Source organism: Saccopteryx bilineata, chromosome 6 (assembly GCF_036850765.1).
Source record: "Saccopteryx bilineata isolate mSacBil1 chromosome 6, mSacBil1_pri_phased_curated, whole genome shotgun sequence".
NCBI classification, from domain to species: domain Eukaryota; kingdom Metazoa; phylum Chordata; class Mammalia; order Chiroptera; family Emballonuridae; genus Saccopteryx; species Saccopteryx bilineata.
Genome location: NC_089495.1, coordinates 159,006,369 through 159,078,457, shown reverse-complemented (window position 1 = coordinate 159,078,457; position 72,089 = coordinate 159,006,369).

Sequence of the window (72,089 nt, the reverse complement as noted above, 5' to 3'; positions counted from 1 at the left end):
CAGCCAGTACCATACTTATTACAGGTATCCCTAGACGCTATATCAGGAAATGTGTTTCCTGGGGTGTTCCTTTTGCCTTTCTAGAAGATAGAAGATTTATGTATTCATATATGCTCTTCCTACTCCTTTAAATCATTATTTTGAAGACTGAATTTAAATGGGAATATTGTGCCTTTGAGCGATGCTGTTAGGACAGGGTCCTTGTTGTGTGTAATTGTTCTGCAACCATTTGTTAACTTGTACAACCTGTTGCATGATGGTCTATAATTTCCTTACATTCCCCTCAAGCGACGTGTCCTTTTCAGTCTTCATAGTGTAGCAGGCATTGTGCAGACACAGATCTTTCCCCCTTTGTTTCTGCAGAAACCAAAGCACCTACCATGTCGCATTGGCCGTGGACATACACAACAGATCCTTTAGTTGGGAACTTGGTTTGACAAAGAAACTGGCGAGAAAAGAAAGGGAAACACACTCAAGAGGCTCATCTGTGAACGACTCCTTCAGGACGCCTCGCTAGGGATGCTCTAAAAATGTCAAGTTCCACACGTTGGGGGAAAGATAGCTATGCTGACATGTCACTTTTACCCTGAGTACTAACCCGTGCATCTTCTATTGTATTTCCCGCTTGTTGTGAAACTTCACATTTTGAGGCTTAAAAAAGAGAAAAGGCTCTGTAGAGAAATGCGTTTTTTGTCACATCTTGCACAGATCCGTGCATACATAAATATAAACTGCAGTGCTCTCCTTCTAGGAACCAGAGAAAGCAGCTCCTTCCATTTAGAAAAAGTCTTGTGAAGACTCCCTGCTTGATAGGAACTGACGTACTCATTTGAATGGTAAGTGTCGATAACAAGTTTCAGTCCAGGAGGGATTCTCTCAAAAATAGCCTACATTTTATCTTATTGTCTAATGCATGCTAAAAACAAAAAAATTGTAAAGCCATCCAGGGGAAAAAAGCAAAAACAAAAACAAAAACAGCACCCCAAACCCACCTCTCCCTCATCACTCCCAACCGCAGCCAAAACACGTCTGCAGAGGAAAATGTCGGCAGCCTCCAGGAGCCTTGATATAATCAAGGCCAGTGAGATGTGCCAGACCCTTTCCCTTCCTCCCAGATGGTGGAGTTTGCTACTTTCACATTTGGCTTTTAATGGACAAGCAAGCAAGCCTGCCAGTAAAGCAGCGGAGCAAGCTAAGAAAACAAACAAACAAGAGCAATCGCGCCCTAGACATGGAGGCCAATGACAGGTATGATTGATCAGGTGTCCAGCTGGAAGCTGTCACCACCACGTTGAGAGAAACAGGCAGAGCTTGGCATGTTTCACGGGCCAGAGATTATCACGGGGTATTAGGTAGGTAGCTAGCGGGCTGCAGCAAACAAAGAAATGGAAGGGATGGCGTTTGGTGTGCCTGAGCCACAGGCCTCACCGAGATGCTAACCATGTGACCCTTTGCATAAAAGGGGCACTTGAAACTAAGCATATTGTATTTCCTTTTGGAAACTCTGGCTAGAGGAAAACTCGGCTGCACTCCACTGTGTTCTTCTTTCCTCTGTATGTTTGTGTTCAGAGATAGACTGAATACTTTGCCATAATAACCGGTGCATATAATAATGTTAGTAGCAGTCCGAGCCATTGGACGGTGCACTTTAGAGACCTAAGTTCTAATTGTGTCATAAGTTCTTTGTTGCTTCAGTGAGAAAAACAGAAACCCTGTAAATTCTGTACTGTTGTCTTTAGAATCAACTGAAATAAGTTCCTAGTTCCTTGATTTTAATGTGCTATGCATTGCAACGAAGTTTGTTGAAAGCTTTTGGGGGAAGAACATCTTTTGCGCATTAAGTATATTGGTCTTAAGACTAGTCCCATTAATTGAGAAATATTAAAAGGTGAATAAACGTTGGATCCTTGCAATCAGGGTAATAAGTTGAAAACCTTTTATAAACCACAAAATACTAGAAACATGCAAGGTATTGTTAACAATTAGGTCAGACTGCTAATATGAATAATATAAAATTATTAATACACTGCTAGTTTTAAAGCTTCGAATAACACAAAGTCTTCATCTACACAAGTGGAACTTGTATTTCCATACACTAAAAATGAAAATAAAAGAAAATAAATTTCTCACAAATTTATTTCAACTGAATATAAGAAAATAGTAATTTAGTAAAAATACCCTCAAAACTTCAACCTGATTCCATTTTGCTCCAATGCACATACATTTTGTAAATAAATTATGGAAACATATTATCATTTAGGCCTTGTTTTTGGTAGGCACACAATTTATAGTTATAGCATTGATTTTCAAATATTCAGTATCAAAATAAGATAATCAAATGGCACTGTACGATTGACTGAGATGCTGATTTTTATCTTGTAAAATTGTATAGTTTTCTTTTTTTTTTTGCATTTTAACTCTAGATTACCCAAGTTGTTTTCCAAAATTTTTATGAACCAAGATTCACTCAAATGATTTAAATTATTTAACAAACTTCATATAGTGTTTCAAAGTGTTATATTATTAGCTATTTTACCATGCATCACAAAATGACACTTATATTGAACACCTGTTTATTTTAACTGCTATTTCATACTTAAAATATAAGATGAGTTTCTTAGTAGCAGCTTGAGAAGGAGTACAGGTCTTCTGTAATATTTAACACACCCTACCAAGGAGACATAGAATGGCTTTGGAGGAAGAAATGCTAGATAATTATTTCCTTCATTATCTCTGCCATGGTATGCTGAAAAATGCTTTAAAAATATATATGTACATATATATATATACACACACATACATATACATACATATATATATACTATACATACACATGTGTATATATGTGTATATATACATACATACATATACACACATATATTGTCTGTGTCATTTTATGGTATACTGTATAAGGAAATTATTGAAACTGAAAGATGAAGAAACATATTTAAGATATTTTCTGTGTGGCCTAATTCTGGTCTCTGGCCAAAATATTTTGGTAGATATCGGTAAATGGAAGGCCTCGGGTATATAATAAAGCTATTTCCAGAGCTTAGTGGTTTCTAAACTTGGCCCCTCCCCAGCATCACCTGAGACAGAGGCAAGGCATCCAGGGTTTCTGGTCTACCCTGGGAGACTTGGAAGTGGTCGCTCTGGGAGGGGTTCCTGGAAAATGTGTTGTTGAAGTTGCTCAGGTGATTCTAATTAGAGCTGGAGACAGCTGCCGTACAATTCAAATGAACCTTCTAGACTCATTAATAATGTAACAATATGGAAAAATGTTATTTTCTTAGCAGGAGGATTTTTCCCCCTCTTTTATGTTATAGGAATATTTGATAAACCACTTGGCAGGGGTGGGGAAAACGCTCAAGGGAAATATTTGAGGAACAAAAGATGGTTCTTGGCTACACTCCAGGCTTCAGTCTTGCTGAATGGGGTATATAAACTAAAGGTATGAGATGAATTATGGTGGACCAAAGAGGAGAATTTTTTAAAGGCTGTATATGGAAGGAAAGGGGTAAAGGCAAAAGGTTTTTAGTTCAGCTAGTTCAGTGCCTGGTACCCAGATACTTATGAAACTCAGCAATCATTGATTGCTATTATCATTGTTACGACTATCATGACCTCAAACATCATATGTTGATAACCAATTCAGTTACATAACAGGGTCTAGTGATCTAGCTTGGAAGTCCTCATCTGTGTGTACATTCATGTCACCTCTTCTTTCAAAACCATAATCATCAAAGGGATCGAATCTAATAACTAGCAAAACCCAGTGATTCTCAGACCCAGTGACTATTTACCAAGCACAAGAGAGAGTAAAACAGAAGCATTCCCTCTAGATAATTTGTTGGCCCAGTCCAATGTCCTTGTCAATTTAGAGTTGAATCACAACTATGCAATGCACCCCAGACCAGTGATGCATCTTTGAAAATGCCAGAATACAATCTACGAGGAACAATTTCACACTTGATTGTCTTCGAGAAGTTAATGGTAGTTTAATAATGATTGTTCAAATGTAAAGATTATAACAATCAGCCCCCTTCTTATATCGCTAGTTCCTTCCTCCACCCCAGTGAATAGTACTTCATTTTTAACTATTTAATTATATTTGGAAAATCAGTTCCATACATAATTTTTAAACTTTCAATTCATAAACTGCTAACTAGATTTCAGGTTGTTGAAACTATAAACCAGTATATTGAAAATATAATCCTTGCAGAGTAAAGAATAATAAAGATTTTCACACTTTTACTGACCATTAACCAGAGCTAAGAGGTTTTTTAGGGGGAAAGGGTGTTACTGAAATTGATCATGCCTGCGACTCTTTGTCATTCACACGCTTTTATTCCTGGAACTCTGATGATGGCCTTCTGCAGTGCATGAGTGAACAAAATCCTTGTTTTCAAGATGAGGCATGGAGCAAAATATTGTCAAAATAGTGTTTTCCAGGGTATATTTATTTTTATTTTTAATGGAACAAAATTATTCCCAGCTGTGTAATGTTCTCACTATGCCCATTACTTTTTAATGAATCTTACAATAAGATGATTAATTCTACACAGTGGGAGACTTTTGGCTGAATGTTGTTGATTAAGCAATTACCTTAATCCACTCCTGCTTGTTTTGTTGGTAGCCCAGTGATGAAGGCAATTTTTCCCCTCTTGGATTAATCTTTCTAGAATTATTAGGCACGTGTGAAAGGAGTTTTACACACGTTTCCAAGGACTGCACTTGCCATTACTAACCAACTTTAAGCCGCAAACTACAATCAACCTGTTTTATTCCAACTGATAAAGTTCATGACATCACTGGGTATCGCTTCTCAGCTAAGACATTGACATCATGTGTTGGCATTAAAACATTATCATAATATTTTGTTATGAAATAAATTAAATGAAAACACAATAAGAAATGATCAACTATTTGGCTTTGCAGAGCACATACAGTTTTAGTTTTCAAAAATAATTAAAAGTTTGTAGGACATGATAGACATAAAGCTTCCAGAGTGCAGAGTAAAAAATGTTAGGAGGAACATGGTTTAGGGCAGGGAGGTCAGTTTGGGTGTCAGTTGGGAGCCTGTGTGGATTTACAGAACAATTAAGATGCTCTAATGAGATATCGAGATAGGATAGGCAATGAGGTAGGTTTCTACCTTAAGTGGAGAGTGGCAAAATCACTTAGGGGATAAGAAATCATTAAATAATGGAGATAAATAGCCTCAACACTTTTGAGAGGCCCAGATGATGGCCCATACAAAGACAGAGAATTATAGAATGAGATGTAAGACAAGGGGTGGGATTATTTGATGTTTCTTCTATCCACTGTTTTTCTCTTTTTACTGTAGAAAACCAAAGATGAAAGTAGTTTTTGATTCTTTCACGGACCTTATTGTATTAAGCTGCATCATATGACAGAGCCAACAGTCAATCATTTTTAATGAACTACAATGGCGATTTACGTGATTTACAATAAAAAGCATACAGAGTGAGTCTGCCACACACACTGTGGCCTTCTGACTTGACTCTTCTGTTATTGCTGCTATCGTTACAGGATTTAAATTATGAACCTTTGAGCATTCCTACATTTTACTTGCCCTCTTCTGACAGCAACGAACTCTGTCATGCTTTTGAGAAGCCCCCAAGTGTGAAGGCCAGAAGTTTTGTATCAATGGACTGAAAAAGCAAAGCGGAGTCACAGCTGATTTGGGGAAGGGACGTGGGTTATTGAAACAAAATGAATTGGATGTTAGGTAGATTTGCTGAGGATATACACCCATTTCATTACTTTAAAAAAAAAAAAAAAACCATGGTGAAGGACTTGACTTACACAAGCTTCAAAGAATGCAGTTACTAATGTGAAAGGAATTAAACTCTATACATGCCTGGCTTTATAGCCTCTGTTATAGAATTTAAAATGATGCAAAATTAAATTTGGCATCGTTTTGTTTGTATTTTATATACATCACTATGAATTATATATTCAAAAATGCATATGATAACAGCTTAAAACTCAAAATGAGGTAGTCCTCATGGGTGATTAAAAAAATTGTCATGCAAAATTTATATATTTTGAAATTACTTTTGGTTGCTTGGACAGTCCTTTTAACTGTGACACTGCTTTGGGACCAAACTCAATGCGGCAAGCATGGCTATACAAACTTTATTATTTTCCTTGTAGGAAAATATTGATCTTAGTTAGCCATTGTTTTCCTCACATAATATTTTCTTAATTATTCTACAATGATAAGGTCTTTAAAATCTGCCTCATTTAATCCTGATCCTAAGAGAGAGAATTTCTTATGTAACCATCCTGGTGTCTTTAGATGTGATTCATATGTAATTTTGTTCTTTATATTTAAAAAAATGTTAATTGAATTTATTGGGCTGACATTGGTTAATATAATAATACTGCTTTCTGGGGTACAGTTCTACAACACATCATCTGTATGCTGCACTGTGTGTTCACCACTCCCTGTCCAGTCTCCCTCCATCACCATCTCTCCTCCTCTACCCCCCGCCCCACCTGCCTTTCCCTCCTGCCGCCCCCATACTCTTGTCTGTGTCCTATAAGTTTTTTTTTCTTATTCTTCAGTATGGGTTTTTTAAATTGTATTCACTTATTTACCTATTTATTTATTTGTACTTATGGAGCTATAATGCCTGTTTTTAAGCATAATGGTATGGAAATGAAAAGGCAGCTAATTTTAACTTGAAACTGAGTAGACTAAACAATGACTATAAAATGGGGCTCAAGCCATGAGCCTCCCATGCCTTCAAATGATTGCATAAATAATAGGCAACAAATATATTTGAAGTTTTTTTCAGCACACACTTATGTAAGTCAAATCCAAGGCAAAACAACCGAAAATTCAAATCTGCACAATGTTGCCTCCTTCTCCACATTGCACTTGGATGTGTGTGTGTGATATACATAATATAGTATATGTTATACTTTCTAAAGGCTTTTATATTTTACATCTAATTCTTGAGTTTGTTTTGCCCATGCAACTTTAATACTGTCTTCTTGAAGTGAGCACTTCTGTCATCTAATTCTAGAACAAAAATAATACTCATATAATAAACTAATGAGGTAGCCAGTTACAGAGCAGTTATACAAGTAAATTGTCAGATGGCTGACATCAGCTCACCACACGTGTGGCTGTTTAAGGCGCCTTGTGGAGCGGACGCTCTCTTGTAGGTGATAACATGAAATACAAAACATTTAAACGTTTGATCTTTTCCATTGGTCTTTCCATATGCCTCTTCAGATTTCCTTGTCCCCAACCATCTTAGTGTCCAAGGACTACTTTCACAAAGTACCATAAGCCGAGGGGCCTAAAACACAGAAATGTATGCTCTCACAGTTCCAGAGACCCCAAGTCTGGAATCAGGGTGTTGTCAGAGTTGGTTCCTTGGCAAGGCTGTTTTGTGCCTCTCTGCTGGCTTCTGGTGGTGGCCGTCAACCCTTGGTGCGCTGTGGCCTATAGGAGCATCGGCCCAATCTCTGCTTCGGTGTCAGGTTGTGTCTCTCCTCTGAGCCCCTATGTCACTTTATAGGCTTATTCCTTCTGTGTTTCTGTGTGCCTGTCCTCTTCTTAAAAGGACATTTAGCCATTGGAGAAGAACTGACCCTAATCCAGTATGACCTCATTTTAGCTAATTACATCTGCAGAGACTATATTCCCCACCCCCCACCCCCCAAAAAAATCACATTCTGAAGGTCTGAATGGACATGAATTTTGAGGGGAATCCAATAGACTAATTATTCACTATTTCCACTTCCAGACCCATGATGAAGAGATAGGTGACAATTCTTCTCCCACAAGTGACTGGCCAGGGGTTCTCCTTTCCTCACTGCCTTTCAGGCCACTATTCACAGAGCTGTGGGGCCATAACTGTCTAGCTTTTGTCTCACACCTTATGCTGAGCAGATGTCCTGGTGACCTACGTGCAGCCTTTGTTTGTCCGGTCCAATGAACTTCCTAGTTCCTGCACTTCTGCTCCAGTCAATATGATGTCATTGAGTAAATCAATATACTATTCTTCAGGGAGTCCAGAGCATCCAGTTCTCTCAAACCATGATAGAAAACAGGGCAAGAAAGATAACATACCTGTGAGACAAGACTGAAAATATTTGCTGTTACTCATCCCATGGGAATTTGAGCTGTTTCTCAGCCTTCTGCCTGATAGGAATGAAAGAGAACACATTTCCTGGGTCAGAGGCTGCATACCTTCTACCTGAGTCCATTTTCATCTGCTTAAGCACAGATACTGTACTATAAATGGAACAGCAGTCAGTATAAGCATTGTTATTTGGTTGAGTCATGATGGTTTAGTGTCATCCTAAAAATCCATCTGTATTTTTTAGAGCTCTTTAGGTCATGAAGGGTGGTGTCAGTCTCCTTCTCCTTTCTTCCTGAGAGGCCCAATTGTTTTGGACTTACTATCTTGGCTAATTATTAATAATTCTTATTACACATATCAAAAAATGCATTGTAGATAATTTTTCAAATATCAACTATGTCTATTTAATTACACTTTTGCAAGCATTGCGTAGGTACTGAGTGGGCCCATAGATATTCTGAATTCATTGTGAGATGGATATCTGCAAGAAATCTATTAATTATATGTCTTCCAAATACTCCATCTACATGGGTGGCCATGAGGATGCTTGAAGTTACTGTGTATCCATGTCATTTTAGATTCTTTATCCAAAAATCCTTGAAATGTTTGATATTAATATATTTGACATAGAAACCCAAGTTCTTCATCAGTCAAGATTTAAAAAGTGACTCAAGTCCAAACACTGGGCAAGGGATCTTAACATTTCATTATGGTAGCTAACTCCATTTCCTGATCATCAACCCTTCATTTACGTTCTATTTCAAAGTTTGAGCAATACCTTTTTTGGCTTCCCAGTCATCATATTCTTTTGGTGATGGAGATACACGACTATAAAACATTGTGTAGGGCAAGGCCCCTAGATGTTGCACTCACTGCTGCACTCACATTATATTCCATCAACTTTGTCCCTGGTGGTTAAACAACCCCCCAGTTCTATTATACCGACATTCAGTCAGGCAAATATGGTAACAATATCTCTTCTTAGCAGATGACAACCACCTCTTACAGAAGACAGCCACCATTAAGCTTCTCGAATAATCTTTTGTGCTTCTGTATCTATGAAAAACTCAGTGAGTTTCCTTCACTCTCACACTACCATTCATTTCTGACACCAGATGTATGAATTCTCCAAACATCAAGCAATCCTACAACACCAGTTGACTGTACTACAATTACATTCCATTCTGTCACTACCTTGAATTAGTGTCAGATTCAACAAGGTAAGGGTTCAGTCCTACAAGACAGATTACTGTCAGAGTTGGTCTGTTTTGTATACCTGCTATTAATTTTTGATATCTCTATGTTTATATAGTTGTGCACCAAAGACACGTCAGCAGTGTTTTGTCTCAGTAAATCCATATTGCTTGATGACTTGCTTGCCCACTTCAGTTTTATTGTTACCAACCCAGACCTTACTATATAGCATTTAACTCCATAATGATTATTTTATTTAATTCACCAGGAGTAATATTTTGGCTTTTTGTCTGTATTCTTAGGAAGGAAAGGTGAAGTCCTAGGAGAATTAGGAAGAGAATACTATTCCCTTCCTGAACACAATTCAAAGAGCTGGTTAAATCATGGCAGTAATATTAGAACCTGTGAAAACCCCACTGGACTCCAGAAGGTGTTGAAGGGGTAGGAAAGGAGTAGTAGACTTGAAAGGGTTCCTCCCATCTGGTGATTCCCCCAATGGGCAACCTGAAAGAGGACCAAGGAGAGAGAAGGCTCAAGTAATATGATGAGAGCCGTATTTTCCACCCATGTTCAGGAAACCATTGAGACAAAAGGCCCAGGGCAGCAGCCACACGGCCGGGAGACTTTGGAAAACACGCTGCTTCCTCTGTTGTTTCCTTGCAGTATTAGTGTCCATCTCTCAATTTGTTTTCCTAAGGAAATAATTAAAGATACGGATTTTTTTTTAAAAAAAAGAAAGACTGACATGTCACTTTCTAAATATGTTTTAAAAACTTTCTTCTGATGAAATGATTTCAATTTGCTGTGCTTTTCATCAGACAAAAATATCAGTCTGGACAATAAAGAGATTGATTTACATCTTCACAGAGGAAAATATTGCAGGAAGCCTTTGCCAGTTCAATGCATTATTAGGAGATTTTTATATCATGTGGTTATGAGGATCAATGTCACTTTAAACCAGACTATTAATTCCAGTGCCAGTATTGAGCTTTTAAAAAACCAAACAAACAAACATGAGTTCTGTGATTTAAATTCTTAATCTCTGATCCTTTTCCCCCCTTTGAATTAACTGTTACTTTTAACACAGTAAATGCTGAGAATATTGGAAAGCAATATAATTGTATCATAAGTTCATTTATGAGGATCACTCATTCTTTCTTGGATTTAGCAAATCACTGCAACATGGTTATTTTTTATTTTTTTTCTTTTTCTTTTTTCTTTTTTCTGAAGCTGGAAACAGGGAGAGACAGTCAGACAGACTCCCGCATGCGCCCGACCGGAATCCACCCGGCACGCCCACCAGGGGCGACGCTCTGCCCACCAGGGGGCGATGCTCTGCCCATCCTGGGCGTCGCCATATTGCGACCAGAGCCACTCTAGCGCCTGAGGCAGAGGCCACAGAGCCATGCCCAGCGCCTGGGCCATCTTTGCTCCAATGGAGCCTTGGCTGCAGGAGGGGAAGAGAGAGACAGAGAGGAAAGCGCGGCGGAGGGGTGGAGAAGCAAATGGGCGCTTCTCCTATGTGCCCTGGCCGGGAATCGAACCCGGGTCCTCCGCACGCTAGGAACATGGTTATTTTTTAATTAGGAACCATTATAGAATATAATTATATAGAAAAGTGTCCCTCTTCAATAAAGTTACAAGATTTAAGATAAACCTCTTAAAGGTTTGGTAGACATTGAGAATATCAGGCTGTTATATATAATTCCAATTCATGCAGTTTAAGACAGGTAGAATTAAAGTCTACAGATTTCATTGAGAGAGAAGATTTCAGAGTAAGTAAAAAAAAAAAAAGGAAGTTTCATAGTATCTGTATTAATTTCTATCTAAGTGCAGATCTTAAAAAAAACAATAAAAGCTTTAATTTTCTTTCAACAGAGGATTTTTATTTGTTCACTTCATTTCTTAGAAAAATAAGCTTTCATCACCATCCTATATACTGATCTATCATTTAGGAAATATGAATAAAATGCATTTTCTTTTTTTTTTCTTTTAATAATTTTATTTTTTTAATGGGGTGACATCAATAAATCAGGATACATATATTCAAAGATAACATGTCCAGGTTATCTTGTCATTAAATTATGTTGCATACCCATCACCCAAAGTCACATTGTCCTCTGCCACCTTCTATCTAGTTTTCTTTGTGCCCCTCCCCCTCCCCCTTTCCCTCACCCTCTCCCCCCTCCCCCCGTAACCACCACACTCTTATCAATGTCTCTTAGTCTCACTTTTATGTCCCACCTACGTATGGAATAATGCAGTTCCTGGTTTTTTCTGATTTACTTATTTCACTTCGTATACTGTTATCAATAATATAAAATGCATTTTCACTAGATCTGTTCTCCAATATTGTCTTCTGATAAGAAATCTGCAGTCTTTCAGATGGTGGCCTCCCTACATGTAATTATTGATCTCATTTTCCCCCTCTGGCTATTGTCAGTAATGCTTCCCTTGTTTGTAGCTTTCAGCAGTTTGGTTACAATGTACCTGAGTGTAGCTGTTTTCTTCTTTTGGTTTTCCTATTAGGCATTCACTGAGCTCCTTGATTCTAAAAACTTATACCAAATTTTTAAAGCTTGCAGCCATTATTTCTGCAACTAATTTCCTATACCATCCTCTTTCTCCTCTCTTTCTGGAACAATGATGGCATTAATATTAGACTTTTGGAATTGTCCTACAAGTCCTTCAGGCTCTGTTCATTTTTCCCATTCTTTTTCCTGTTATTCAAAATGTATCATTTCTATTGTTTTGTCTTCATTAACTCCACTTTCCATCTCTGTTTTCATCTTAATTTGTAAAAAAAAAATTACTTATTTAGAAATAATTTTATTTTTTAGGTTTTAAATATTTTATTTGGTTCTTTTTCATGGCTGCTATTTTTCGGCTGAGATTTCCTATCTTTCCATGTATTTCAAGGGCATTTTATCTTACTTATCCTGGAGCCTGGTTACAGTAATTGCTTTCACTTATTTGTTTGATAATTTCCACATTGGTGTTACCTGTCTATTTCCCTGAGAGTAGTTGAGTTTTCTTTGTTCTTCATGATCACATTCAAGTAACTGTAGAGTGTGTCCTTTAATATTGTACTATAAGATTCTGAGTTTTTAAAACGTCGTGTGGCTCAGTTAGGTTTACAGAACAAGTAATAACCCATCTTTCAATACCCATTCAGTTTTTAAAACCTATATAGTACTATTTAGATGTTTTTAATGTGTGTACTAACCATAAAAAACTTGGAGTCTTTATGGTATGAGCCTATAGGTTCCTACATCTTTGTTAATGCTTTCCAATTATTTTTTTTTCTTCATGTTGGATAAGATCTATTGGTCTGTCTTCAGGTTCATTGACCCTTTACCCTGTCATTTCCATCCTGCCATAGCACCCATAGCGTGTATATTTTATTTTGATTACATTGATTTGACCTTCAGCACCACATAGTCCAGATGCCGTAGCTATGGTTATGAGAGAGAGGTAAATGAACAGTGCACAATTTTAGGGCCTCACATTCTCAGTGAAGTTGAGATATTCAGGTCCAAATATCTGAAGATATCAGGATACCCACTGATGATAAAAGAAAAGTGGGTGAAATGTTATCACCTATCACTGGGGGGAAAAAAGGTAGATCATTTAGGACTGAGGATGGAAGCAGCACATACATCTCTTGAATATGTTGCTCCAGTCACCTTACCTAATCAATCCCTAATTCCATTTTTGATCTGTTTCCTGGAATCACTTCTCACATCAATTTCTATATCAATCAGCACCTAGACAGGAGACGAAAAATCATATTAGTGATTTAAACAGAAAAAATAAAGAATTGGAAGTTAGGTATTGAAGTATAGAAAGGACAAAAAGAGAACCCTAAGGAATAATGGATGTGTCAGCATCAGTTAAAAGCTACTACCCTTGTGTTAAGGGAAGCATTGGCAGTGTTGACACTTAAGAGCTTGGAGAGTGAACACTGCAGACCTCAGAGGAGGGGATGCCATTCAGCCAGTGCTGATGTCTGTTTGAGCTCAGATGAGGGACCGGGTAGGACAGGGACCTAGACCTGTGAGAGAAGACATCTGTAAGTGCTGAAAAACTGAACACTAGATTTGACAGCCACTCCTGGAATAAATGAATGATGGCTGCCTGGGTTTGAGAAGTAAAGGCCAAAAGGAAGCTGTCAGGAAAGTAAAAGAATAACAGGAAGCTCATAGGAAAAAGTAGGTCTCTTCCTTCTTTTTCCAGTATTCTAGTTTATTTTCATGATCACTGCCTAGTGGGGCACTGGCACACTGGGAATGTGGCTAGTAGAGTCCTGACCCCACATTGCACAGTAAATCATCCTTAACTTTGAGAAGAATAGATTTCACTCTGAAAGAAAAGAGCTTAATAAATGGCACACTGTACAATGACTGTTCAGTAGTTTTTAGCCTACGTGTGAACACTTAGCACCTAGTATTGTTGAATAATATTTTGTGTTCGCAGCTAAAAAGATATAATTTAAAAATTACCAGTAATACATTTTAAGAAGAAAATACAGACAATAAATAAAAAACAGATAATATTGGCTGTTGTTAATGTTATTTAAGTCTCCCCATGTTAGGTTGCTGAGTTCAGTGAAACTGCACTCTTGAAAACTAAATTTTGGATTGAATGCAATTTATTATTATTATTATTATTATTATTATTAAAGGTCATACTCCAGAAAGATGGGCTGTGTTTGTGATGTGGTCTCATTTACACTGTGCCATGGACATGCCACAGTGATGCACAAGCAAGACTCGATGTGCTGCAAATGAACTTGAAAGTGAAGACACCATGAACTGAATACTTATGTCCTCCCAGAATTCATTTGTGAAACCTGCTCGCCAATGTGATGGATTTTGGAGGGAGGGCCCTTGGGAGGAGATTAGGTCAAGGATCTCACAAATAGGATTAGGGTCCTTATAAAAGAGATTCCAGAGAAATCCCTTACCTGTTCTGCCATATGAAGACACTGAAAAAAGAGGTCTCTCTGTGAACCAGAAAGCGGGCTCTCACCAGACAGAAAATCTTCTGGCATCTTGAACTCCCAGCATCCAGGACTGTGAGAAATAAATTTCTGTTGTTTATAAGCTGCCATTTATGGTAGTTTGTTATAGGAACTCAGAAAAACTAAGGCTTACCTAATCATGAGACAAAGGGTGTTTTGTTTTACTCCATTATGAACAAATAAACATTAGGAAATAATGGAGGAAGATATGACCTAGTTTGCTTTACCTAAAGTAAAGACCTTACTTTAAGAGTACCTGCAAGCATAGGTTTCATCTCATTGTTAAGACAGGTAAGAAAATGAAGGCTATGAGTTGTAATACTTTTATTATATCCATTCATTTTTCACATTGTCAATCAATTCAATTATAACCCATGTGTCTTCCAACTTGATAGAAGGAATATTATTGGCTTTACCATACAATGATATCACTTTTATACTATTTATAAATTATGGTTTCTTCTTTCTCTGTGTTGTATCTATCCGTAGGTATAATATCTTGTTTTCAAGAGTCCCAAACCCCATGCATTTCCTTAAATCTCTCCGTAGTTCAGCAGAAACCTAAATTAATCGCAATGGTTACTTACTGAAAGTGTAATTAGTGCAGGTAGAACAAGGATGCTGTGACAACAGGTCAGACCTTGTCCTTGAATGTGAGAGGAACATCCATCTGTGAACTGCTCCACTATTCCTGGCTTCTTCTCATATTTCAGGTCTCTGCTCAGAAGCCCATTTCTTTGAAGGGGCTTCCTTATGAACTTCACACATTGACCAACTCCACCTACTTTGGATTTTAGTATCATCTTATTTTCTTCCTTTCATTTACAACAGTTGAAATCACCCCTGGTCATGTGTCACTGATTTAGTTTGATCTTCTCTAAGGAGAATGTAAACTCTACATGTGCACTAATAACCTTGCCTATGTGGTTGATCAATGTGGCCCCATAGGTAAAGTTGGACTCATGGGAGGCATTTAACACCTATTTCCTGAGTGGTGTGTAACATAACATACTCTCCAATGAAAAGCATGTATCTCTACCCAGAAAAAGAATTTGTTAGGCAGAAGTCCTCTCTGATTCTCATTCTACCTGGACTTTCCTATAACCACATTTTTTCTCGAAGGTTTGTTACTGACAACTCTTGGTTCCTGCCTCTACTTCTTCTTGGTCTGTTTTGGGGGTGAAGGTGAGAAGTGCACCAGTAGAGAGGAGAGTCGAGTTCTGCAGGGCCCTTTCCAGGTTGTTCCTTTGCAGGTGAAGAGTTACAGATTGTAGAAATCCTTTCAAGCATCCTGTAGGTAATGAAGAAAATAAAACGGAACCAGCATTCCTAGGATGGTTATTTAAAATAGAGTCAGGAGGCCATTGAGGAAGTGGGCACCTGTGTACATTTGGAGCTCCAGTTCTCAGAGCTGCTATTAAGTTGCTAACCTGTTGCTCAACTCTGCTCCAAGCTGAGTCATAAAGATCCTGGAACAACCGCTGTTCCATGGATGTATGGGCTTGACCTCCTCTGTGTAATGTTCTCCTTATTTGCATATTCCAACTAACCAATCCCTGTCAACCTAGCCAGCAACCCTCATTTGCATGAAAGAATTAACACTTTGTGGTTTTTTGCCTTTATAAACCTTACCTCAGTTTGTTCTCTCAAGAGTGAAGTTTGGATTGCTACCTGAATCTGGGTCTCCCAGATTGTAACCCTTTGTACTCAAATAAGTGCTTTTTGTTCTTTATTTATAGAGTTAGCCTGAAACTCTTTGGTTAACACAGTATGGTTGGAGTAATCATTCCTAACTTAGAATTCCAAAACATAGCTTTATTTTTCTATTCTACTGGTTTCATTTATGGGTATCAGGAAAGCGGTGTAGGCCTCTGTATTGACACTGTGACCCTACAGCTCATCGGGAAGACGAACACAGGTGCTTGGCAGTCATTCGCAAAGTTTGGGCTGGCAGAAATCCAAATCTCTTACTTAAAACTTGTCCCAGACATTTTCAGTGGCACGTACTTGTTGAAAGTTTCTTTTTATTTTCTTGTTGTGGAGGGGTTGCAGTTTTTTTATTATATCTTATATCACTATAAAAACATCCAAGTAGTTCTTAGAACTAAATCTTGATCTATGAGTTCTTTTTGGATTAAGCACCAGAAAGAATCAGGGTAGAAATTCAACTTCTAATTCTACTTTTTGAAAATCTGTAGATTTTTATAAAATTAGGTGATTAATTAGAAGTGAACAGTGGTGTGGGTATATGTTTGGGGATAGCAGATGGTGAGATACGACACCTGCTTGCAAATGAGAGCTGGCCCCCCAAGGGTGTACTTTTTATTTTCTGCTGCTAATCTGAAATATGAAACAAATCAATATTTTCATTGTTCGAAAGGGTTTACTTGACAGTATTTTGGTTATGTACAATAATATTATAGTCATGAAATGGTACATAGTATATTTATTCCTGTGATGCATGTGCATGAATTGATATTATAATCCTTCTCTATGAAAATGAGAGCATAGTCCCAAGTATATGGACATAACTACACATACACACTCTCTCTCTCTCTCTCACACACACACACACACACACTTATTATTACTAAGATCAAGTTGGTTTAACTTTTCCAGCAGGCCTCAGCTATAATAAAATTGTCAAGCCATTTTTCCTTAATAGTTACTGACTCCAGCTATAAATCCCTAAACTGGTCAATAACCTATAACCCAGCACCTCTCGAAATGGAATGTGGGAAATTTATGTCCCCCCTGAGAACAGCTTGTATATAAAGTCAAAATAGCACACACTCTGACCAGGAACCCCTCCCCCCTTTCTTAAGCAGCAAACAAGCACAATGGTATGGGCTTCTTCCTTTCTGTCCTCCCTTCCCCCCTCTGTAACGTAAGAGACTACTTTTCTTGGAAGGCTTGAATCACGCCCAACTTAACATATTAGGTGCTAGCTTAGCACACGCGGCACTAAACCGCACCACAGCTCATTAACCTTTAGACTATAAAAAAGAAAAAAAACTTGCAAAAATGTCAGCTTAACTTTCTATTTCAATAACAGGGTCTAGGGTTAACAAAGAGAAAAGGTATAAAACCTCAGATTGTGTGGCCATGATTAAGCATCGTTCATTTCATAATTATTCAGGCAAAGTCATAAAGCAAAATATATGATGACAATTAGCTTCTCGTTGTCTATTTTATTTTAAATTAATTGTTGTGTTTTTCAGAAATACATTAGTCTTAGATAGTGTATGAAGCTAAGTAATTTTTTTACAATGTACTGAAACATCTTCCCAAAGAAGTGAAGTATTTGTATGACATTTCCACATTCCAATTTCATAGAATCCAGCAATTGTTTATTAAGTACTCTCATGGAGCTGACGTGTGTTTACTGTTTGACATCATCCTCTGTCACATGCTCATCTATTCCTGCATCTGCATCTTCAAAAAGACAGCAATTCACCTTGCCCAAAATCCTACAATGCGTGAGTCCCATCCTACCTTATCTGACATATATCTCCTCTAAAATAAAAACCAAGTTTGTACATTAAAAATTAAAGTATGGTCATTGTCTTAGAAACACAAAGATAAGCAGTTAAGATTCATATATCCAAATGCTTTTTCTTACTTGTCTCTTTGCACATTCCATGCTGGCTGGATGTGCAGATGACAAAAGAGAGGATAGTTGCAGAATGAATGTGTCACAGACCAGCGACTCTAGCCAACAAGGTCTTGATAGACCTTAACCTCTCTTGGACAAGAGGTTTCCTGGTCATTCCAATTGGTCACACTTTTTGACATATCTGAAGTAAAAAAAAACAAAAAGATGCAAAACTATGGCTTATTACATTGACTTAGACTATATGTATGAGAGTGTAATGAATTTATATGTATAATATATGTATTATATAGGTATATACTATATATATATAGTAACACATATGTGTAGAGAGACTGAGCACTTTATATTAGGCACTTTGTTAGTTGTCAAGGTTACAAAGAAAAGAAAACAAGTAGTTCTCAGTCAAGTTGGGAAAGTGATATTAGATGGTTGGGTTCTGCATGTATCGTTTTGATGGGCTTAGACTTGTTGTCAGGTAAGGGAAGTCTTTCCAAAAAATATGGTGCTCAGTTTGAATCTTTCTAAAGGAATCAGTTGATCTTTATTTTCTCCTTAATATCTAGTATGTGTCAGACTCCAAGCTAAATGTTGGAGATTCATGGATGACCAAGATAGACCCTGTCCCTGTCCAAAGGGGGTCTAGAACCTAGTGAGGAAGGGAGACACTATCAATATCATAAGATTATATTCATAGTTCAACTGTCTTGGGGATGAGATTTCACCAAGTTAAGCATGGGGTAGAGGATGTCCTAGCAGAGGGGCAGTTTGAGAAAGCAGAGGGATAGACAGGCAGGATTGGACCAGCTGCGTATAAATAAATTGAACTGATGTGTGAAAGAAAGGCATGTGATGGAAGGATGTCTTATATCCTGGAGAATCATTGTGACCCAGGCAGACCAGGCCTTAGAGCACCTGAGTTCTGGCTGCACAAGGAAGACCTTGGAAAAGTGACTTCAGCCTTAGGAGTTGGGGCATCATGAAAGGAGGAAGTTGGGAGAAATTCATGGTTTTAAATCAGGGTGACACATGGTCCAAATGCAGCCCCAGCCTGGCAGCCCTGCCTCAACTAGAACTTCTTAATGCTTTCTTGATGCTACCACAATGATGAAAATCATAGTTTTTGCTAACTGTAGAATGGTTTAAAAAATAACATGAAATAGTGAATAGAAAAATGTATTCAAATATGTATCAATAACACTGTTACTGAGAAGTGGATGGTAGAAATTATACAGCAAAAATCAGAATTTCTGGGGAGAAATATAAATATATTTTACAGAGAAAGATGAAAATAAGACTAACTAAAACATTTTAAAAATCAAAATATACAAAAGAAACTGTCCTTGACCACTCAACATCTATTAACATAAAGTTGCACTAAAGTTTTCTTTCTAGGTAGAGAAAAGAAAATATTGTATCCTCCTGAATATGTTTTTGGTAATTGAGATACCAAAAATTATGACTAATATAGGTAAAATGTCTTTTGGACGGGAAGATGAGATGATCATACTTTTGTCAATTCTCCTAATAATAATTTATATATTAGATTCAATCTTACTTAAAATTCAATGAAATTTGTCTTATGACTTCATACTTTATTTTTAATAATTTGCATGTGGAAGAATACGCAATTTAAAATACCACTATTTATTCTAAAGGGACAAATGATCAACATGTGTACATAGACACAAGAAACAAACAAACAAACAAATAAATAAAAATGGCCAACTGCCAAATACTTTTCAATAGTTTCCTATCTTTCAGATTGTCTTTAAACACGTATATAAAAGATAAGAAAAAAAGGGAACTATGTTTGTTTTGAAGGTAACTTAAAACTTTGGTAAGAAAAATGTTAAAATCCTGGGGTAGAAAATGAAACAAGAGACTGGGGAGAAAATTCTATAATTAGCAAATTCTGTTCCATTATTTTAAATAAAGGTAAACAGAACTATTAATGATGTGACATTTTACACTTATTAACATAGCAGATGAAAAAGTCAATTGCAACAAAGCAAGGTTACACTTGCATAGTGTGTTCCTACATTATTTGGAGTGAGAATTGGCATGGCCTCTGGAAAGCAATTTGGCAGTAGGCAGTAAGGACAACTGTAATGAACCGGTGATTTGGTGAACATTCCAGGAATGTATCCTGATGAAATAATCTAAAAGAAAAAAAAAGAAAGAGAGACACGTGAACGCATTGATTAAAACATTACCTGGAAACAAGTGAGAATTAAGCTAGGGGGTATAAAGATAAGGTGATGTAATTAAATGAGAGTACAATGCTTTTATTCAGAGAATTGTTATGCCCATACTAACAGAATAATAATTAAAAGCCGTAATGCCATGAAAATGCACCCACAGTTTAAATAAAAAAGCAGAATAGAAAGTACATGGACGCTCTTCAGGAAGTGCTATTGCCATGAGCATGGGGTCTGGATGTGTGTCTATCTGGGTGTTCTCTCTCACACACGTGCACAAACACGAAACTCTATAAACAAGCTATAATGGAAGCACCCGTGTATGTAATTGTGCGTGCATGTACTATTGCACTCACGTGGATACAAGACAGGTAATTTTCAATTACAGCAATTACATTAAGGTAATTTTAAATTACAGCAATTGCATTAGGGTTGTTTGTTCAATTTCTACTTTCTTCCTTCAAAAAGTTAATATGTTTGGTATTCCACACACTTACATGCTCCTTGCAGAGACATTCTCACCCAAAACTTATATAATTTTATAAAGTAATGTTACTGCAATGAGAATAAATTGGGGGAAAAAAAGGAAGATGTACCCAGCTCAAGTTCACAGGTTCTGATAACTAAGAAGTGATGATAATTATCAAAATACTCTCATTCTTGCTGCATTTATTGGTTCAGCAGTGAGTGTGTAAACTAGTCCAAGGAAAAGAGATGTCAGGTCTAAGGGTTTTTTTTAGAGAACTTATGAGATAAGATTTCTTAAGCTAAAAGGGACATCTGTAGAGAGGATCCCCCTATTAGTGAAGGTACCCAACCAGGCTTGGTGGCTATGAAAGAACTCTCAAATGATCATGACTTTAAAAAAATGGCAATGTATTTCTTCCCCCCGACACAGTATATGCTCACCTCTCCTTGGACAGAACCTTGTCACCTACTTACCCACAGTTGCAGACAAGGCTGGAAAATAAGGTTGTTAGGTGGGAGTGTACAACCTTCTGTTGCTATGGAAGAAGAGGAAATGGATTTTAGGGGAAACTCAGTCAGCTCTCCCACAATCTCCATTAACCCCTGAAGGTTGTCATATCTAATTGTGATGCTTAGAGTGGTTGGGATTACCTAGCAACTCTTCTAAGACTAAAAGAACTGGGTTTAGGCTGAAGCTAGAGATGAGAAGACTTAGAGTTTACAAAAACATGGGTCCTTGGTGACTTTCCTGGGCTTCCGATGTCTGGCGTAACTGGAGACTGGCTTCTGCATTTACATGTTAGTTATAAATATTTCCTGTTTTTTTTTTTAAAGATCAGGTTGAGCTGGGACATTTTAACTGATTGAAACATAGACTTCTTTTCCTACAGTAAAGTGATATAACTTTACAAACATCGTTTTCAATTTTGTCTAAAAATTTTTTTGTACTTATTTTATTTTCGATGGGGTGACATCAATAAATCAGGATACATATATTCAAAAATAACAAGTCCAGGTTATCTTGTCATTCAATTATGTTGCATACCCATCACCCAAAGTCAGATTGTCCTCTGTCACCTTCTATCTAGTTTTCTTTGTGCCCCTCTCCCTCCCCCTTTCCCTCTCCCTTTCCCCCCTCCCCCCCGTAACCACCACACTCTTATCAATGTCTCTTAGTTTCACTTTTATGTCCCACCTACGTATGGAATAATGCAGTTCCTGTTTTTTTCTGATTTACTTATTTCGCTTCGTATCATGTTATCAAGATCCCACCATTTTGCTGTAAATGATCCAATGTCATCATTTCTTATGGCTGAGTAGTATTCCATAGTGTATATGTACCACATCTTCTTTATCCAGTATAAAATTTTTATACCACATAATAGATCATTTGGCTAAGTATTCCCTTTGTTCCGCATTTATCACGCCAAGATACTTTGATAGCTCCATTACTTGAATTAATTGATTTTTTCTCTTGCCATTTTTTTCTTCTTCTTGAACTCTCCTCAACCAAAAATAAATGGTCATCTAATCCACTAACTCTTACCACACAACCAGCAGCTGGTGGGAGAACATTTACTATTACGTTGTTTTTAATATTTAGAATTAAATAAAAAGATTTTCCTTTTTCAAGGGAAGATAAAAAAACAGAAGATGTGATACATTTGGATAAAATTCCCCCAAAAGGCTTACCCTTTGTCGCAAGCAAAATCTGCCTCCTTGGAGAAATTTTTGATTTTAGGTCTGAGCAAGAAATGCATAAGATAAGCCTAAAGACATTCTTGTCAAAGCAGAAATGTAGGAAGCTCTCCTAAACTCATGGATTTTGGTAAGAAGAACTCAGAAGTCAAATTGAAGAGGCCTCCCCAAACCTATGCGGAACACTCTTGAGACTCCTTAGCACCTTAACTGCAATTTAATAGAAACATTCAAATTATCTGAGTTCAGTGATACTAATTATATATAAATAAATATATATATTACATAAGTCATCTTTGAAGACAGTGAGAGAAAAAATGCATTCTCTTTAAAACTGGTAAATAAGGAGAAAGTCTCAGGAATTAATCTGACATTTCTATATGTATAGGACTTGAGGCAACTGAGTAGTTGACAGATTTGTAAACAAAAGGTATCCAGCTAATTAAAACAATGAAAACAGCCTGACCAGGTGGCACTGCAGTGGATAGAGTATTGGACTGGGATGCAGAAGACTTAGGTTCAAAACCCCGAGGTTGCTGGCTTGAGCACAGGCTCACCGGCCTGAGTGCAGGTTGGCTGGCTTGAGTGTGGAATCACAGACATGACTCCATGGTCTCTGGCTTGAGCCCAAAGGTCACTGGCTTGAAGCCCAAGGTTGCTGGCATGAGCTCAATGTCACTGGCTTAAGCAAGGTGTCACTCGCTCTGTTGTAACCCTTTGGTCAAGGCACATATGAGAAAGCAGTCACTGAACAACTAAGGAGCTGCAACATAGAATTGATGCTTCTCATCTCTCTCTTCCTGTCTGTCTATCCCTATCTGTCCCTTTCTCTCTCTCTCTCTCTCTCTCTCTCTCTCTCTCTCTCTGTCATACACACACAAAAAAAATGAAAACAAGAAATCAAATCAGTCACTAATGCTGCCTCAGGAACTTTGAGATCTGTATTAGAGTGCTTTGAGTTTCAAGAAACAAAGCCAACGCTGACTTTCTCAAGTAAAGGGGAATCAAGTAACAAATAAGGGGTTGAAACAATTCACAGAATATTAGGGGAACAGGCTTGGAAAATAGATTTGGTAGAGGCTACTTCAAGCAGCCAAGAAGCAGGAAGCCATCCAGTTATCTTTTAGGAGAGACGTTTTGGCCAGAATGATGTTGCCACAAGACACAGCCACTGCTACAAGTGCATATAAATATCATCCTTTTCTTCATCTTTGTTTTGCCTGCTCAAGATGTAAAGCCTGGAGAAGAGCACTTGGTTGCTTAAGGCCTGAAGTCATGTGCCTATATGTTGAAGCAGAAGGAGGCTTTGGTCCCTCCTGATTCTGTAGAACAGGAAAAGCACTGCCTTCCCAGGACCAAAAGGCTAATGTGTGTTTATTGTGCGATTCAGTAATAAAATATCATTGTATGTTTTTTTGTTGTTGTTTTTTGTGACAGAGAGGGAGACAGAGAGGGATACAGATAGGGACAGATGGACAGGAAGAAAGAGGAGAAGCATCAATTCTTCATTGCGGCTCCTTAGTTGTTCATTGAGTACTTTCTCATATGTGCCTTGACCCGGGGAGATATAGCAGAGTGAGTGACTCCTTGCTCAAGCCAGCGATCTTGGGCTTCAATCCAGCAACCTTTGGGCTCAAGCCAGCCACCATGGGGTCATGTCTATCATCCCATGCTCAAACCAGCAACCCCACACTCAAGCTGCTGAATCCACACTCGAGTTGGATGAGCCTGTGCTCAAGCTGGTGACCTCAGGGTTTCAAACCTGAGTCCTCTGCATCCCAGTCTGACACTCTATCCACTGCGCCACTGCCTGATCAGGCTATCACTGTATGTTTATTGTGATAATATATAATATTAACATATGTGATATATGTATACATCAAAGAAGCAATAAATAATAGAAGACAACAGGAGAAATAGAAGAAATTGTACAATATTACGTGCAAGTTTTATCACATGCCTCATCATGTAACCCTTATATCTCTAAACCCTTCGTGGAAGGTACCAATTACATTTCAGATAGCCTCATAGTTCCAAGGAATAAGTGAGGTCACTAACCTGATATTAGTAGGGCCATACAAGTCTAACTCTGTAAGACCACTAATTCAGCTACTATGAGAATCCAGGAAAAAGAAATTGTGTGCAATGAATAGATTAGCTCAACAGATGGCATTGGCTATATACCTTGAGAGTTGGGTATGATGTCTATTAAGGAAAGAGAATCCCAAAGAGAGAGAACAGTGTGGAAAGGGAGTGCAGTTTGGCAATAATGGGAAAAAAATATTGAGAAGGCAAGTGAAGGTTAAGATGAAATCTTGGAATGCTTTGAAGAGCAGGCTAGGAAAGGAATTTAGTCCTGAGTCTGTGATGGTGTGTCTTGACAGCCATTAGAAATTTTTGACCAGGGTGAGTAATATTGTCAGAATTATGCCTCAGAGTCATTCATTTGACAATCTTTTATTAAATTATGAGTTATATATATGCTATTCTTATTAAAAGAATATGGTCATATTTTTATTCTTTATATATACAAGGACACAAAGAACAGTTTTCTTCAATTTTTTTTTGTATTAAAATAACTCTTGGGTAAAACTATTCCTGTGCATATTTTTAATACATATAGCCACTTTTAAACCCATTTTTAAGGTAAAAATACCACACACATAACAGTATTTGCTTTTCAACAGTTAATATCTTATTTGAATTAAAATTTGGACTTTAACACATAAACATCTCAAAAGGTGCTTTGCGTTTAATGCGCATCCCGTATTTCATTTAGAGAATAGGAATGAAAGCAAGGCAGAGCAAATGACTTTAAGAATATCAAATTATAAATGTGTGTCAAAACTAATAAAAGTCAATTTTAGCTTTCATGACTCTGAATCCAACCCTACCGTCCACATTCCACAACACAATTACTGTCTTCTCTTTGGGCTGCTGTAGAGCAAAAGGAGTCTCACAGGAACTTCTGCAGGTAGTTAAGCATCCTGTGTGTAGGAAACATTTATAATCGAAGAAAAGACCTTCAAGTTTATCTTGAAGTATGTTTATCTAACTTTCGTAAGAATTGACAAGGCCACCATCTTGGAAACATCCAAGCTAGTCTGCCTTCAACAGCTATGTCTTAAAACCTAACTGGTAGGGTGTAAAATTATCAATAGAACAGCAGTTTACCACTTCTATATCTAATTCCAATTAAAGATGGAAAATTATGTAAAAAATAACATTATTTTTACTTTCTATGTAATAAGAGGAGAGGAAGATTTATTTTTTGAACCATTTAGTTTCATTCAAAATAAAAACCTCAACATAAGTGCTAAAAGAGCATGTTAGGTCTTTTAACCTCAATTATCGGAAAGATCAGTCATCATTATTTACTACATACAACCTGCTTCTGTTTTTCTTTAAGAACAAAAGGAGAAATCTAATTTCACTTATTTTTCTTTGCTAAGTGCATCGCCTAGCTTTTAGAAAGGGTTAAATAATTTCCTCCTCTTCTGCACATTTTTTTTTCTTTTTGTGTTTGAGGTTCCCCGCTAACTATAGCTCTGTCCAAAAGGAAATTAAAATGAAATACATCAGGCATGCTGGGACTTCACACTTCAGAGACTTACAAAGCAATATGGCCTGGTTAAATTGATTGTCACTTTAACTGCCCACAGCTACTCTTCAGGAAGGGGACTTACGGTTTTACTGTTCTTAACGGGACCATATCCCTTTTCCAATGGCTTAATTGAGGTTGTGCTGAAATTCCTATTAAAATCAGAGTCATTAATATTTCATTAAAAATACCCATGATGTCAGAAGCAGCCATTTCAGGCCTGCCAAGTTACAAAGAAAACTAGCCTTTCCTCCTAGGGTTGTGCTAACATCCTGATATCCAAACCCACATTTACATTTTTCCGTCAACCCGAACAAAAAGCAAAAACGAGAGAAGAAATATATCAAGTGACTGCCGCCGTCTGGTGCCTTCTGTGTTTTGATGTCTTCAGATCGTGCCGTTAACTCTTGCATGAGATCATAAAACCTGACTTGGAGGATGTAAAATTATCAACAGATCAGCAGGCTGACCATTTCGATATCTCAGTTTGGCACCCAAAATGAGAGCTTCTGACAAATGGATCTGGGGACTCCCTGCGCCACGTGTACTGAAAAGCTTTTATTTTAACAAAAGCCCTCTTAGACTGAGCCCCTTTAAAATCACAGAGCCGCCCAATGCGTGCACATATGAAATTTCAATCATAATGAAAACTCCTTGTCATGCATTCAACCAATTATTTGTAGATATTTATTATTTTTCACTGTTTGATTTATAGAAAGCTTCTTGTCAGAGTCTGGTTTGCAGCTTTGATTTTTAGTATTTGCTTGTAGAGCAAGAGCCACCCAGAGTAGTCAGAGAAAATGAGAAGGTCTCACTCAATTGCCTTAACAGTCATTTGAGCATTTTCTGTGTAAGACATTCTTCTAGCCTCCCAGTCCAGTCATTCCTCCATCCTTTTGCTGTTGAATACTGTACATCGATCCTTAGAGAACTCATCCATGCTTTTCTCCCTTGTTTTTAAACTTCACATAACCCTAAGATATTGGAGAGCAAAAAATTACTTGTCACTGTTCCCCAATATTATTTTTAAAAGCTTATTTAACTGATCAAAATCACTTAGTGCCAAGCTGTGTTCTTCTTGATAATTTTGTTCAGATTTATTAGGAAAACAAATCCATAGACTATATTATTTTATGTTTAAATATGATCTTTATATTAGCCTTAAAATTTTGTGATTTTCCCGCATTTTTTTCTTTCACACCAGGACTGGAAATATATGATATGTCAAAGCTCTGTAACAGGGCATAAAACCCCCAGCTGTTTATGTACAGCATCCAAAAGGGCAAACAAACACTCTTGACTTCCATGTGCCCATCTCAAGACACTCCCATTGCATATTTGGGGTTCTGGATTCCAGGTTTGGAGTTTTCCAATGTTATGCAAACAGAACTGAGACACACACACACACACACACACACACACACACACACACACGAAGATGAATGTACTCATCATTCCCCACTATTCATTGCTGTCACTTTCTGTTTCTCTGTGTGAATTTAAGAGAGACAAAAACTTTTTGTAACAACTATTGACAGATTAAAATCAAGAAAGTCCATTTTTAAGTAAACAAACAAAAATCTTAGTCTGCCTTATGACTCCTAAATACTTAACTTTTCAACATGATACCTTTTCCTAAAACCTCTGTATTAGCAATTTCCTGTTCTATAATACATTCCCCACCCCCACCTTGAGTGACCTCCTCCCAGGCTACTGCATTTCCCTTTCACAGCCTGTGACTACTGTCAGAAGCTAAGCTACGCTTCTCTCCAGCTCCTTTGCCACTGTACCCATAGCACTCACACCAGGTCCTTGTCCTAGTGTGTTGTTCTTGATAACCCTAACATTAGAGATTTAGAAAACAAACATCATTGGATCACTTCCAACACTGAGAAATAGATGAGCTATCTATTTCCTAGGTAAGGGTTACAGAGTAGCCAAAAGTTTGCTGCAAACAGAGATGCACAAAGCATATTTATACCTGGCATAACTTCCCCAAATTGGAAAAACGGCAGATAAAAAAGAAATTGATGTTAACGATTGAATACAAATTTAAACTAAAATAGAAACAAATTACTTCTTTCCAGGTCTTTGTTTATTGCTTTAATTGATGACAGTCTGAGTTGCAACTTCATCATTTCCTTGAAATTTCTTTTTCAGGGGTCAAGAAAAATTGGTAGGAGGAAATATATCAATATATATGAATAGCCTCTTCAAGTTAGAGCACTATAGTGCCTGAGTAGAAATTGTTCTTACTATTAACTATGGCTTATTTCCTCAGCTTGTTACTCTAGCTTCCCCACATCTCTAAAAAGGAGTGAGTCAATAATATTATAATAACTATGTTTGTTTCCAGTTGGGTACTGGTAATAACAGGGGAAACATTTTGATGTAAACTATATGATTATCTAGCCATTATGCTCTACACCTGAAACTAACATAAAATCATATTGAGTTATTGACAAAATTATTGACAAAATTAAAAGTTAATTAAAAATTTGTAAATAAAAGAAGTGAGTCATATAGGGAGATGAGTATGTAAAAACGTATATAAAAGCTGTGGTACAAATGCACAAAAAACATATATATAAAGCGTATGTGAAGGATAAATCCACTGAAGGTTGAAAAACAATACTGCTTTTAACACATTACCAGTCTGGCATGCTTCTATTGTCAGGCCCAGATAGACTGTTTGGGGTTAGGTATTTTTCTTTGAGGAAACTGAATTTTCTAAAATTAAAAAAAAAATGTCTATGATTGTAACTTATAGAAAGTAGAAGTAAGTTTCAAACCTTAGTCTTAACAAGTTGGATTGAGTGCATTGCCGCCACATCCAGGATTTCTCTCTGGTACAAGGAGGGGGCCATATCTGGTTATCCGTGTCCAGAAAAAGAAGGTGTTCTGGTTCAGGCTATTTCAAAGAAAACAAAATAAAGAATGTATTTACAAAAACAAGTGATCATATTGACCAACTGAATTCTGAAGGAAAAAGGAAAAAAAGTAAACAACCAAAAGAAGCCAGCCCACATGCTTCTCTGGTCCAAGCAGTGACTCAGAAGGAGCCATGATGACTATCTGTTTGAATTACATAAGCACTACAAAGGAATAAGAAAAAAAATGTTGAAGTAGAGAAAATTAATGCGATAAAGGAATAAAATAGGACCTGTGGGCTGGATAGAGGGAGAGAAATATCCTTATGATATGATTCCTTGGCTTCTCTATTTTATAAATAAATAATAGATAAAACCAGAGTTTCATATAATTTAGACTTATTTGAACAAGTGAATGTAGGGCATTATGTAAACCTGCTAAACTGATGAACCAGCCCAGAATCTCTTCATTTCTAAACTGGGAGGGCAGGGGCCTTGCAGGTGGGCAAAGTGTAGGAATGTGAGGGTGGAAGATTTTGCTTGGATGATTGGTGCATGGTACGCTGTGCAGATGGTGTTTTATTGAGTCGTGTGCTTGAATCCTATATGGTTTTGTGAACCAATGTCATCACAATCCATTCAATTAATAAAAAAATAATAATAATACAAGAATAAAAATAATAAAATGCAAGGCAGTAATCCATAAAGACAGCCTAAGCTTTAGTTATTTATATCTTGAATGAAAAGAGGAAATGCTCATGAGTTCTCAAGAGATAGTATATCAGTAATCTCTTCATTTGATCTTTAGGCCAAAGACATGCAGATTAATTCAGGTTTGACTAGGGCTGGATAAACACAGAACATGATGAAACTGGAGAAAAAATACCAGGTTCAGCCTCTTTTGCCTGATTTCTGGCAGTTGGTCCAGTTTTTTTAAAAAAATTGGGGAATATTACAGTCAGTAAGACCATGATATTTATGTAATTATCTTCCCCAAGCTTTTTAAAAAATTACATTTATTAGAGTGACATATGTCAGTAAGATTATATAGGTTTCAAGTGTACAATTCTACAATACACCATCTATATACTGTATTGTGTGTCTACCACTCAAAGTTAAATCATTTTCTGTCATCATCTATAGACCCCTTTACTCTTTGCTATCTCCTACCCCCTTCCATCTGGTAGCTGCCACATTGTTGTTTATGTTTATGTGTTTTTGTTTATTTTCCTGTTTGTTCATTTGTTGCTTTCAATTTTATATCCCATATGTGAGTGAAATTATATAATTCTTAACTTTTTCTGTCTGACTTATTTCACTTAACAAAATATTCTCAGGAACCATCCATGTTGTTGCAAATGCCAGTATTTCATCTTATCTTTTCTTGTGGCAGAGTAGTATTCCATTGTGCATTTGTACCACAGCTTATTTTTGTCCCTTAGCAAGGGCCTCTGATGGGGTAGAGCATTTGCTTAACTATTTCATACTGTAGCAAAATTAAAGGGGTGTAGTAGGATAGGAATCAGATTCAGTGATTTTCCAGCTTACATATAACTCTCATTATATTTGCTACTAGAGAAAGAAAGAAAAGAGAAATAAATAAAATAAAAAGAAGAAGAGAAAAGGAAGAAAAAAAGACAAATATGCAAAACATTTAACAACATTATTTGGCTAAAATGATTTAATTTTTTTTCTTTTTTTTCCCCCTCACCTCCTCTCCCTAAAAAAAAAAGAAAAAGAAGAAGAAGAAAAAAAAGAGGCTTCCTGGGGTCAGAACAAACCTCAAACACTGAACTCAAAAGCTACCCTGTTAAAGGAGCTCAAATTTAATTGGATCAGTCTATGGAGCGCTTGATGCCCCAGGACAAAAACAATACAGAAGAGAGATGGCATCTGGGGAATCCTAGCAGGTGGCTATGCTCAGGGAAAGCACAAAGAGAGACCCCCTAAAACCCCCCAACATCCATGGTTGTGCATATGTCAACAGAGAGGCAGGGGCTCCCACAAGCCTGCACTCATGTACTCCAGGCTGGGCTCTCTGAGGATCAATATCAGGGACTTCATATTGCAGAAAAAGATGTCATTACAATGGTCCAGCCAGTCACTAGATAAGCAAAATACAATCCACAGTTACTAAAACATATTATCTAGAAAGTCCAGTTTTCAACAAAAAAATTATGAGACACAGGAAAGTGTGATCTACACACAGGAATAAAAAGGCAACAGAAACTGCCTGTAAGAGGGACTAGATGTCGGACTTAACAAAGACTTCAAAGTAGCCACCATAAATATGTTCAAAGAATTAAAGAAAACCATGCTTAAAGTAAAGAAACCATGACAATATGTCACTTAATAGGGAATATTAATAATAAGATAGAAATTATTAAAGGATTCAAATGGAAATCGTGGAGTTAAAAAATGCAATAACTGAAATGAAAATTCACTGGAGGGGCTAAACAGTAGAAGATAAGATTGATAGAGATTATACAATCTGAAAAACAGAGAGAAAAAAGAATGAAGGGAACAGAGAAATGTAGGACAACATAAGTGTACCGACACAGGCATCAGGAGAGAAGAGAAGAGAAGCTAAAACGATTTAGAACACACAGAAATTACACCAAATACAGACTCTTTCTTTCACTTTTTATTGAGGTATAATTGACATAAAATTATAAAATATTTAAAGTATATTGTAAAGCCAGTAGCCAAGGCCACCATCACAGCCGCCTGGCCCATGCAGGTTTGCATTAGATTTGAACAGATGGTAATGAAACAACAGAGCCACAAACTGGTGGGCCATTATCTTTAATCCTAGCTTGCACCCGGTGGGCAAGTAAAACACACACTGGTCTCCAAGACCCACTCATTCAGTGCTCACAAAGCTACTGACTTATCCAAGTTTCCTAGAATCAAAGGTATCTACCTCACCAGCCTTATTCACCTCTGATCCCCATCTCCTTCTCTCTGCACAAACTGGCTTCTCACTCAGTACTCCACCATCTTGGCTGCTTCTCCTGGCCTCCTCCACGTGGCCTTTCTCTGCTCTCCACTCTAATGCTAATCTCAGGAATCGAAAGGGCACAAGCTCTGGGTCTGCCCCACTTTATAGTGTAGAAATCAAAACCTTTAATCCAATATACAAACAAGAAAGTCTCTGATACAAAGTCACTTATCTGAGGCATGATGGGATTTCTCATGAGCGTGCACCACCCTACATCAAAAAAGATGGGAAAGGCTTAGTCTTAAAACTAAGCCCCAAGTTACAAGGATCCTGCCTGCTCATAGCCTGCCCCCAACACACATTAATACAATCACGCCCATCCCAAGCAATCACCTGGCCGACGGGCTTCCACGTGGGCAGCACCATCTTTAACAAAGTGAGAATAATATATTTTATCTGCCCAACAATCCACCCCTATGCTCACTTTACTACCCATAATCTACACCACCGACATCCCTATACAAGGAAATTAGGCACATTACACAAATTACAACAACATAACAAATTATACAATTTCAACAATTACAAAGGTACATTTCACCAGTCTCTGAGCACTTTGCCAAAAGCGCAAAATGTCCTCGGCCTTCTTTCTTGCTGTTTGAAAAGCTTCCCGAGGCAGGGGAAAGGCCTCCAGCAAAGCCACCCCTCACCCCTATCAGGGTATTTCACATTGTCCAAAATTCATAAGTCCATCCAACAAAGGAGCCAGTGCCCACTCCAGTCGTAGTCCAGGAAATCAGTCCACACACATGAGACCTCAACCACCTCCCTCATTCCTGCCATCCTGGCAGGTCTTACACTGTCCAAAGAGCACATGTCAATGGCAGTCAGCGTTTCCATCTCTTCTCCGGAGAGCATGACAGCACCCACCCCTATATCCAAAAATTGCAGACCTACCAGGAGCGTAGCAGGTACTCCTTCCAGCTGGGCTCTCATCTTCTGGAGAATGCGGATTGCAATGCCAGCTCGATTCTCCTCATCCTCCAAAGAGAAACTGGAAACATCAGCTCCCGTCACTGGGCTCGAGCCCTGGGCAGCTGCCGCCTTCTGCTCTGCAGACCTTGCGGCCCCAGCCCTAGCCTACTGCCACTGCTGGATCTCCACAATATCCAGGGAAATCTGCAACTCATGAACCTGTGATTCCTCCTCCAGCCACTGCTCCATTTCCAGGTAAATCTCGCAAACCTGGTCAGCCTCCTCCTCTAGCACTTCCTCCAGCTCCAGGGTCAGCATCTGTTTCTTCCACGTTTGCTCCAGCTCCTTCCACTGCTCAGTTTGCAGGTCCTGGGAAGCCTCTTTCACAGAGCTCTCAGTTTCCTCATGCATGACTGTAAAAGTCAGCCAGCCTACAATCCCCAAAAGGACAGCCATGGGGAAACATAACAGCAGCCAGTCCTCTACTCCACCGCTCAAAGGTGGTGGTGGCTCCATACTCATCTGTATTCAATCCTGCCATAGACTACGCCAAATGTAAAGCCAATTTTTGCAATCCATGGAAGTCCAAAAAGATCAGAGTAACAGGCTTTTATTGAAAGAAAAAAAGGAACCCTACCAGGCACTTCTCCGTGGAGAAGGGCACCGGTTACAGATGATGAGGCGAATTTTACAGGGCTTGGGAGAGCCTGAGGGGGTACTGAGTCAAAAGTTCTGCTACGTTCCCTTTTACGGTTTTAGGATTTCAGCCTTCTGGAATGCTCCTCCTTGGGCAGTTGACCAGCTTCCTGGAACTCTTCTGCCTCAGGAGCGATTATCCAATAAGTAAGGGTGAAGTCAGGCAGCCAGGTGGGACAACAAAAGGGCAGTTGGAAATTCTGGCAAATTCATATATATATCATTTCTCAACTCTGTGGTATGATAAAAAGGAAAAGAGGTGGGAGAAAGGAAAGGGTATGGGGTTCAGGAAGGAGGTTTGTCTCGGACCAGCCATCTTCTGGAGCTACTTCCTGCTGTTATCCCTATTGGGGGCCTCCTTCATGAACCTCTCCCTGGCGTAGTTGGAGTAGGGGTGTAAAAGCATTTGATTGTAGGTAATCCTAGTGATTTCTCTCATTCAAGCCTGCAGGAACTTGATAAAGAAAGGGGTAAGCATTAATATTAGGCACAAAATTAGGATTGGCCCTATGATTGGTGCTAGCATTGAGAACAAGGGATTTTTCCACCATTGTTCAGAGTAGGGGTGTATTTATAGGGTTCCAGATTTTTTTTATTTTTGCGAGAGCAGGTTTCAGGTTTGGTGTGTAGGGTTAGGTAGATTTTTCCAATTTTCTGATTGGTGAAGGTCTGCATGCAGTTCTGTAAGAAACTAGTGAATAAATATAAGAGGTAGGGTCCAAAAGTTAGAAAAATAAATAGGAGAGTGAGTGGACCAATGAAAGGCAATAGTCAAGACACCCAGTTTGTGTGAAACCACTGATTCCATGTTTACGAATTCATTGGGCTTCAGAGAGAGAGAGAGAGAGTAGGAATAAGACAGGGAAGTGGCCAGTCCCCCTGCCCCTAGACCTATTTTTATAGAAATTTTTAAAGCAACAAGGAGAGGAATTACCTGTATAGCTCGTTTGGTCCTTAGATTGATGGGAAGTGTACTAGGAACTGCAAGAGGTTCATGGGGTGGAATTAAGTTGACATTTGGGGTGAGATAGATCAGGGTACAAGTTTTTGTCCAATTAGTAGGGAGACACATATAGGTGTTGGTCCCATATGGGTAGAAAGCCCCTGATTGGGTGAAGCAGGCTGAGAGGTGAATAGAGAATAGAAGGACAAGGAGTTGGTTTTGTTTCTCAGTTTCTGAGCTCCAGATGTTCAGGGTAGAGGAAAGAGCTGCCCTTAGCAGCAGTGGGAGTTGTCAGGATTACAGTGTGTGGACCTGTCCACGTGAAAGTCAGTCCTTGGGTGATGTTGGAAGCACCTCTTGGACAGTCTTTGAACAGTTTTCTGAGTAACATGTAAATCCTGCAAGTACTTAGGGAAAGGGTGGTTACATTTCTACACTTTGTAGTTAGAGTTTAAGTCCTAGTGACCATTGCTTCTAGCTGGAATTAGCAGCAGGTCCCAGCCTACAATAGGCATGGGGCATTGAAACAAGAGGAATAAAGGGGACATTATACATTAAATAAAGTAACAAAATCAGACTGTCAATACCCACAGTAGAGATCTTCAAGGGATAAATAATACTCAAATATTTAGGCAAAGTATAGTAGATGGCCCTTGTGTTTACAAGAAATGAGATCAGCTTATCTGCTACTTGGAAGAAATACCTTAAGCTCATGAACAATGTCCTTGGGCCTTCATTGGCAATTCCCAGCATGCTGGGCAAGGTCAGGTCACCGGTAGCTGGAGCAGGGCTAGAAGAGACTGAACCTTCCCTCCATGGAGCAAGGGGGCAGCTTACCTTCTCGTTTCCCTCTTCCACAGCACAGAGGTGTCAACTGGTGGGGCTGGGAAACCTGGCAGGCTTCAGTACAATGACCTTTCTTTCCACTCTTGAGCAGGGCCCTGATGGAATTCTATGAAGCCTTTTAGGGTGCTGGAGCCTTTAAGAGCATATGCCAAAAAGCTAGTATTTCCTGACTTATTTTGCGCCTTATTTGTCTTTTCTATTACTTCCTTGGCCATTATAGACCTTAAAAGCCATGCTCAGAATATCTCATGAGGGGCTTGACTAAGAGAGCAAAATTGGGAATCCAGTGTCTAAAGAAGCCTATTAGACCAAGGAAAGAAAGGATTTGATCTGTGGTGGTAGGTGGTTGGAGACTGTGGAGGCTCTGAGTGTGATCTAGGGTAAGACCTCAGGTGGTGGGGGTTAAGACGATGCCCAGATAGACTACGGACTAAGAGTGAAATTGAGCCTTAGCAGAGAAGACATGATATCTCTTCATAACGAGAAAGTTAAGAAGGGTGGTGGTGTGTTTCCTTGAGGCAGGCAGGGAGGGGCTGCAGAGGAGTAGGTTATTTACATACTGTAAGAGAGTACTAGTTTTGAGATTGCATGCTGTTAAACCCTGAGCTAGTGTCTGCCCAAACAGGTGTGGGCTGTTTTTGAACCCCTAGGGTAAGACAATCCATGTAAATTGCTGGGCTGCATTAGTGTCTGGGTAAAGGCAAACATAAAGTAAAAGTCAGGGTGTAGACGAATAGTAAAGAAGACATTTTTGAGGTCTAGGATTGTGAAGTGAGTGGTGTTTGAGGGAATGTGTGACAATAACCTGTAGAGATTAAGGACTACTGGATGGAGGGGAAGTACTGCCTCATTGATCAGGTGTAAGTCTTGTATGAGGTGATAAACCCCTGAAGGTTTTCAAACAGGAAGGATGGGGGTATTGCAGGGAGAGTCCATGGGGATGAGTAAGCCATGATTTAAAAGGTGGGTAATTATTGGTTTAAGGCCTTAGAAACAGACACAGTTACACATTAAACAAAGACTTCATGTACAAATTATGAATTAAGGGATTTAAATGAGCGTGCTTTACTTGTTTCAATTCAACTTATACTAGAAATATTTTCTGACAAACAAAGAGATAAAACAGATTATTCACTCACACAGCTCAATAGACAACTGTGCTTTTTTTAAGCTTTTCAAAATGGCAGGGAGTTGTCAGCATAGAAGAGAGGAAGAGAGAAAGCAGACGGATGGAACAGGATTCAGCAAAGAGAGGGGAGGGGGCTTTCTGGAGGGGAGAGACTCAAGTGGAAGAGATTTGCAGAGGGACCAGAGAGGGGTCCCAAGAGAGGGGCATCCCCAGGGGTCATGCAGGAGGGGAGAGTGTTGGAAGTCCACGGAGAAGGAAAGTTTAGGAGCGGAGGTTTTAGGTGAGGTTTCTTTGGCCAAAACAGCCTGCGCATAGAACAAGCGGCATAAAAATTAAGGACAGGAGTGAAGGTAGAAGGAAGCCTGCACATAAGGAATTTCTGATGCCCTCCCCGTCTGGTGGCAGAAATTGTCAATATCTCTTAGGATATTGTAATGGTAGTAGAAAGCAACCTGGCTAAGTGCCTAGACTTTTGAGGAAGTCCATAGAAGCAGGCTGCTTGGAGTAGAAACCTCCCAAACTGTGAACCTCAGAGAGCAGAGTGAGTCCCGAGAGAGTAGAGAAGTAGTCTCTAAGGCCTGAGATCAGGAGGAGTTCTGAGGGGAGCCTGACTGGATGGTTTGGACTGAGAGGAGCCCACAGTAGAGGAGACTGGTGAGAGAAAGGGGCATCCCCACCTTCAGTCACAGTTCCAAGAGGAGAAAATCTCCGTAGAAAGAGAGTCTCAGACCAGGGGGTCATCACCCCAAGGCTGAGATCTCGGGATGTAGGAGAGGGGCCAGGCTAGGTGTGCCTAGACTTTTGTAGAAGTCCATAAAGGAGTAGAGGCAGACCACTCATAGATATGGGGTCCAAAGTCAAAACTGTCTGACCAGGAAGGGGTGTTTTTAGAGAGAAATTTGGAGGCCAACCAGGGAAGGGAGGAAGAAACTCCTTACCTCCTGATCTGGCAGGGGTTTGGGACAGGGACAGGTCACCAGCCAGTCAACCTAAAATTACACATAAACAGAATCAGGGAGTAAGCCCGTGACGAGCTGCCCATTGCTTCTCTGGTTGTAAGTTTGGACAGCAAAGAGGGATCGTCAAGGCAGTTAGTACCCTGTCCCAGGTTTTAGCACCAAATGTTGGAATCCATGGGAGTCCGAAAAGAACAGAGTAACAGGCTTTTATTGAAAGGAAGAAAGGAACCCTCCTGGCCACTTCTCCAGGGAGAAGGGCACTGGTTATAGACTATGAGGCAAATTTTATAGGGTTTGGGAGAGCCTGAGGGGGTACTGAATCAAAAGTTCTGCTATGTTCCTTTTTATGGTTTTAGGATTTCAGCTTTCTGAAATGCTCCTCCTTGGGTGGTTGATCAGCTTTCTGGAACTTTTCTGCCTCAAAGACGATTATCCAGTAAGTAAGGGTGAGGTCAGGCAGCCAGGTGGGACAACCAAAGGGCAGTTGGAATTTCTGGTAAATTCATTTATCTATCACCAATAGGCACAGCCACCATCACAGCCACCTGGGCCATGCAGGTTCACATTAGAATCGGATAGATGGTAATGAAACAACAGAGCCACAAACTGGTGGGCCATTATCTCTAATCCTAGCTTGTACCTGGTGGGCAAGTAAAACACACACTGGTCTCCAAGACCCACTCATTCAGTGCTCACAAAGCTACTGACTTATCCGAGTTTCCTAGAATCAAAGGTTTCTAGGTCACCAGACTTATTCACCTCTGTTCCCCGTCTCCTTCTCTCTGCACAAAGTCTACACAAACTGGCTTCTCACTCAGCACTCCACCATCTTGGCTGCTTCTCCTAGCCTCCTCCATATGGCCTTTCCCTGCTCTCCTCTCTAATGCTAATCTCAGGAACTGAGAGAGCACAAGCTCCAGGTCTGCCCCACTTTATAGTGTAGAAATCAAAATCCTTAATCCAATATACAAACAAGAAGGTCTCTGATACAAAGTCACTTATCTGAGGCATGATGGGATTGCACCACCCCACATCAAAAGGGGTGGGAAAGGCTTAGTCTTAAAACTAAGCCCCAGGCTACAAGGATCCTGCCTGCCCATACCCTGCCCCCAACACACATTAATACAATCACGCCCATGCCAAGCAATCACCTGGCCGACAGGCTTCCACGTGGGCAGCGCCATCTTTAACAAGGTGAGCATAATATATTTTACCTGCCCAATATATACATTGCTGTGATTTGAAACAGATTTTGAGAGGATTTCTTCTTTGTCCTCTTTAGGTGGGGTGACTTGTGTTGGTCAATTTCAATGACTTTTTCCTGTTATGTTGTTCACTTCTGCAATCTTCAGATGCAGGTCTTTTACCTGAAGAGTTCATGTTATTATGTTTTGCTTTTAGGGCTCCTGCTCCGTTGTTTCCCAGTTTTTTCTTCTGGAATTCCAGTCATCCATATGCTCTTTCTTACTCTCTGTAATTTTTACTGAATGCATCTCACTTAAGCCATTCTGACTCAAATTTTTTTGCTGGGCAGCCAACCTTTTAGCAGAAATTGATATACATAGTAGACAGGCATTGTCATGACCACTTCAGCAACGTGGAGTGTAAGACAAGTCGGCATTCCCAGCAGGGGCATCTTATCTCCGTGTGCCTGCGGGAGCTGCCTGCCCGGGGACAGCTATCAGTAAGACCTGTTCTTTTCTGCTTGCCTTCAGTCCCCGAACACAATATGTCTATGTCTGATACCCTTTCTGGTGCTGCCTGAAACATCACTGACAGGCTATGCGCCACCCAGGAGGAACTTCATTGTTCAGAGGACTTTCTGCCTGGTCTCTCTCCTTCACAAATTCTTCCAAATGCTCCTGGTCTAGGACACAAAAGGAAACTCATTTGAAGCACTCAATACCATTCCTGAGAAATTTCTTGGCCATACACCTCAGACCCATTCTGTCTGAATTTTGCTTATCGGCAAGATTTTTACCAAGATCGCCTCAGTTTAATTTTTCCTAAACTGCTTTATCAGCAGGAAGAGTTAGTGTCGTCCTCTCATCTCACCATAACTTTATAAATTTGGGGAAAATCTTTAGCATGTGAGTAGAATGTTTTATTCTATTACTTCATCAAACAAGTTTTCTTCCAAAATAGTCATATATTATTTTATTATATTTTATAAATTTATATATTATTTTTGAGATTACAATCAAGGTTTTGAACCTGGCATTATGTAGATAACTGTGCTCAAATGATTAACTCTTAACACTTAAAAAATAATGAACAACCATTGCCTGTTCAATTAAGAGTATGTCTCATCCGAATGAAGTGTTAGTTGTAAAATAGTATTTTTTGTAATTTTCTGAAGCTGGAAATGGGGAGAGACAGTCAGACTCTCGCATGCGCCCGACCAGGATCCACCCGGCACGCCCACCAGGGGGCGATGCTCTGCCCCTCAGGGCATCGCTCTGTTGTAACCAGAGCCACTCTAGCGCCTGGGGCAGAGGCCAAGGAGCCATCCCCAGCGCCCAGGCCATCTTTGCTCCAATGGAGCCTCGGCTGCAGGAGGGGAAGAGAGAGACAGAGAGGTAGGAGAGGGGGAGGGGTGGAGAAGCAGATGGGCGCTTCTCCTGTGTGCCCTGGCCAGGAATCAAACCTGGGACTTCTGCACGCCAGGCCGATGCTCTACCACTGAGCCAACCGGCCAGGGTGCCAAAATAGTATTTTTTATCATCATTATTACATCTTATTTTCTATTGCAGATGCTCTAGAGCAGGAGCCTGACGCTGCCTCCAAAGTCAAGGACCTTGCCTGCTGAGGACAGTGCTGTGTCACCCAGGCACTGGCCATGGAAGAAGGAAACTGCTCTGTGCTTTGTACCAGCCTCAGGGTACAAATGCAATGACTGGCCAATGCAGAGCTCTGCCCCTGGGCTCCATCTGGGACATCTTTGAAGGATAGTTACAGATCAAGAGCTAGTCTGATGGAGATATGCTATACATAGAAAATACACACCAGAGTAAAGACTGCTGAATATAAACTATCTCATCAATCATTTTACAGTGTTGACTGCCTATTGAAAAAATCAGTTCTAAACATATTGGGCTCAGGTAAATATATTATTAAAATTATTTTAACTTATTATTTTAAATTGGCTACTGAATAATTTAAGATCACACATGTAGCGTTCACCTGTGGCTCACATTTTATATCCATAAGACAAGGTCTGTACTACAGAACTAGCAAAACAGTTGGTGTTTCAAGGACAGAATGAGAGAAAGGAAAACCTGTGAGAAAGCAGAACAGGGGTCTAATGAAGTTCCAGGTCAAGAGGGCCTGGATGCTATAAAGATGTTAGCCCCTACTCTGAACACAGAACACAAACCACTGCAAGGACTGGAGAGAGCATTTATTCTCACATAAAACTAAATTGTCCCTGAGTCTATTATGATAAGCTCGGGCAATAACAAAGCAAGGTTAAGGACAGGACAGTTAGCTCAGAGAGTCTTATACTTATCCAGGTGAGAGGCAACGTGGACCAGGATAATACAGAGAATATCTTCTAGAATGCAGAAGAAAATAAACAAAGAAATATGAGAGAGAAGAGGTAATAAAAGTAGGGCTACCTCTTGGAGATTCAGAAAGGGGATAAAATAAATTAATAATAATAATAATAATAATAATAAAAAGACAAATTCTTAGACCTGAAAATGAGTCTTCAGCTTGTGAAAAAGGTCACTATTTATAACAGAAATCAGCAACAAGTATATCTTTGTGAACTTCAGAGTTGAAAAAATAAAGTGGATACAGAAAAAACTTATGACAGAGCTAAACCAAATCTGTGCTAAGAATCTGACAGTGGATTTCTCAACAGGAACTTTGACTACTAATAGGATATTGCTTACTCAGAGAGTGGCTCAATTAGGGGAGTAAACCTATCCAGGGATGATAGTGTTGCATTAGAAGTAGGGAGCGTTGGTCTAAACAGGAGACAAGGAAAGAACGCTGTGGTCAGCGGCCGCTTCCAGGGTCTGTGTGTGTGGGGGGGGGGGGGCAGGGCATGTAGTCAGCAGAGTGCTAGCTTCTGCACTTGAATTCCAGGAAAAATTAGTGACAAGAGTCTGACATGTCTTTTGGAACATTGAAAAATAGAAATAGGTATGAAAAAACAGGTATTTAAGGAAATATAAAATAATAAGTGTAAAAATGTTTTTAATCATTATGTAAGCAGTGTGTTATATCGGTAACAGAATGTATCCATGGATAACAGATTAAACCAACAAATTGTGATATTATAAATATCATGGAGAAGAGAAAGTATGGGTGAGTATGCAACAAAGCCAAACCCTTATTTGCTCTTATCTTTCTTTCACCTAGGAATTTGATAGTGTCTAAAATTGATAATTATAAATTAATACCCATTTACACTAAATATAAATATTATTTACTAAATATATTTGATAGATAGTTAAGTAGGTAGGTAGACAGAGAGATGAAGGTAAACACCAAAAAGGAAAGAAAATCTGGTCTCTTAGAAAGCAGGATTAGGTATTCTGAAGAACTGGTATGGGGAGATAGTAATTTTTTAAATAAGCATTTGGTGCTATTTATTGTTGGACTGAATTATTGTCCGCTCTTCATTCTATTGTAATAACTGCACCCTTACATAACTGTGGAGCCTTCTGCTATGGACAGAGACACTTTCATCTTCTGGTATGGGACTTGAACATAAGACCATGTGACTTGCTTTTACAAGTAGAATGGTGGCAAACATCAAACATACACCAAGACTTGAGACACACTTTCGTGGTTTGGCTTGCCCACATGTTTCTGTTAGGTCCATCATAGTATATCAAGAAGCTATTGGTTCAAGGAGAATGAGGAAACCTGTGGAGTCCATTGGAACCTAACTTTCATCATGGAGCCAAGGCTGGCAGATTCCAGGTGATGCCTGGATGTCCACAGCCAAGCTTTGAGCAAGGAAATGATTGGTGGGTGGGAACAAGCCACTGAGAAATGCAATTAGTAGTGTAAGCCACTGAGAATTTTGAGGTTGGCTAGTTAAACAAAAATTATTTAATACTTTATATTCATAGTGTATGCACTGTGGATAAAATAATAAATAAAAATGGTTAAAACTAATTAAAAATAAAAGTAATAACAAAAAATAACTCAGTGGAAAAGTTAGGATTCCATACCCTGGAATTTCCCCTACTCCACTAAAGCAGTCATCTCTCTCCACCTGCTTACTTCATGATGACAACACAACCATCTATTTCTCTCTTCCCAGGGGTAGCATGAATGAACCAGCAGGAGCAGCCTTTCAGTTCAAGGCCCTCTAAAGGCTGGAATCACACATGACGCAACAGCCTTTGCTTGAATCAGTTCTCTTAACCTTTTTAGAAAGCTGCTCTATAATTCTGACCCTTTGACAATGCTTAACCTTCAGGGCGTACACCTGTGTGTGCCTCAGTTTTCCTGTTTGGGGAATTTGGCTTTATGCTTCCATCCTGCATTCCCCCACTCATTGTTTAAAGGGAAGTCGGTGCCATGAGGTTAGAACAGCCTGGAAGCACAAGGCTGAAGAGATCAAGGCAAGATTCATAGGCACAAGTCGGAGGGATTGAATGGATTTTGAGGGGAAGATAAGCTTTGAACACATAATGCGGAAGACACAGCTGTCTCCTTTCCAGCTTTGAAAGAGAAAATCACTTTTAAGAACCCCAAAGGGAAATCAGTGACTTTCCCCCCATGGAGAAATGTTCCTGTCTTAACAGGAACAGCATAAATAACACCTCTTATATAAAAGGATTGGACACTTATTAAGACCCATAAATCAAGTTATTTTATTTTCACCAAGTGACCCCCATGTGTAACTTTAAAGTGAAAGCATATTTTAAGTAGCATATGGGAATGTATAATTTATATTTCTGTGTATAAATATTGTACTGAGATATCTGCTTACCTTTGAATAATTATTTGGGGGACGCACTATTCTTTTATGCTTAAAAAGAACAGATATAATGGGTAAAATATGGGGCTTTAAATGACTATTAGTTCATGTGAGTATTGTACTAGTATGTCGAAAAGCATTAGGTTCAGAGAGGCTGGGATCCAATTCTAGCCTATTTTTCTTATACCCTATATAATCACCTTGTTTATTTGCTTGTTTACCAGTATAAACATTGTGTCATCACAGGTGTATATAGTATATAGTTTGAGTTTAATATGCATCTGTTTAAAAAATGAGTTAGTGAATAATGTTGAAAGAAGATGCCTGAGATCTTGAGAGGGGAAGTGATTTCCCAGAGTTCAGTTTGGATCCTCAGGGCTAGAACCCAGGTGGCTGCCGCCCAATTCAAATTCTTCTCAGCAGACTCAGCCACCCATACTGCCCGTATTGTTGCGTCTAAATAATTGAAAACAAATTCAAACAACTAAAGGAAAGATGGGAATTAAACCAATGGTCCCTGGGATATTTCTTAGGGCACTTAAACCCCAAGAACAATAGTGAGGCTCAGGAACATCTAGAATCAGGGTCTGTGGGTATCCAGGGCTTTTTCCTTCCTTAGCGGTCTGCTTTCTTGTGTGTGTTAGCTGCCTCCCTTTCTCCCACTGCAGAATACCTTTCTCATTCTAGGGGAAAGAATTCCTCATAGCAGCTCATCTCATGATGCTTCTGAGAGTTCAGTTTAGGAGTCTACCTTACTAGAGGCTCAGATATTTGTTTAAAATCATGGCTGAGTATGTGTATGAGGGCGTTTCTGGATGCAGTTAGCATTTGGAGCTGTAGACTGAATAAAGTGGATTGCCCTTTTGGGTGTGGGTGAGCCTCGTTCAGTCCTTTGAAGGCCTGAATAGAATAGGAAAACTGAGCAAAGGAGAATTTGCTCTCTCTGCCTGATGGTCTTTGAACTTGTCCACCGGTCTTCTCCTGCCTTCATCCTCTGATTCAAACTAAAACTATTTCATCAGCACTCCTGAGTCTCCAGCCTGTTGATTGCAGATCTCAACTTCTCAGCCTCCATAGCCATGTGAGCCAATGACCTACAATAACTCTACCTTTATATCTATCTGTCTATCTATTATCTATTTATCTATGCTATTGGTTCTGTTTGACAAGAGAACCAAGACTAATACATCTTTTCCTTTTGGAATCTTCTTCATCTGGAGGAAAACTGTCTGATTGTTTTAGTTTTATTCCAAAATATTGACAAAGAAAGAGTCTTGTTGGCCATGCTTGGGTGGAGTGACCAACCCAGGGCAATCTGGTATTGCTAAGAGGCAGGATCATATCATATTCATGTGGTCGTGCACTTGGTAACTAAGAGTGTCAGTTTCTAGAAAGAAAGGTGATTTGAAGACTCAGTCTTACAAGTGTCTACTATATTATATTTATATATATATACTATATTATATTTACTGTATACTATTATATTACATCATATATATTCTATATTATATGTATTCTATAGTATATATACTATATTATATTTTTGATTATCTACAATTTTTCGTGCGTACATGTATTTATATATGCCATGGTTAATACTGGCTGTAGAATAATCCTAGAAATGATACAATTATTTCTGATAAAATTTTACTCAAGATTTTAATATATAACTTTTTTCAAAAATAAAAATGCCTATTCACTTATCACTTAAAAGAATCAAAATAATTTACTTTTTAATGAACAAGTCTTCAATTAAAATAATATGTAAATGTAGCTTTAGGACCAACTTGCTATTTAACTGGATGGTTCTGCTGGGCTTTTTGTCTTTATTTCATGTTCTTTCTCAGAAGTAACCTTGAAATTTCTAATTGTGGGAAAAGCTTTTCATTTAAAAATACTCAAAAAACACTTCCAAATGATTAAATTGTTGCCTCACATAGTCAGATAACTTAAGAACCATACTGAAATGCCTTCCCATTCCATGTATCATTCAGGAAAATTCTCAGAATGACCATGCCCTAAAGGTGAAAATACTCCACCTATTCAGGGAAGAAAAAGTATTAAGCTAGTTATTTGGTGTAATAAAGACAAAAGAAACAAAGTGACTTATTTCAAGAATATATTTGTTATCTGTTTATGTTCACATGGTCTAGATAAGAATCTAAGGGTTAAGTAACATGAAGTATATTTTCAAAAGACAAAAGTCACAGACTTCTCCAAAGGTGAATGTATGAAAGATAAAACACATGCCTTATACTTTTGGATGCAAATAGTTAATGAGCAGCCTAAACAATGGCCTTCACGGTTACTGTTGTAAGACTTAGGACATGTTCTACTTTATGAATTCTATAAGGGGTTGTAAAACAGCATCCATTTAAATCAGTTCCTTTAGAAAGAAAGACTACATTTTATTCAAGCAATTTTAAGCTTCTGAATGCTAAGCATTAGGGAAAAGCCCATCCATGTATGCCTATATTTACACGTATTCCAGTATAAATACTCAGTATGTCCAGATAATCCCAGCAAGTGACATTTATGTTGGCATTCTGCAGGCTGATCTTGTGTGGCAAAGTCAACTTAGGAGGAAAACTGAGTCTCCAAGGCTATTTAGTCTTTAGCAAAATCCCCATTCTTTCTCTCCATCTAAGACTGACTTACGGAGTAAATCCCTCATAGACCCAGCAAACAATTATGACTTTAAGTGTTTTCTGTTCACCAATTGTGGGGTGAGCCCCCAGGAATAGTCCCTATGCCCATTTGTGATGGATGAAGGGAGAGAAAGCCCTTCTTTCTAAATGCAACAGCCACCTCTCCCTCCCCACTATTTTTGTCTATTGTTTGAGTTGCAGCATAGATGCCTCTTATAAATGAATTGCACTGAGTCCAAATGTGAACTTACAACCACAACTTTCCTAGTGGTCATTTTAAAGTGTATGTGTGTGTGTGTGTATGTGTCAAAGGTGGGGAGCAATAAGGATTAAGAAGCTTGCCTCATCTGAAAACCCAAAACATAAAACTCTGTCAATTAGAATCCATTGAAACTAAGCCCAAATTTTGGAAAAGGACAAATTGAATTTGTACTTTAAAAAATTCAAAATATATATATATATATATATATAGACATAGATGCTTTCATTGGTAAATTCTACAGAACATTCATTATAGAAATAATACAGATTGTACCCAGTCCCTCCAGAAAATAAAAAAGGAGAGAGCATACCTGAGCACATTTTGAAACCAGAATTACCCTAGTGCTCCAATCAAACAAAGACATTGTAAGAAAAGGAATTAACAGATGACTATCTGGTATGGACTGAATTTTATCCCCCCAAAATTTATTTGGAAGCCCTACACTTCAATGTGTTGGTATTTGGAGATGGTGCATTTAGTTAAGATGTAATTAGGGTTAAGGTAATTAGGTTATGAGGGTTGGTCCTGGTCCCATAGGATCAATGTCCTTATAAAAGAGGGAGAGATTCCAACTTTTCTCTCTCCCCCACATGCACAAAAGACATGGTTATTGTTATCAGCCACTGAGACTTGAAGTTGCTCCTCAGAACCAGATAACTGGAATAAAGGAGGAATATGCTGTCTTAAATGTTCCAGTGCAAGAGTCCTCCAGGTCGGAGGCTATGCTTGACCCCAAACTCTGTCTGACTGCTCTTTTCCTAACAACTTGGCAATCAGGTGTCCCAAAGACATTCCACAGTATCCTTATATTTTTAGTTTTTGGTATAGAGCCTTTCTCCTCTCATATCTAGCAAAGTTTATTACTGGAGTTTTTTGACACTAACTTACTTCAATGCCACCAAGAAATGATAACGATATCATAAGAATGATCTCTCCCAGGATAATTCTCATTATCCTCTGAAATAGCTTTAGAAGGTCCATTTACATCATTCTACATGGGCCAGATTCTTCAGGCTCCAAAGTTATTGTCACCTTAGCTCAGCGGCCAGACACACACCTACTTGGCTCAAAGTGTACAGGTTCCAAGATCAACAGACCCTACGACAGCTTCAGATATTTGTTTTAATGTATCTGCAGGACACCGAAACATGTTAGCAAATGAAATTCCTAGAAAAGACTTAAATTTCCTAGCATTAGTATGCAAATTTAACTCATAACTATATTAACTGGGCGATGTGGAGTTGCACAAAGAAACACTTTTCCATAGCTAAATAATTTACCCAGACGCCCTAGTCAGCCATGGCACAATATGTAAACAGGCGCAAGAAGAAACATGAGAAAGTGTGAAATGTGCACTTAGTGAAAGTCTATCTTTTCCCAAAGCCCAAAGGAAAGTTACTTCATTATTTATTTATCCCTACTTTTTTTTTTTTGAAAAAATGTATTTGAAGCTGCTAAAGGTGAGGATTAAAGTAATGAAAACCATCTTTGATCATTATAGTTTTATAGGATATAATAAATCATGTATGTTCATAATATCAGTGTTTTTTTTAGTTTACCTGAAAATAATAGCCATCAGACTGGTGATATTTATTTATTTATTTATTTATTTATTTATTTATTTATTTACTTTATTGGGGTGGCATTGGTTAATAAAATTATATAGGTTTCAGGTGTACAAGTCTATAATACAAAATCTGTATACTGTACTGTGTGTTCACCAGCCCGAGTCATGTCTCCCTCCACCACCATTCCCCCCAACCCTCTCTTGCCATTCTCCATTTCCCTTTCCCTCTAGTAAACATCATACTGTTGTCTGTGTGCTTTTTGTTTGTTTGTTTGTTTTCCTTAATCCCTTTACTCATTCAGTTCCCCAAATTCCTCCCCTCTGACAGCTATCAGTCTGTTCACTGTATCTATGAGTTTGTGTCTGTTTTGTTCATCTATTTTATTCATCACATTCCATATGTAAGTGCAATCAGATGATAATGTTCTTTCTCTGACTGACATATTTCACTTAGCATAGTATTTTCCAGGTCTATCCATGCTCTCACAAAAGATAAGATTTCCTTCTTTTTGTGTTAATGTACCACGGCTGTTTTATCCTCTCATCTACTGATGGGCACTTGGCTGCTTTCAAATCTTAGCTAGTGTAAGATATTTAATTCATTAAAAGAAAGAATATCAGGAATGAATGATATCAACAATATGTAGTGATGAAATGCATGAAGGTCGAGGTAGAAACTAATACTTATAATGTAATCAAGGCATGTTAAAAATACAAACTTCTGGAGTAGCATTTTTAATACTTTCCCTTTAATACATTCCCACCAATGGCTTCAACCCCATACAAGCAGTCTAAAAAGTCAACACTACTCATTTAAGCCATGTCTATAGGCATGTAGGTCGCTCTTATCTAAGACATGTCAAACTGAAGCTTTGTTCACTTGACAAAAACAAAGTAACTCTAACTGTTACAAAAAGCTTACTAGTAATAATACCAGTAAATAATAATTTAAATATCTTAAAACAGGACTTCAAAATACATGAAGCAAGAACTGATAGAATAGAAGAAAAAGACACATCCACAGTTATATTTGGAGATATTAGCATCTCTGTCTCAGGATGTAATAATAAATTAGACTGATAACCTAAAAGAACATGGAAACCTGGTAGCACTGTCATCCAACCTGACCTAATTGGCATGTAGACCGTTTCACTCAACACACAGAATTCACATTCCAGATCACATAGATAATTTACCACGATGAGCCATACTTGTTTGCCACTAAGTCAAATAAAAAATGTTAAAGTGTTGGAATCCAACAAAGTCTGCTTTCTGTCTACAACAGAATTAAACTGAAAATTAATAATAGAAAGATATCTGGGAAAACCCAAATGTTTGGAAATCAAACAACTCCATCAAAGACCTGCTTGGGAAAAAAAAATCAAAAGGCAAATGAAATTTTTATTGGAATATAAATGAAAACAAACATAACATTTCTGGGGCACAGCTGACACAGTGATTAATCTGCCTCCGCAGGGACCAGGCTGAAGCTGACAGGCCCGTGTCTCAGCTGCGCTGCATGTCCCCCACCCCTCACCTCAGCCTTGAATTTCTCGGCCATCACTTTGCATGCCTGGGGCAACTGCTCAGAATTCGAGCTCCCTGGAAATGACAGAACCTGGGGGTGCAAGGAGGTTGAGGTTTCGTAGAGAAACTTCTAAATATTGGAGGCAAAGCTATCTGATTCCAACCCTCAAGAAATAATACCAAGGTAAAGTTTTCACAGTTTTTTTCCCTCAGTGGATTCCCAAACAAGACTGATACACAATTGGTTGCCCTAGATTGGCAAGATCAGTAACATGCTTCAGGACTGATATCTCCTTTCCTTATGACAGCGTATGGATGCTTCCACTCCTGTTGACTGGAATCAGTTCCCAGAATAAACCTGCAGGCAAGCAATCTCCTCATTTCTGTATTCCTTGGAAGAACTCAAGATAAGAAAAGATTATAAAGATTTTCCTTTCAATAGTTCTTTTATAAAATTGCTATCCTTTGCTACAAATAATATTGTAGTGGACATCATTATATATACATATATCTTTGCCATTCAAACATATATATGTGTATATTGGGTAGTTTCCTGGGACTCTAGTATGTTAGGTAAAAGGATTCACACATTTTAAATATTGGTAAATAATTCTGATTTTCCTTTTAACAGTTGTAACTATAGTCTCACAAGATTTTGGGAGTTGCTTGCGATTTATATCGTAAATGTCCTTTTATTCCATTACCTCAGTAGATAACGGTGGTAGCTACGATGAAATTCACTATGCCATCTCTACAATTTTATCATCGTGTCTATTGGAACTATGTTCACAAGTTCCAAAGCTAGGCAAAAATGAATATTATTTCTATGAGAGAATGGGTGGGTTACAAGATCCAGACATTCTAACCTTTAGGAATTCCATCGACACAGAAGGGGCCAACCTATGAGCCTCACACTCCAGAAGTGGCCAAAACATTTACATACATTTTTAGACTCCAGTATTCATGCAATTGACATACTCATTTGACAATTGCTAACACAGCAAATAACAGAGAAAACAACAAAATGGTTTTGATTTATGCATGTCCTTATGAGGTAGCCTCATAGTTAATCATCTAATTTAAAAATAAAAAAAATGTACTTATATAGGGCTATAGAAATACAGTAGTAGTATTTTCACAATATGCTTGATGGGTGGGTAATTCTTGAAGAAAAATAAAAGCCGTAAATATTAAAATTTATGAAGGCTCAATTGCTCCAAACTTTTCTATTGCAGAAAAGTAGTTAAAATCTTAGTTGCTGACTTTCCCCCGGGATAAAATTTTTACTGGAAAGGTGGTTGGACTATGGAAACATTTACCAGCTGCAGGTATAATACTGTGTCTGTTGTCAGACTCACAATTTCATTGGTTTATTTCTGGAGGATTATTTAGATGGCTGTGGTCTTATATCCAGGCCCCAAGGAAAGGAAAAAAAAAAAAAAAGGAAAGAAAGAAAAAGGAGTCTATGAGGTGAGCCTTCTCACTGCAGAATAGTGATTTGTTATGTATTTGTCTGAGTTAAATATAGTAGCCAGTCATCTTACAGGGTCCTATATTATAGCCTGCTCACTAAAAAAAAAATAAAAAAAATTATTTGGATAGTTGAAGTAGTCTCAATAAAATCCACAGCTCCCTTATCCAATCCTACAATTATTTAAGGTAGATTTGTGGTGCTTATGATATAAATTTCACCAATTAATCAATAAGAACTGAAATTCATTTGAGTCATGAATGCCACTGCCATTTATTCAGATTTGTTATTATTTAACGATGGTGATTTTGAATGTGACATTCCTCCCAGGGTAGCAATTATTTGGAAGGGGGAGGTGGCTGACTGTTCAGTCCCCTGGGTTATTAATCAATTGGTGGGCTGAGGGCAAAAATTAATTAGAAATTACAAAAACTCTCCTTCATTATATTAAATGGCTTATTGAAAACAAATAACCTCACCTGCATTAACTCTATGAGTTCATAGATTAAAGAAATTGAATTAATTACACGTGATTTTCAGTGCGCAAGCTGAGACCAATATAATGTTCAAAGGCTGTCTATGTCTCAGGGAAAGCCTAAGACTTCAAGTTATGTTGCCATTTCTGGTTTCTGTAGACATGTGCTAGAGCCTAAGGTCTATTATGATTTGACTGAAGCAAACGTGTTTTTCGCCATTTACAGTTGGAGTATGTGTAATGACTGAAGTCAGGAGAATCAGGTCTTGATGTATGCTGACTGTTGTAAAATATTTATTGCAAAACTGAAATCTTTGGTAGCAGGATTCAAAGTTGGAATTCTGTAATAAGAAGTCAATGTGAGGTTAGGTTTCATCCCTGCACCTGGGTATTTACTATATTTTTCAAGAGAAAGATAACGTGTATCATGGATTTATTTGTCATAATTTTCCTCGGATGTTATACAGTTTATCATTTTCATCAGTTAAATACATCACAGAATGTATTTATGTCTAGCATCATACTTGTTACATCACTAAGAAAAAGTGATCACTTTCCTTTGCGTGTGTTTGTGGAAGATTGAGGAAACCTCTTAGTTGGCAACCCTACTTATGTTTTAATAAATGATGATGCATTTTGGTTGATTATTCTAAAAGTAATTTATAAAATATACTATCCCCTTCATTATAAAAAAAATACAAAATAAAATGACGAAGTAGAAAAGTTAAACCACTTATGACTCTACCATTCAAAGACCATCATTGTATTTAAGACTGTGTGTATATACAATATATATATATATATATATATATATATACACACATGAATGTATCTTTTGCAAAATTTTACGTTGATTTAAAAATTGATTTTATATTAGTGGAGATATTGGCTTATTTTCTCTTATTAATCTTATATCATGATGACATCAGGTTTACTTATATAGTTTCATAAAAGTATTTAATTATGAATTTAGTTTAAAAATCTCCCCTTCTACACATTGATCTCTTTTGCTTTCTGGCATGAGCATGCTAAGATGATAGATTTTGGTGTTATTCAGAGCTGGGCCAACATTATTAATTCTGTGATGATCTTTCAGTTATAAATTGTTATGCCTCCTAGCATCAGTTTTACATTAATAGAATGGGGAAATTTCCTCTCTATAAAAGATGCCATCGAGAGTACTTACAACATTGTATTTGGAATGAAATACTAGCTCAGTAAAGTTAGCTGTTATTATTTGTATACCATAATTTTTCAACAGAAGTCCAAATGATTAGTAAATCCTAATTATTCAATGATAATGAACTCCAATAAAGAATGTTTTTGTTTCTTTCTTACAAGGATGTAAACTAGGAGAGTAAGGGCATCTTGTGACTGAATTAGTGAGCATCTTTAATTTTTATGCCTTAGGAAAATCACCCTGCAGATATTTTCCTTGAAATAAGCTTCATTTGCTTTTTGCAAGTACTCCCGTGATTCCTTGGAGTGGTCCACCTTTCTCTGTCTGCTTACACTCACTACTGAGAGTCATCTCTGCCCACCTCTGTGCGAGGTAAGTCCCTTCACGTAGAGATACATTAATATGCTATACATTTTAAATGGAGGAAGTTAAAAGTCCTAGAGCTGAAATATATCTACTTACCATCTCTTTAAATAAAGTATGGATGATCACACTTGATTCTGAGTTTTCTATCCTCAAAGAATTGATGGAAAAAAATTCTTTTAAAACTATTAGAATGGCCTCAAGCATTATATTTATATTATTAATATGTATGACTTCAGGACACTGATATCATCAGTTATAGAGGTAAATATTTTAAAATATTCAGTCATTTTTAGTCCTTTTACTTGGTGCAAATAATTATAATTATGCATTGAGTTATTACCTGTAATACTATATGATTTTGTGGAGTTTAGTAAATTAATAATGCTGTCAGAAAAGATTTTTATGATAGAGTAATAAAAATAAGAGATGCAAAACAGGACATACATTGTAGTCTAATTTTATAAAAATGCAAATGATATGCATATAAATATCTAAGAGACTATCACTCTCTCTTTTGTTTTTTTATCTGCATTTCTAATGTTATGTTTATTCATAGTGTATAACTTGTTAATATGTAAAAACATAAGTGTAATTTTCTTTAATATAAAATAGGTTCAGAATGCAACTGAATATTGCCAAATGAGCTTGGTTTTCTTACTTAGCATATTGCATGAGCCCCCTCAGTGTCGAGGATACAACCCATAGGATCTGTCTCTCCATCATTTGCAAATATGACCGGAGTAATGTGTTCAATATTCTTTTGCTATAGGGATAGAGAACAATATAGTTCAGTATTGAGAACTTGCCTCCTTGATATGGTAGGCAGAATCCTGCCCTGCCCCAAATGCCCATGTCTTAATTTCCAAAACCTGCAGATCTGTTACCATACCAGGCTACAGGGACTTAGCTTATGTGAGTAAATTCAGGTGTTGAGATGGGGAGAAAAATCTGGATTGTCTGATTGAGCCTCCTGCAATTATAGGGATCCTTAATAGTGAACCCAAGGAGGCAGAGTAGAAGAAGAAAACATTTTAATGGAAGCAGAAGATAGAGTAACCAAAGGAGCCCATAAACCAGGGAAGGTAGGTGGAGGGATGACACAGCCTTACTATCTTCTTGAATTTAGGACTTTTGACTTATAGAACCAAAAAAGAATAAATAAGTGTAGTTTCAAGCCCATATATGAGTGATGCTTTGTTATAGCAGCAGTAGGAAACTCATACTCTTGGAAGGACAGAATTTCCTCCTGGATTTCTTGGCAATCCCCATTGTAGTACCAGGTCAGACATTCAGGAAGACATTCTCTGACTTCTTTGTTCTTACTTTTGCAAGGAAGACATCAGATATTTTCCTGAAGTAAGCATTCACCATCTCAGTCATTAAAAAAAGTGTCAAGTATCAAATGACCTAGCCAGCTGTGAATATCATATTTGCAAATCAGAGTAAGGGATGTGTTGGACTCCTTGAAGGAATGTGAATAAGAAAGTCCCAGGGGCAATGCAATGCCCCTTTCAGCCAGGGGTTCCCTAGGTTTCAATCAGCTTTGTGCCAACAGTGTTAAGAACAAGTGAAAATGTGCCTATAAGCTGGGCAATGAAACTTTCCATACTCTGTGAAGAGAACAGAGCTACTCATGTGTAGCTGTCATGAACTGGATGGTTTTACTTTGTACATTGCAGCAATAAAACTAGGCAGTTTCTAAATGCACCACAATGCCTATAAGAATACCTCTAGTTTGTCTCTTCACTACCATAGTTATGATCACAAAGCTAATACATATTCAGTAAAGAAATCTTGGAAAACACTAAAGAGCATGTGCCAAAAACTAAATAACCTATATGCTGACTGTGAAACTTTTGCCTTCTCTCTGCCTTCCTTGTTTCTTTCTTTTTCTATTTATGCACATACTTACATAAACAAAACAAAAACAAATAAAATGTTTATTTTTGTTGTGGGGCCACTTTGTACTATATACTTTTCTGAATTGTACTGTTATTTAATCACTGAGTATTATCTGCTAGGTCTCAATTCTTCAGCTTTGACTTGAATCAGAAGCATCTGGATGCCTTCTTAAACACACACATCTTGAGCCCAAACCTAACGTTTCTGACTCAGTAGGTTTAGGCAGGGGCCCTAGAATTTGCATTCTATCAAGTTCCCAGGTGAGGCAGACATTGTTGATCGAGATATCATACTTGAGAATCACTACTCTCTACAGAAGAATATTAGCAGACACTGGAAAATATATTTTTATTATCTGTTTCATTTCCAATCAATGGTTATTTTAAAATGATATCTACTCTGCACATTTAGAGGGTTACAGGATTACACGCAGTGCTCAGTGGGCATGGAAGAATGGCTCTTATTCATGAAAATGAAGAGCAAAATATTTCGCCTCACCTATATGGATGTTTCTGGTAGTCAAGGTATTTAAATAATTGAGCTAATTGGCATCAAGTCCCAACTAATTTTGCATGTATATACTGAAATTCTATGCATGATGGCCATTGTTTTTCAAGGAATTCCATTTAAATAAAATTTCTTAAAGATATGTGTTTTCCCGGTAGTTCTTAAAACATTTTTTTAATTGAACTTTTTTTTTCTTTTTAATGGATTAACCGAAGGGCTGGCTGGAAGCCTTGGAATGTAGGAAACCCAAGCTGCTCCGGTTGCACAATCCAAATGTAAACAGCCTTCCTTGTCATTTGTTGGCATAGTGTTTGGGACACCGAGTTATTTCACTTTATTGAAATTTCTCTCATGAAAAATGCATGGAACAGACTTCACTACTGCCAAGCCCTCGTGTATTTACCTCACTAGGTGCTGTGAAGATTTGTGTGTAAACATGTGGAAAGCCCTGTACTGTCTGAGTCAAGCATAGAACAAGGATTATTCTTACTGCCCATAGGAAAAAGTGTAACATAGATAAACTTTGCATTGGCATCACTTGTGTCCTAAACCCTTTCCAGAACATTCCTGCTTACCTGTGCTCCTGCTCAGTGTGACAAGGAACTCTCTTGTTGGCTTAAATCTGGATGGGAAAAACTGAGACTTTATAGTCTTGGGTATAGCAACCTGCTCCCTAAAATCCAACATTTAGAACAAGGTATTCATAAACTGATCTTCTATGAATTGTGAATTGAGTCACAGGGTATGTCTTATAAAGTCATAAAACATTAAATCCAGTTTGGTTAGCTACTTCAGAAATAATCACCTTCACTGAATAAAAAATAAAATTAAATTAAAAAAGCCATTTGAAACTGAAACCAACTCCCGAGAGCCAGAGCACAGAGAACCCTGGGACGGCCCGTGGGGCATCAGAACTCAGAAGCCAAAACCAGTTGGTTAAAGACTGGGAAAATGTGCCACTCTGGTTCTCGGCCCTAACACAAGGACAACTACCAAGTGCCAAACGAAATGCCAAGTATGTATATAATTTTCTGTATTATATATAGTTTTAATTAATGCCTATTAGGGTGTTCTTGCTTCCTGCAGGAAACCTAAGAGTTTCAAGTATGCTGTGCTATTGTGGTGTGGTGGTCTTTGTCTGAAGGGCATTGGCTCCGCTAAGAAGATGGGTGTGAGCCGGGCTTTAATCAGCCATCTAGTCGTGTCATGGTGGAGACTTTTAAAAAGGCTCAGAGAATTGGTAGGGCTTTTCTTCTCGGGTTTTGTATTTATTTTATTTTTTGGTTTTGGTTTTTTGTTTTATTTGTTTTTTTCTGTGACCGTAATTGTATTTATTGCTAAGGCCCTTTTCCCCAGACTGTCTGCAGATTTTATAGTCACCATGATTTGTTACAATAACAACATTTTGAATAGCACAAAGTGCTCTTAATGTTATGCTAATAATGCTGTTAAGACACCTCCTCCCCTTCTCCTCTCTAGTGATAAGTAAATAAATAGAAAATATAATACCATATTCTAGAAAATTAGAATCTATGTGACATGACGTATGTGACTGGTACTAATACAAAAAAGTGTCTGCTTCTTTCAAAATGAATGAGGCAGAGGGCTAGAAAAGAAATAATATATTGTGAAGGTGTGTGCCTACAAGCCTGGCATGATGAAACGAAAGCCTTGGAAATAGCAATCAGGCAGAGAGATGGTAGGCTGTAAAGGTCCAGGAAGATTGTTGACTATATTCTTATGTAACTGGAAGTAGGGAGGCCATTTAGAAGGCAAACTCCTTCAGTTTTCAATGAAAATTCAGATGCCCTAATTCCCAGCCAATTTGGTAAGTGAAAGTCCGCGAAACTGAGATGCTCTTCAATTTACAGCAGGGTTACATCCCAAGACACCCATTGTAAGTTGAAAAGAACACTTACAGGAGCCTACAGGTTGGGTAGAATCCTCTAACACAACACCTGTTTTATAATAAAGTGTTGAATATCTCATATAATTTTCATGATTATGGCTTGCTTGCCTTCTTACTGGGCAATCAATGACTTTAAGGTAGAAGTCACAGATGGGTATTTTGAAAACATGATGGGATACAAAAGCACAATGCACAGTATTCAAAAAACACTGGCAACACAGGACATTGTGTAAAGTATTGGTTGTTTACTCTTGTGATCAAATTTTAAAATCTCAAGTATGGTTCCTACTGAATGTATATAACTTTCACACCATCGTAAAGTGGTAACATTCTAAATTGAACTCTTGTAAGTTGGGAGCCACCTGTATATATCAGAATTCTAAAGCTGTACCCTTGAGTCCCCTGTCCCTTGTTAATCAACCAAACACTACTACCCTAAGATAGGACTGCCATGAAGAAATTTGTTGATGTGACTAGAATTACTAATGTGCTGCTCTTAAAATAGATTGATAACTCTAGGTTATCTGGAGGCTCCATGTTGTCACATGAGCCCTTTAATGCAGAAGAGGAGGGCAGAAGAATTAGCCAGAGAAATATGGCAGAAGGGGTGCAGAGGAATTGGGAATCTGAAGGACTTGACCCCCTGCAACTGGAGGTTAGGATGAGAAGGAATGTGGCATAGTAGTGTGAGAAGAAATGAGAGCAGTCTCTAAAAGCAAAGCAGCTAGCATAGAAATGGGAACCACAGTCCTTCAACTGTCAAGAACTGAATTCTGTAAACAACCTTAATTAATTTGAAAAAAGATCCTTCCCACCATGGTCCTATAAGAGACCAGAAAATGGACACCTCAATTTTGGCCTTGTGAAACCTGGAGAGAAAAGCCAGATAAGCCAGTCTGGCCTCCTGAAGGATAGACAGTGAGATAATACATTGTTTAGGTGGCAGAGTTGGTGGTGATTTGTTGCAGCAGCAACAAAAAACTAGTTGTATTTGAGTATTGATTTTCCATTCTGCTTTTCTCACTGAAAAGAGAGGCACAGGATTAGGTAGTCACTCACCCCTTTTACCACATTACCACTTTCAGCACAAATATCTCCACCTCTGTCTCTAATAATATCGCCCCCTGAACCCTCACTTCTATCATCAAACTCTCCTCCATCACCTCTGAACATCTCCACCTCCAATCACTTCATCATCACACTTTTCTCATTACCATCTACACCATCACCACTTCCACCACTGCTGCCATATCCATGACCTGCTCCACCATCTCCTGAAAGCACAATCTATAGTCCCCTGCCTCAACATCACTTCCACTGCCACCTGCTCACACATGCCAGCACCAACATTCCCACCACCATCATTGCCACTGTCACCTCCAGTCACCGTTCAACAACTTCATCACCACAATTTATCAACAAAGAAACTATGAAGAACAGCTGTTGTTCCCAGTGCATGTCCACATGGTTTCTAAAATAATGTCACAGCTTGCAAATTGCTATTTTATTATTTGGTTGAAAGAGAAACTCATATCAGCAAACTTCTCCCCTTACCCTTGTTTTATGGTTAAAATAAGTATCAGGGAAATAGAAGAGAGACTGAAAGTATATTCTCCCATAAGTCATATTATTTCACTCATGACAATCTTGATGATGGTGAAGATCTTAACCCTTACTTGATAACTTAGATTCTCCTGCGCACCCTAGCCCAGTTGTGCATTAACTAGAGGAGGAAAGCATGCAGAATGTAGGGATCCCATCTGCTAACTTCCAAGAAGTTCCCTAGGAGTCCCTACCATAAAAATCAGTCTATTGACCTGTAATGTTGTCTTGCTCAATTATACCCTATACTCACTTAAGCCAAAGTTAAAATGATAAATCAAGCATCAGTAAAAATGATTAAATGCAAATACAATCACGCTGACCACATTGGCTAAGCGTTTTTATCCTAATCACTAAATACAATTAAACTAAGCTGCTTCTTGCCCAACTATTTTTACAAACCAAATGTGAATATTTCTAATATTGTTGACAGGGGCAATGGTGCCATCAGTAGTCGTGGAAATAAATGCCATTCACCAGATGGGGCTGGAATTATATCTACCATCTTGTTCTCAAAAACACAATGCACTAACCAACTGTTACTCATTCAAAACCAACTGCGGAGGGTTACCTTCAAATTCCCTCTGTCCACCATGACAGATTTGGCGGAAGATCTGCTGTCATGCTTGGTTAATTTGGTGAAAGCTATCCAAGTCAGCATCTCATCACAGACCTTACCACTATAGTATTACCCTGCCCATGGTGGTCATCCCCAGCAAAAATACTCAAAGGCTCTTTTGTCATTTTTATGCTGTGTCTACTCCTTATGAGGTAGTGTCTCCAAGGTCAGAGTTAGACACATATTAATGGAAAAGTATATCAGGTGGAATCCACATTGTGAAGCCATTATCTGGGTCAATAAATGTCTTCTAAAAGATTAATTATGCTTTCATTAGAGGCAAGGCAGAAATGATCAGTTTGTCATTGTCACTGGTCTTTATAGTATTTAAAAATATATAAACCGCTCTGGCACTTTAAATTACTAAACTTTTAATATAAACATATCAAAAGTTATATTTGTAAATAAAAATTATGTATATATGAATATACACATATATACATATATAATTATTTTCCTGTTCACTCCATGCAAAGCTTATAGAACTTCAACCACACTGACTACTAATCTTTAGTAAAAATAGATTACTATGAATTTAAATATTAAGTGTGTTAAATGTGAGTTGAAATTAGATTCATTTTTAATGGTTCTACACCCAGGAAGGAGCTTGTACTAGCAAGAAAATAACCTTCAAAAAATGTCTATGTCTCTCCAGGGGAAATGGGACCATTTGCTCATAAATACACATATCATCCCTATTTAAAAATAAATACTCTAAATAGTCCCTGCCACAACTCAAATCCTATCATTAGCAAGCAATTCTTGTAAAGAAGCATTTCATTAAATTAATACATGTGAGAAGGCATTAGGCATGTACTATACTTTAGGGAAGAAAAAAACACATAAATAAATGAGTGGGAAGAGATGTTTTGCATCACATGTTGCATATTCCAACATTTTCCCCAATGTGAAAATAACTTTTACCACTTGGCTGATGATAAACTGGACCTAAGTAAATATGGCGAGACTTTGCACCGTGGTGCTCAACACGTGGGTGGTCAACCAGAAACTAAACAAATAGTGGCTACTTAAGTTTTAAAGAAAAGTAGCATATTGACAAAGTCAGGAAAATGATTTAAAACAAAATGAAAATATAAATAATAATTAAACATAATTATGTAAGGAAATTGCTAATATACTATAAATAGAAGGTTTACCATTTGGGGGAGATAAAAAACGTTATCAGCTATCAGTGAACTCTATATGAATTTCCTTGTAAGAGTATTTGTCAACAACTTTGATTTTTTATTGTGTCTTTTTCTCTTTTTTTTTTTTCTTGTCCTTGATGGTCTTTTTCAATATAAAAATTTCAAGTTCTGTTTTGGTAAACATTTTTTTGGTAATGTATCTTTGATCATTTACTCTCCTAAAATTGCCTTTTTCCATTCATCTACCAACTTTCTAATTTATTCATATTCCCTTTGTTATTGTCGATCATTTAAAGTTTGTCCTCCCATCTGACACTTACCTCAACATCATCTTCCCAGCCCACTATTTATTTTTAAAAAGTGGTTCTCATATGTTCATTTACAGAAATTCTTTGTCTCTATTTATTATTTCTTACATCTTGTTTTTGTGTATAGACTGAATAGTTATATCATCTTATTGATTCAGATTTATAAATGATGTGTTTTAAAAGCTTTCTTCTAATCCCTGCACCGTATTCCTCTCCACTGCATTATTCTTTTTCCAGTTATGATTCTTTTTTTTTTTTTTTTAGCTTCACTTAAGCTCCCTTAAAGGATTTTTTTTTTTTTATAATTTTATTTTTTTAATGGGGTGACATCAATAAATCAGGATACATATATTCAAAGATAACAAGTCCAGGTTATTTTGTCGTTCAATTATGTTGCATACCCACCACCCAAAGTCAGATTGTCCTCTGTCACCTTCTATCTTGTTTTCTTTGTGCCCCTCCCACCCCCTATCCCTCTCCCATTCCCCCCTCCCCCCCGTAACCACCACACTCTTATCAATGTCTCTTAGTTTCACTATTATGTCCCACCTACGTATGGAATAATACAGTTCCTGTTTTTTTCTGATTTACTTATTTCGCTTCGTATCATGTTATCAAGATCCCACCATTTTGCTGTAAATGTTCCGATGTCATCATTTCTTATGGCTGAGTAGTATTCCATAGTGTATATGTACCACATCTTCTTTATCCAGTCATCTATTGATGGGCTTTTTGGTTGTTTCCATGTCCTGGCCACTGTGAACAATGCTGCAATAAACATGGGGCTGCATGTGTCTTTACGTATCAATGTTTCTGAGTTTTGGGGATATATACCCAGTAGAGGGATTGCTGGGTCATAAGGTAGTTCTATTTTCAGTTTTTTGAGGAACCACCATACTTTCTTCCATAATGGTTGTACTACTTTACATTCCCACCAACAGTGTATGAGGGTTCCTTTTTCTCCACAGCCTCTCCAACATTTGCTATTACCTGACTTGCTAATAACAGCTAATCGAACAGGTGTGAGGTGGTATCTCATTGCCGTTTTGATTTGCATTTCTCTAATAGCTAAAGAAGATGAGCATCTTTTCATATATCTGTTGGCCATTTGTATTTCTTCCTGGGAGAAGTGTCTATTCATATCCTCTTCCCATTTTTTTATTGGATTGTTTGTTTGTTTGTTGTTGAGTTTTATGAGTTCTTTGTATATTTTGGATATTAGGCCCTTATCTGAGCTGTTGTTTGAAAATATCATTTCCCATTTAGTTGGCTTTCTGTTTATTTTGTTATCAGTTTCCCTTGCTGAGCAAAAACTTCTTAGTCTGATGTAGTCCCATTCATTAATTTTTGCCTTCACTTCTCTTGCCATTGGAGTCAAATTCATAAAATGCTCTTTAAAACCCAGGTCCATGAGTTGAGTACCTATGTCTTCTTCTATGTACTTAATTGTTTCAGGTCTTATGTTTAGATCTTTGATCCATTTTGAGTTAATTTTTGTACAGGGGGAGAGACTGTAGTCCAGTTTCATTCTTTTGCATGTGGCTTTCCAGTTTTCCCAGCACCATTTATTGAAGAGGCTTTCTTTTCTCCATTGTGTGTTGTTGGCCCCTTTATCAAAAATTATTTGACTATATATATATGGTTTTATTTCTGGACTTTCTATTCTGTTCCATTGGTCTGAGTGTCTATTTTTCTGCCAATACCATGCTGTTTTGATTGTCGTGGCCCTATAATAGAGTTTGAAGTCAGGTATTGTTATGCCCCCAGCTTCATTCTTTTTCTTTAGGATTGCTTTGGCTATTCGGGGTTTTTTATAGTTCCATATAAATCTGATGATTTTTTGCTCTATTTCTTTAAAAAATGTCATTGGAATTTTGATGGGAATTGCATTAAATTTGTATATTGCTTTGGGTAATATAGCCATCTTGATTATATTTATTCTTCCTAGCCAAGAACAAGGTATATTCTTCCATCTCATTATATCTTTTTCGATTTCCCTTAACAATGGTTTATAGTTTTCATTATATAAGTCCTTTACATTCTTTGTTATGTTTATTCCTAAGTATTTTATTTTTTTTGTTGCAATCGTGAAGGGGATTATTCTTTTGAGTTCCTTCTCAGTTGTTTCATTGTTGGCATATAGAAAGGCTATTGACTTCTGTATGTTAATTTTGTATCCTGCGACCTTACTGTATTGGCTTATTGTTTCTAGTAGTCTTTTTGTGGATTCTTTGGGGTTTTCGATGTATAGGATCATATCATCTGCAAAAAGTGATACCTTTACTTCTTCTTTTCCGATATGGATGCCTTTTATTTCTTTGTCTTGTCTGATTGCTCTGGCTAGAACCTCTAGTACCACATTAAATAAGAGTGGAGAGAGTGGACAACCCTGTCTTGTTCCTGATTTAAGGGGGAAAGCCTTCAGTTTAGTGCCATTTAATATGATGTTAGCTGATGGTTTATCATATATGGCCTTTATCATGTTGAGATATTTTCCTTCTATACCCATTTTGTTGAGAGTCTTAAACATAAAATTGTGTTGTATTTTATCGAAAGCCTTTTCTGCATCTATTGATAAGATCATGTGGTTTTTGTTCTTTGTTTTGTTGATATGGTGTATTACATTAACCGTTTTACGTATGTTGAACCATCCTTGAGATTCTGGGATGAATCCCACTTGATCATGATGTATTATTTTTTTAATATGTTGTTGTATTCGATTTGCTAGTATTTTGTTTAGTATTTTAGCATCTGTATTCATTAGAGATATTGGTCTGTAGTTTTCTTTTTTTGTGCCATCCTTGCCTGGTTTTGGTATGAGGGTTATGTTGGCCTCATAAAATGTGTTTGGAAGTATTGCTTCTTCTTCAATTTTTTGGAAGACTTTGAGTAGAATAGGAACCAAGTCTTCTTTGAATGTTTGATAAAATTCGCTGGTATAGCCGTCAGGGCCTGGACTTTTATTTTTGGGGAGGTTTTTAATGTTTTTTTCTATTTCTTCTCTACTGATAGGTCTGTTTAGGCTTTCTGCTTCTTCTTGACTCAGTCTAGGAAGGTTGTATTGTTCTAGGAATTTATCCATTTCTTCTAGGTTGTTGAATTTAGTGGCATAAAGTTTTTCATAGTATTCTACAATAATTCTTTGTATATCTACGGTGTCCATGGTGATTTCTCCTCTTTCATTTTGTATTTTGTTTATATGAGTTCTTTCTCTTTTTTCCTTGGTAAGTCTTGCCAAGGGTTTGTCAATTTTGTTGATCTTTTCAAAGAACCAGCTCCTTGTTCTATTAATTTTTTCTATAGTTTTTCTGTTCTCTAATTCATTTATTTCTGCTCTGATTTTTATTATCTCCTTTCTTCGGCTGGTTTTGGGTTGTCTTTGTTCTTCTTTTTCTAGTTCCTTAAGGTGGGAAGTTAAGTGGTTCACTTGGGCTCTCTCTTGTTTGTTCATATATGCCTGAAGCGATATGAACTTCCCTCTTATCACTGCTTTTGCTGCATCCCATAGATTCTGATATGTCGTATTGTCATTTTCATTAGTCTGTATATATCTTTTGATCTCTGCACTTATTTCTTCTTTGACCCATTCATTTTTTAAAAGTATGTTGTTTAGTTTCCACATTTTTGTGGGATTTTTTTCCTCTTTTTTGCAGTTGAATTCTAGTTTCAAGGCTTTATGATCAGAAAATATGCTTGGTACAACTTCAATTTTTCTGAATTTGCTGATATTGTTTTTGTGGCCCAACATATGGTCAATTCTTGAGAATGATCCATGTACACTGGAGAAAAATGTATACTCAGTCACTTTGGGATGAAATGTCCTGTAGATGTCTATCATATCCAGGTGCTCTAGTGTTTTGTTTAAGGCCACTATGTCTTTGTTGATTCTCTGTTTGGATGACCGATCTAGAGCCGTCAGCGGTGTATTGAGGTCTCCAAGTATGATTGTATTTTTGTCAGTTTTTGTTTTAAGATCAATAAGTAGCTGTCTTATATATTTTGGTGCTCCTTGGTTTGGTGCATATATATTAAGAATTGTTATGTCTTCTTGATTCAGTGTCCCCTTAGCCATTATGAAATGGCCATTTTTGTCTCTAAGTACTTTTCCTGTCTTGTAGTCAGCATTATCTGATATGAGTATTGCTACACCTGCTTTTTTTTGGATGTTATTTGCTTGGAGTATTGTTTTCCAGCCTTTCACTTTGAATTTGTTTTTATCCTTGTTACTTAGATGAGTTTCCTGTAGGCAGCATACAGTTGGATTTTCTTTTTTAATCCATTCTGCTACTCTGTGCCTTTTTATTGGTGAGTTTAATCCATTTACATTTAGTGTAATTATTGATACTTGTGAGTTCCCTATTGCCATTTTATATCTTGCTTTCTGTTAGTTTTGTGTCTTGTTTGATCCTTCTCTTTCGTTTTTCTATCTTTTGTTTTTATTTGGTTGTATTCCATACATCTTTCCTCTGTTGCTATCTTTTTTATCTCATGTGCTTCTGTGGTGGTTTTTTCAATGGTGGTTACCTTTGAGTAATGAAAAGGGTCCCTACCCTGTTCATTGTAGCGAACTATTTTGTGAGTACTTTTGCACTCCATCGTCCTTTGCTACTGTTAATCTCCGTCTTCTCCCCCTCTTTCTTTTTGTTGTTGTCACAGTTTAAATTTGGTTTTATTGTGTTCTTCTTGGAGCTTTTACTTGTGGCTCTGTTTTTTTTTTGTTCTTTGTATCTGATTGGAGAACCCCCTTTAGTAATTCCTGGAGTGGGGGTTTTCTGATGATAAATTCCCTCATCTTTTCTGTATCTGTGAATGTTTTTATTTCTCCTTCGTATTTGAAGGATAGCTTTGATGGGTATAGTATTCGTGGCTGAAAGTTCCTCTCTTTCAGGACTTTAAATATTGGGGTCCACTCTCTTCTAGCTTGTAGAGTTTCTGCTGAGAAATCTGATGATAATCTAATGGGCCTTCCTTTATATGTTGTATTCTTCTTTTCCCTGGCTGCCTTGAGAATTTTTTCTTTGCTGTTGGTTTGTGTCAATTTCATTATGATATGCCTTGGAGTAGGTTTGTTGGGGTTAAGAAAACTTGGAGTTCTGTTTGCTTCTTGAACTTGAGGCTTTAGTTCTTTCCACAGGCTTGGGAAGTTCTCATCAATTATTTGTTTAAGTATGTTCTCCATTCCATTTTCTCTCTCTTCTCCCTCTGATATACCTATTATTCTTATGTTATTCTTTTTGATGGAGTCAGATAATTCTTGTAGGGCTATCTCATTTTTTTTAATTTTTGAGTCTCTTTCTTCTTCTCTCTGTTGTGCCTCAAGTTGCTTGTCTTCTATTTCACTAATCCTCTCTTCTATCTGACCTGTTCTATTAGCTAAGCTTGTTACTTCGTTTTTCAGCTCGTGAATTGAGTTTTTCATCTCTGTTTGATTTGTTTTTATAGTTTCAATTTCCTTGGACATATATTCTTTGTGTTCATGGAGTTGTTTTCTGATTTCCCTATATTGCCTTTCTGTGTTTTCTTGTATATCTCGGAGGATTTTTAGGATTTCTATCTTGAATTCTCTGTCATTTAGCTCCAAGGTTTCCAATATATTAAATTTTTTCTCCATAGATTTTTCCTCATCTAGCTGTGTTACCTCTCTTTCTTTTGTATCCATGATATTCGATTTTCTCTTCCTTAATGGCATCTGAGGGTGGTTTTGTTGATAGTATTAATGAGATTTAATAAAGAATAAAAAGTTAAAAAAAATAAAAAAATAACAAATCGAAAAAAGTTGTTTTTTTAAAAAAAAATTAATAATGAAATAAAGAAAAATAAAATAAAATAAAAATTTTTAAAAAAGGAAATTATTCCCCCCCCCTCTTTTTTTCCTCTCCTCTCCTCTCCCCTCTTTCTTGAGAAAATCTTGTGGTGGACTGTGAGTTATAACAAACAATGCCTGTGATGGAGGGCCTGAATTGGGGAAAAGTAATAAAGGGGCAAAAAAGAGAGAAAGAAAAAAAAAAAAAAAAAAGGAAAAAAAAAAAAAAGAAATAAGAAAAAAAAAAAAGAGCGTATGGACCCACAAAAAGCAAATAAGGAAAAAATTTGGGTCAAGAATAAAATGATTTGCTTTTAGGTGTTGGTTTTCTAAGAGTTATGATGAGAGGAATAAGAGGAAAATGGAAAAATGGGGGGACAAAATAAAAACTTACTATTGTATTTAGTGGAACAAGAACTAGATAATATGGAGAGCCAGGGATGGGAGCACTGCTAGTGAGTTAAAAAGGTGAAGTAAAAACCCCCCAAAATGCCACAAACATAGGTTTGAGTCCCAGATAAGATAATTTGTTTGTTATTGAGGTTTGAATGAGAGGAGATGTAAAGGAGAAAGGAAGAAACTAATATAGAGGGAGAAAAGAAAGAGAGAGAGAGAAAAAAAGAGGGAACCACTAAAAGAAGAAAAAAGAAAGGAGAGAGAGAGAGAGAGAGTTAAGGGTTTTGGAGTGCAACCCTCATAGAGAGAAAGGAAGAGAAGAGAAATGATAATGGGAGATGTAACACTTATGGGTAGTGTAGTTCAAGGAGAGGAGAGAGTAAGACCGGTAGAGAGTTAATCGGCCAAATTGGAGGAGGAAAAAAAAGTCTCAAGAATGAAGATAAGAGAAACAAACGAACAAATATAATAAAATGGGATAGGTTATAAAGTCTGCATATTATTCTTGATTTTGAGAGGTTATCTTCTTGCTTTTTCTTTTCTCTCCCTCTTCCTGGTCGGTGACTCTGTACCCCGGGTTCTGCCCCTTTGGCACGCTCAGGTAGAGGTTTGCAGTTGATAAGTCTCTATGGCAATGTCATGTATTGTGCTTTATTCTCGTTGGGAGTCGAGGCTCATTAGCATTTATAGGCTCCGACAGTGAGAGAGTCCGTGTTCCTGAAGCCTTTCTCCTAGTCTTTCCTTCCTCAATTAGTAGCCTGATAGTCTAGGTATGGGGTTGCTGCTGCCTCTGCCTGGATAGTAAGAGGCTCAAATTGCTGGCAACTCCCCACTCTATTTCCACTCAGCACAGGGCTCTGGGTAAGGCTCAGTCAGTCAGAGCTGCTAGCATAATCAGGCGGGCTTTCCGCCCACTCGAAGACCTCTGGCTCTGCCACTCTATCCGGTAACATAAGCGGGCGCCCACTTCCGGGGCGCTTGGAGGAGACTCTCACTCACTGTCTGCAACCAGGATATACGGCCAGCAGTCTCACGCTCTGAGTGAAACCCCCAACCGCAGGGAAAAGTTGCAGCGTTGGAATTGAGTCTCGCTCCGTCCCCGTGTGCGGCTTTTGCAAGGCGCTGGGGCGGCCCGAGATTCCGCTTTGGCCCACACAAAGGCCCCTGACTCTGCCCCTCTCTGCGATAACACGGGCGCGCACTGCCGAGGCACTCGGAGGAATCGCTCACTCCTTATCTGCGCGCGCAAACCAGGATATGAGGCCAGCCGCGGTTCCCTCTGAGTGAAACAGCCTCCAGCACGGAAAATCTCCACCGTTGGGATTAGTTCTCACTCCCTCCCGTGCGTGGCTTTCCCAGGGTGCTGGGGCTGCCCAGAGACTCTGCCCTCAGCCCACAGAAAGGCCTCTGACCCTGCCTCTCCGTGGGGCAACACGGGCACCCACTTCCGCGGCTTAGGAAGAAATCTCTCTTCCACTAACTGCGCACCGACCAGGAGACCGGGTAAAATGGCCGCTCCGCTTGTCTTTCTTTGTTTGGGTTTGGCGCGAGTGTTAGCTTGTATTGCCCGGGTTGCCACAGGATCAGATTTTCCTCGGCTTGGATCTCTGAGCCACAGCCTGGTTCGGCCGTTTTTGCTGCGGGGGCCTGGATCTATTCACCCCCTTTGCCCGCCTCAGTTTCTATATTCACAGTTACCAGAGAAAGCCACCCTGTTTAGGTTAGTGAGGAAGGCGGAGCATTTCTTACTCCCTATTTCCTTCGGGGTTTGGTTATATATTTAGCCAATTTTTCACTCAATCATACCTTTGGGTGTATTGCGAAGAATCTGGAAGCTCCAAGTATAGGTTTTTCTGTTTTTGGTTGAAGATCTTGTTGAGTTTTGGGGGAGATTTATCGGTATCGCTTCCTACTCCGCCATTACTCTGACCTGTTTCCAGTTATGATTCTTTTAACCTCTGTTTTTCCAGTGTTCAAGCTTTCTTTCAAAGTCTGGTGAAAAGTGACATTTTAAGGATGAGACACTGAAAAAATGATTCAATGTTCAATGCTGGTGACAGAAGCTTATCAACTATGAGTTTGCTTCAAAGGCGCCCTGTAGAGATCTGCTGTTTTATTGAGGATCTCCAAATAATAGATTCTTTATGTATCTCCCTCTCTCTCTGTCTTTCTGGAAAGAATCAAACAACCTCTTGTCTGTGTTTTAGCTAGATAGTCTGGATAATATATGCTTATGCTTAGAGTCAGAGGGGGCTGATAGTCTTATCTGATACATGGATTTTCATTTGACCCGCCACCCCCTTTCCACTGCAGCACCTCTCACCAACCCTCCACTGTGGCTGCTCCCACAGTCTGCAGCTCTCTGGTTTCCTTCTCCATACAATGAATCTTCTCCTTCTTATTTAAGTAGAGGATATACTATCAAGATCTGGCTGCTGCTTACACACACCTGCATCCAATCCCCATTTTTACTCCCTTGCCCTATTGTCACTTTCACTGAGGTTTTGTGACTGCAGCCTCTGAGTCTTTCTGAGGGACTGTGACAGGAGTTGGCTTGCTCCTCCTTGGCAGCTCCACCTGCAAACACTTCAAATTAGCATCCACATTCCTCTGAATTCCCGTTGAATGTACTCCTGATCTCTTACCCAGCGTGTAAGAGATATACAGTAGTTATCTATCGCTGGGTCACAAAGCTCCCTAAACTCTGCTGAGTAAACAACAAACCTTGTATCTCATAGGTTCAGAGTCTCAGGAATCTGGGAGTGGCTTCGATGGGTGGTGGTAGCTCATGGTCTCATGAAGTTGCTGTCAAGCTTTCAACTGGGAAAGCCATTTGTAGGCTCAAGTGAGGCTGAAAATTCCAGTCAAGATTAACTCACGTGGTTGGTGACAGGTCTCTGTTCCTCACTGGTAGTTGGCCAGGAGGTTCAGATTCTCCTTATGTGGGTCTCTCCATTGAGCTGATCACTATATAATAGTTTTTTGCACCCAGAGTGAGAGATAGAGAGGTCTTGAAGCCATATTATTTTATAACCTAATATCAAAAATGATATATTATGACTTTTGCCTTATGCTATTGGTCAAACAGTCCAATCTTGCTACAAGGTGGGTAGACTACCCAGGCTCTGACTACCCATCTTGTAGGCTGGACTTCAGAGCTTATGTCATTTGGATTCATTCACTCTTATTTGTGAAGTTTGGGAGAAAGAAAATATAAACGGGTGCATTCAATTCATTGTATGTAACCAGAATTATGCTGAAGTTTTTAAAAGCAGGATGTGTTAAAGGAGATATGGTGATTAGGTTATCAGTGGGGAGAAATTGCCACACTTAATTGTTTTTACAGTTGGGTCCATCTCCACAATGGAAAGCATTTTTAAAAGCCTTGCAATACCAAGCAGTCAAAAATATAACCAAATGTATTCTATGCCAATTGAATTACTCATAGAAATTTGACAGCTAGATCCACACACTACCTGCTATTCTAAAACCCTGACTAATACGGATGAAATTCTACCTGCAATTTCATTTAAAGGAATGCTGGGCATTTAAACTGAATTTTCTGGGACTAGATGTTTTCTGCATTTTTTCCTTTTTATATTGTTGAGAAGAAAGCCTTGGCCAGAGGCAATGTTCTGGAATGAAAACCTGATATACAGCTACTTTTTTTCAGTGGTATGAAGAGAGTATGTTCTTAATAACGCAAAAATTGCAAATTGATTGGTCAAGTCAGCCTTTTCTAAGGTGGAGGCTGAGGATAATAGGAGGCATAATCGTTGATGAAACCCATTTGTAAGCACTTCACTTTGAGCAGTGGGATGGGTGACTAAAGGCAGTAAATGAACTCTACACTTGGATTTTCTACCATCATACCAAAACCATCAATGTTATACTAGCAGACTATCCACCCTTGCACCTTTAGTTCTTAGTATGCAACACTCAGATTACATTCACTGTGTGCCGTTAGCTGGCAAAATACCTACAGCCATGCTTGTCATAGAACAATTTTATTTTACTAATCATGCTATAGATGAAAAAGTACCTTTATATTTAAAAAAAAAAAACCTGGCAAATGAACATAGTTTTACCTGAAACATCATTTATATGGTTATCATCTGAAAACTTGTAGCATTTCCAATATTGACATGAGTCACAGCATGATTCGCCCAGGGTCTTCTAAAGCTAAAAATACAGATGTAATTGTATTTGGTGTATTTTCACCAAAGAAAATATTACTATACTACTGATCTTTATAAATTAGTGATCCACTCACCAGCTATATAACATTTTATAAATATCTACATTATTTATGCACATGAATATTATAGCAATATAAATATTGACATATGTGAAGTAGATACGGACATGGTCACAGAATTATCTGGATATAGAGAGGATATCTTGAATAATAGCCAATTCATTTCTTCTACGTAGTCCTTTTTAATTTTTGAGGAATCTCCGTACTGTTTTCCACAATGGCTGTACCAGTTGACATTCCCACCAATAGTATACAAGGGTTCGCTTTTCTCCAACACTACCGTATGACCCAGCATTCCCACCTCTTGGGGTATGTCCAAGGAATATATGTCCCCCCATGTTCATTGCAGCATCATTTACAGTAGCCAACATACAGAAACAACCTAAGAGTTTGTTGATGGGTTAATGGAAAAAGAAATTGTGGCATATATATATATATATACACAACAGAATATTATTCAACCATAAAATTAAAGAACACCCTGCCATTTATCATAATAGGGTTAGCAATATCACAGCCCAGCTGTGAAGAGTCAGAGAAATAAGCACCCCTGCCTCTCTCTTTCTGTCCTCTCTTCTCATGCAAGAGCTGTATAGTGACCCAACAAAGCTAGAAGCTCAGGCTTCAAGGAGTCCAGGTGAATGAATCTTGCAAGGTCAGTGTCCAGGTGCAGAAAAGCAGAAAAAAGCAGAGAATGGAATTTGGTTGTAGAGAGAATAACCAGCACAGCAGCTGGGCTGTGGGGGCGGCAATTCTCTCCCTATTTTAAGAGTAAGAGCTACTGAGACATAGAATAGCTCATTCACAAAACCAGAAATAGACGATTCATTTAATAATTTCTAGGACATTGCTATATCCACTTTGACTGGGATGTGCTACTTGGCATTTTGTTTTGTGGCCTTTTAATGGATGGG